The sequence below is a fragment of the Salminus brasiliensis genome, chromosome 25 (assembly GCF_030463535.1).
Source record: "Salminus brasiliensis chromosome 25, fSalBra1.hap2, whole genome shotgun sequence".
Taxonomy (NCBI): Eukaryota; Metazoa; Chordata; class Actinopteri; order Characiformes; family Bryconidae; genus Salminus; species Salminus brasiliensis.
In genome coordinates this window covers 4504847-4576935 of record NC_132902.1, presented here as the reverse complement: position 1 = coordinate 4576935, position 72089 = coordinate 4504847, and the positions used below count along the sequence as shown (strand labels likewise).

At 42.9% G+C, this 72089-nt stretch overlaps 1 protein-coding gene and 1 long non-coding RNA gene across 2 annotated transcripts; both read left to right on the top strand.

The window, feature by feature from the left end:
* The first annotated feature begins 12019 nt into the window (after window positions 1-12019).
* On the top strand, window positions 12020-70209 carry LOC140547719 (sialoadhesin-like). The gene is made up of 13 exons (XM_072670853.1): window positions 12020-12044; window positions 14087-14257; window positions 15315-15662; window positions 15755-15770; window positions 16192-16204; window positions 16621-16810; window positions 16902-17171; window positions 67043-67312; window positions 67396-67638; window positions 67787-67868; window positions 68605-68653; window positions 68882-69129; window positions 69423-70209. The coding sequence occupies exons 1-13, from the start codon at window positions 12020-12022 to the stop codon at window positions 69463-69465; spliced, it is 1968 nt and encodes a 655-aa protein (XP_072526954.1). The 3' UTR covers window positions 69466-70209.
* LOC140547870 (uncharacterized) lies at window positions 18834-19713 on the top strand. Its single transcript, XR_011978517.1, has 3 exons — window positions 18834-18931; window positions 19013-19248; window positions 19342-19713. It is a non-coding gene; the product is annotated as an uncharacterized lncRNA (long non-coding RNA).
* Window positions 70210-72089: the final 1880 nt, after the last annotated feature.

Genomic DNA, 72089 nt, shown 5'->3' with positions numbered 1-72089 from the left:
TACACTGTAACAACTGTACCCAACAACGGTAACATCAGTGAACTGTGCTCCTGCTGCATAAGCTGTCAGACACTACCTCAGCCACTACCCTAAATGATAAAATATATAAATAATAACACAGTTCATCTCTTTATCAAAAATTTTACATTTCCCAGATCAGTTAGTGAAGTTTGAAGTAAACCAAAACATTTCTGACTGTAGTTTATCCTTTACTGTATTAATAAACAAATCTTTATAATGGAATCTAAACTAATGGAGTCACTTTACAGCAGACAGACAGACAAAAGACAGTCCTACACAGAGTGTAGTGCTCGTCAATGGTATCATTTATTGTGTGTGTGTATGTTCCAGGCGTGCTGGGTAAACAGTGCTGGGGTGTGACTTACACTGCTGAACGTGTGTGTGCCCTGAAAGGATCATCAGTTGATTTCTCCTGTTCTTATAAATACCCTGGAGGACTCACAGTGACTAAATCAGTGTGGTTCATTAAAGAGCAGAGTGGTGCTGAACCTGTGGATATAAGAGAGGAGGAGGAGTATCAGGGCCGAGTGCAGAACAGACAGAGCTCCCAGAATGACTGTAGTATGATAATCACTGATCTGAGAGAGAGAGACACTCAGACCTACAGATTCAGATTCTACACTAATGATCCTGGAGGCAAATATACTGGCAGACCTGGAGTCAGTCTGTCTGTCACAGGTAGAGCTGCACTCTATTAAATAAGTTTAGTTTATTAGTTATTAATATTATGTAAATGAAAAGAACACCAGACCTTGTTTAATCTCTCCTGCAGATCTGAAGATTACAGTGTCAGGCACAGAGAGTGGAGAAAAGCAGATGACCTGTAGCAGCACCTGCACTCTGCCTTACCTCCCCACTTACATCTGGTACAAGAACGGACAGCCTATATCTAACAGGTACAACAGATGGCTATATGTGTATGACAATACTGTGGATGCAGGCAGCTACTCCTGCGCTGTAAGAGGATATGAGAAGCTCCGCTCTCCTGCTGTCTGTAAGAACCTCACTGTAAACGTCTCCCTCCTTCTGTCTGATTACAGTAAACTCATATTCAGTGATATCCAGTAGATATGAGATATATTTCTGTTAGAATTCAGTTTGTGCTGGAGGTGGTTTGGTGTTTGGGGTTTTTATGATTGTAAATCTGATTGATTTATAATTTCCTTTTGTTTCTTTCAGGTGTTTTAAACCAGAGCAGCTGCTGGAGTGTCTCTTACTCCACCCAGACTATCTGCGCTCTGATTGGCTCATCAGTGGACACTCACGGCTACTACACCTTCCCTCGTCAGCAGCCTGACCCCCAGCCTGCCTGGTACATCAGACTCCACACACAGGACAGAGAGCTGAGTCCTGCAGATGGCCGAGTGGAGTTTTTCAGTGAGAGAGCGAATATGATCACACTGAGACTGAACCATCTCACACAGAGCGACTCGGCAGAATATCTCCTCCGATTTAAAGCCCCCTACTGGAAACACACACACAGCTCTGCTGGAGTCTCTCTCTCTGTCACAGGTAGGAGCTGTGTGTTATGTTTGTCTCTCAGTGTTAATCTGTGTCTGAGCTGTGAAGACACTGATGGGAGTCTGTCACAGGCCTGCAGGTGAAAGTGGAAGCTGCTGCAGAGGAACAGACAGTAACACTGATCTGCAGCAGCACCTGCACTCTGCCCAATAACTCCACTTACATCTGGTACAAGAACAGACAGAGTGAGTCTCACTGCAGATCTGCCTCCTGCTCTGTAGCTGTGGTCAGTGGAGCGGTCAACTACAGCTGTGCTGTTGAAGGCCACGAGAGCCTCCTCTCTCCTCCAGTGTGTGAGTGGACATTTTTACACTCACTAATAATCTAATCTTCTATCATTCTACTAATAAGTGAAACATGATTGTTTACCAACTTTCCAACCAGACTCTCCCAGAAACACCAGAGCAGTGCTGGTTCCCTCTGGAGAGAGAGAGGAGGGAGAGTCAGTGACTCTGAGCTGCAGCAGTGATTCAGACCCTCCTGTTCTCTCCTACTCCTGGTTTAAGCAGAGATCAGCTGCAGACACACCGCTGACAATAGGCCAGAATTACAGCATCACCAGCATCAGCTCCCAGCACAGCGGACTCTACTACTGCACCGCTCACAACCAGCTAGGACATCACAGCTCTACACCCGTACTTCTGGATGTAAAAGGTAAGCAGCAGTCTGCAGTGACTGTGTTCAGTCAGGATGTGTAATTACTGGTGAATTAGCTGTTGTTCTCCTGATCAGAATGAATGAACTGATTCTGTTCAAACACTCAGCTGAGTTGTTGGAGCAGCGTGCTGTTTGGGGAGCTGTTTGGGAAGATGTTTGGGGAGCTGTTGGAGTGGTCCCTGTTCTGCTTCTCTCTCTCACTGCTGTTCTGTGCATTAAGTGAGTGACAGTATTGTTTATATTTATCTCTGAATCTCTGAAGCTGCATTAAACATCATATTAACCTCAACTTTAACCTCAAATACAAGCTTTTATGATCTACAGAACTCAAAACTCTAACTGGCATTTTCTGTTTAATCTGTATGATCAGGAGGAGGAGAGGAGCAGAGAGAGACACACATATTCAGGTACTGAGAGAGGATTTCACTTTCTTTCTCTCTACATCCTCCTATAAAGCTGCTACTGAATAGATAGATAGATAGATTGATTGATTGATTGATTGATTGATTGATTGATTGATTGATCAATCGATCGATCGATCGATCGATCGATCGATCGATCACTGTATTTATCCCACGGGGAAAGTCAGCAAAATCAAACAAGAGAGCAGCATAATAAAAGGCACTTAAAATAGTAGTAAGAAGTGGCAAATAGGAAACAGTAAACCTGACTATAAATACAGCTATATTAATAAATACAGCTATAATATACATAATATAACCCAACTATATAAATAAGAAGTACTAGAAAAAGTGATTGCAGTGCAGTAACTACATTAATATAATGTAGTGATGTAAGGCATCCTGGGGTATCAGTACAGTATAAGTGATAAAGAATAGAGTTTTAAAGTGGCAGTGCAGATGACAGAGCTGTGTGGCAGTACATAGTGATGAACAGAATAGTGTCCGATTGAGAAACAGTGGGACTGTTCTATTAGTACACTCAGTGCACAATAATGTCCCGGCACAGTGACGAGGCGTTGTACAGTGAGATCGCTGTTGGGAGAAACAATCTCCTGTACCGTTCCTTCCAGTAGATCATGGAGGGGGTGGAAAGTGTTCTCCAGAATAGCATATTTTTTGCTCAGAGTCCTCCTTTCCATAACCACCTCAAAGCCTTCCAGAGAGCAGCCCAGGACTGATCCAGCTTTCCTGATCAGTTTGTTGAGCTTACTGGCATCTCCACTCCTGATGCTGCCTCCCCAGCAGATTGCAGCAAAGAAGACAGCACTAGCAACAACAGACTGGTAGAAGGTCTCCAGCATATTGCTGCACACGTTTCTGAGCTTCCTCAGAAAGTAGAGTCTGCTCATCCCCTTCCTGTACACAGCCTCTGTGTTGGCCTTCCAGTCCAGTTTGCTGTCCAGGAGGACACCCAGGTATTTATAGGTGTCTACCCGCTCCACATCCTGACCCGTGATGGTAATGGGACCGGTCGTGGTCCTCTTCCTCCTGAAGTCCGCCACCATTTCCTTGGTCTTGGCCACATTGAGAATCAGGTGATTCCTCTCACTCCACACAACAAAGCTGTTAACCAGGTCCCTGTATTTTCCATCCTCATCATCCCTGATGCATCTGACTACCACAGAGTCATCAGAGAATTTCTGAAGGTGGCAGAGTTCTGACCTGTACTGGAAGTCAGTGGTGTACAGGGTAAAGAGGAAGGGAGAGAGAACAGTTCCCTGTGGTGCTCCAGTGCTGCTGACTAAGCACTCAGACCAGTTGGATCCCAGCTGCACATACTGGGGTCTGTCAGACAGGTAGTCCATGACCCAGGCAACAGTCCATGACCCAGGCAACCTGTCCACCTGCATTCTGTCCATCTTTCCCCCCAGCATCAGAGAGTGTTGGATGGTGTTGAATGCACTTGAGAAATCAAAGAAAGTGATTTTCACTGAGGAGTTGTTGTGGTCCAGATGGGCGTGCACCTTCTGCAGTAAATAGATGACAGCATCATCCACTCCAACCTGCTGCTGGTAAGCAAACTGGAGGGGGTCCAGGAAAGGGCTGACCTGAGGACTGAGGTGTGTCAACATAATCCTTTCCAGGACCTTCATGACGTGTGATGTGAGGGCCACAGGTCTATAGTCGTTCAAGGAGGAGGTGGTAGACTTCTTTGGAACAGGAACCAGGCATGATGTTTTCCACAGCACTCCTGTTTAAGGCTCAGGTTGAAGAGGTGCTGTAGGATTCCACATAGCTGGGTAGCACAGACCTTCAGTACCCTTGTGCTGATCCCATCAGGTCCTGAAGCTTTTCCCAGTTTCAGCTTTTCCAACTGTCTCTTCACCTGGCCAGTTTTTACTTCTAAGTGGGTGAGTGATTGCTGTGATTCCTCAGACAATATTTGTGTTTGTGGGGTGAGGGGGGGTAGACGTGAGTGAGCAAAGAGTGGCGGTGGTGATGGTAAGTGGGTGGGGGAGACGCCGCTGCTTCTGGTGGAGGGGGAGGGTGTCACGCTGAATCTGTTAAAGAACACATTCAGCTCGTTGACTTTGTCCAAACTGCCCCCAACAGTCTGCTGCTTGCCTTTGAAGCCAGTGATCTGCCTCATCCCAGTCCACACCTCCTTCAAATTGTTTTGCTGGAGCCTACCCTCCAGTTTTCTCCTGTAGGCTTTCCTGCTCTCTCTCAGTCTCACCTTCAGCTCCTTCTGCACACTCCTCAGTTGTTCCTTGTAATAAAGACTGAAGTTGTGTTCTCCTCATCTCTCTCTAAAAGACCCCAAATCCTGCAGACCCCACATACACAGCCCTCAACCCCACCACCATCAGCTCAGACTATGATACTCTACAGGTATGTCTACAGTTTTTATGTGTGTGTGTGTGTGTGTGTGTATGTGTGTGTGTTTTACTCTGCAGAGTGTTTAGTTTTCTTTTTTGTCTCCAGTGTGTTGGAGACTCTCCCAGTGACACATACTCAACCTTAAACCCTGCAACCATGACGTCTGATTATGACTCTCTGACAGTAAGTCTGCAGTTTATTTATTTGCTTGCAAATGTGTGTGTGTGTGTTTCTGTAGTTGGAATACATAGCAGGGTGTGTGGGTGTGTGTGTTTCCAGGCTGTTCGTCCTCATTAAGAGATGAGAAATGCTCCAGAAATGAAGGATAAACGGCTGTGCTACATCACTGTATTCTCCACCATCCGCAGCACCAGCAGCACTTAAAGACACGTTTGGTGATCATAACAAAGCAGATTCTGCTTTAAAGGAACAGTCCACTAGTTTGTTCCCTTTGTTCCCAGCTTGTTTGCCAGCTAATTCTTCCTGCATTGATAAAAATGAGATTCTGTTTCAGAATCAGTCAGTTCTGCCAGTTCAGTAGAAGCAGACTCTGGATGCTTTGAAACATGTTTGTATCTTATTGACATTTAATGTTTATGATTCAGTTTATTGTGGATTGATTGTTTAGAACATTGCATTAAAATCTGCCCTTTCTAAGCAGGTCTGAACTGAGGTTCTGCTTAGATTAATGTTTTTTAGTCCTCCTCAGAGCTGCAGATTGATTTAATGAAGGCTTAGTAATGAGCTGCTGCGTTAAATCAGGTGTGTTAACAGAGGTGGAGTGATGGTCTCTGTGGTGCTGTAGTTCTGAGTTTTAGTATTATTCTAAGGACATACTGGTGTCTATAAACACTGACATGATGAAACAGTAGTGGAGTGTGGAAGTCCGTGTTTGGTCATTATTTCACCTTCATTAGCCTTTTAGCTACAGTGCTAAACTTCTATTGATGAGAGAGACTGATGTAGTTTTATCAGAGTTTATTAGATTTAGCTGTTTCCTGCAGAATTAAATGGTTAAGATGTAAACAGAGTCATTCAGAGTGGTTTGGTGTGAAATGCTCCGTACTAAAGAAACTTACAGAGTCAGAACTGCTCACAGTGGAGGTGATAGGAACCTGACGTCTGAAGGGTGGTGTGAGTGGTGCCTACGAGAGAAACAGAGCCAAGGACTGCGACAACACAGAGAAGGGACATTGCTGCTGCTGCACGTGGTCCGAGGACCTGGAGCACGCAGACAATGATCCATCCCCGGCACCTCCCTTCACCGGACTCCCCAGTGGTTGCCCTGACACCAGGGTGCACTCTAAGAGGACTCTAAGAGGGGGACTGTGGTGAGAGGAAGGTGGGGTTGCTGGGTCGCCTGACCGTTCATGCTGGGTTTTCTACCTCTGATCACAGACAGCTGCTGCTTGTTCAGGAAGGAGCACCCGCAGCATAAAAGCTCAGCTCTCGTCAGCACGGGAAAGAGGACACTCGCTGATGGAGCTTTTAGAGGCATTCCACTCTTCAGACGTCTGGTTCCCATCACCTCCACTGTGAACAGTTCTGACTCTGTAAGTTTCTCTAGAACGGAGCATTTCACACCAAACCACTCTGAATGACTTTACTTACATCTCAACCACTGAATTCTGCAGAAATGATAGAAATGATGGAGATCTCTGTTGATCATCACTAGAGCATCTGTTCTTCATTATTCTGCTGGTTTCATCTGTATATTTAAAAAAGGAGACTCATTATCATCAAAACTCATTAATAATCAAACTCATTAATAATAAAGTCTTTGATAATCATAAAGTGTATTTTTCATTTGTTTAAAGATCACTTTCTTCTTCTTCTTACCTGTTCTTGGTGATGATGTCCATGACTGATCTTTTGTCTCTTGATGACACGAATCTGTCCACCATCTTCACACAGTCCTTGTGGCTCCCCAGAAATCTCAGGGTGTTTCGAGCATGGAGTCTGTGGAGGAAGAATGATAAAAGGTCATTTTCAGTGCTGGCTGGTGAAGAAAACATGCTGATGGGTTCAGTTCTGATCCAATAGGTGTAAAAACAAGCAACTGCTTACCTCACTTCCTGTGCGGAGTCCAGAGCCAGTTTGCTGACGGCGGTCAGGAACCTGCTGGTGAATTCCTTCTTGCTGGTCAGCACACGAGAAGCCCCCAACTTGTAAGAGAGCTTCTCCAGATGCAGTGCTGTGCATCTTCTCACTGCTGCATTTCTGTGGCTGGAGAGAGGAGAGTGAACACAGTAAGATACACATCCAGCGTTTACACACAGGTGAACTCTAGACTCACCTTCTAGCAAGATCTTCTCTAAAATGTAGGAAGAGACTCAGCCGTACATCAGTGCTGCCAGTTTGTACTGTGTCTTTAGAATGACCACTGATATTGATCACATGACCACTTAATTTAGTTTACAGTTCAAATCTATTAATGAATATGGAATGTGATGTTTACCTGAATCCACCAGCCAGTAGAGCATGCAGGACCCGGCCAGGCGAGCAGTTTTGCACCATCGTGCTGAGGGCCACCTCTACATCCTCTTTGATGAAGTGGCTGGATTCCCCAGCCTTGTGCAGAAGGACACAGGCAGTGCTCTCCACCTCCTTGTCCATCTTCCGCTGCAGGTGGGCGTACAGGTGGGACAGGGTGGTCATGGCGGCACGAGACACCATGGAGCGCAGGTTCTTCACCTAAGACAGTGGAGACAAAAGAAGCACAGTGAGCCTCTGTCTCACTCAACTCAACCACTGACACTTGCTTTAGCATTAATTAGAATAATGTCATTACAGAAGCTGTTGTCCAGAGTGTGTATGAAGTGTGGGTCTTACCTCCTTGATGAGGGCCAAGCAGACATCATGTAGCTCAGGTAGAAGAACCTCGGCATGGTGTTCCGCCAGAGCGCGCAGCACTTTCAGCCCCTCCATCTTCCTCTCCCTGTTTAAAAGCAAGACATTAGAATGAGGTCTGGAAGGTGGTGTTATTACAGCAGGAATGATGAAGACTGATTCAGTCAATACACTGAACATTTAACAGCAGAGGAGCAGCAGTAGATGGAGATCATTGGGAATTCTCTTCAGACACTTTATAGACTCTGATGTTTAGAAGATTCCATCACTAATTTTATCTGGATACTCCAAAGCATTTTAGTTGTGTATTCTCAGGTAACTTCAGCTATTCTAACTCTAGTCTGAGCACTAATCTAAAACACATTACTGCTCCATTAGAACTGGATCTTAATTCTGAATGATCAGTGGAAGGGTGGTGGGTCTACTCCAGCTCACTAAAGACATACCATTCCTCATCCTGCAGCAGGCTAAATGCCTGGCTGAGTGCCAGCTCAGGCTGGTCAAGGGGCTGCTCACTAGTTAGGGCTGGGATCTCCAGCCCCTCTCCTCTTCCCTGACTACCTTCAGCAAGGTGTGGAACAGCCCTGTTGTTGACAGGCTCCTTGCTGGTTTCTGCTCCCCTGCTCTGTCTAACTACAGACACATCTGGAGCAGCTGTTTTTCTTGCAGTGTCCATCTGACATCCTGTCCTCCTCTCCTGCCTAGGTCCAGTCTCACTCCTGCCTAGGCCTACCCACCTGGGGATTTTGCTACCTGTGATTAAATGAACCTGGTTAGAGCACCTAAACTATTTTAATTCATTTCATTCAATTTCTAATTTAAAGACATTGTGTTTCTGAGCTGTATGAAGTTTGTGGAGATGATACATGAGACTCCTGAGATGTAAATACTCTAGGTCAAAGACTAATTTTTCAGTACTGGAACTCACCTGGTGCATCGTAGGCCTTGGACCCTTTCTTATCCACCTTAGGTTGGACAGCAGCAGGTGGAGGAACAGGTGTGTGCACCAAGGGCCGTGAAAGGAACTCCTCCAGAGTAATGGAGTTCCCATTGGTCTTGTTGTCATCCTTGGTCTCCATGTTCAGCCCCCTCAGTCTGGGAAATCTGCTGGGTTTGGCAGCAGTTGGAGGGACAGGTGTGTGGACCAGGGGGCGTGAAAGGAACTCCTGAAGTGAAAAAGAGTTCCCATAGGCCCTGTTCCTGGACTTGGCAGCAGCAGGTGGAGGGACAGGGGTGTGGAGAACAGGAAATTTCAGGTCCTCAGTCTGTTCTTTCACCACCTGTGGGGCTTGAACTCGGACCCTCTGCCTTATAGGAGGCAAACTGCAGGGTGGTGAAGGGTCCATGCGGGACTCCTGAACGTCCACATTTGGGTCGTCCATCATGAGTCTCATTTTCTCCATGTATTCCTGCCGCTTCCTCCTGATGCTCTCTTGAAGGGAGGGGGCAAGAATAATGGGTCCATCTTCAGGACTGTTTGGCTTCATCTCTGGAAGTAATTCCTGTAGATCCTGATGAGACGTCTTCTGAGATGTGCACTCCTCCACAGTCACACATCTACTGATCACAGTACTGAGAGACCAGCCATTAAATATGGAACGTTACGTGGGCGTGACTCTATTATGACGTCACAAATTGGGGCGTGGTTCTCTGCTGCCTCCACACTATTAGGAGTGAAATATTAGGAGTGTATCATCCAGGGTTGGCTGGAAACACAATGCATGTAACAGTTTTCTGTAATCAGGATAGAAAAAAGTCCAGTTCCAGAGGAAAAAGGCAGTAATCAGATTCCAGCTCCATTCTAAAAACAGTGGGATTACTAACAGAACTACAGTAAACACTCATCACTCTGCTGATTCTCTTGTCTTTCTTCATATCTAGGAGCTAAATTTGGGGCTTAAATGCAGATTTTGCTGAGATTTGATTTCTTTAATGAGAGTTTAGCACTTTCCACAGCGCGCTGTCTCCCTTCAAGCCCCGCCTTATTTTCTTAACCCTCCAATCACTGCTTAGCAACCGTTGTTGTGCAGGACTCCTTCAGCGCTGTTCAGCTCGAGCTCCTGTTTCCGCGGATAGAGTTTGAAGGTGAAGCTCCAGTTCTAGTCATAAGATGTGTCTGGGGGACACAGAGAGCCTGACAGACTGAAGGAGGCTGTTTTCTCCCCGTTTCCAAAAACAACAGCTCATTTGAAAAAGTCAGCTCTGGACTCGTCTGTGGTAAACCTCCCCATGAGCTGAACACACACACCTTAACCAGAGACAGCTGTGTTCACTCAGAGGTGAGTCGTTTGATCTGCTGTTTAGTTGCTAATTTGAGCTGCTTTGACTGAATAAGAAGCTGTGTATGAAAGCACTTGTGGAAAAAGTCGTAGAACCCAGGCGTAGTTTTAGCGGACATGCTAAAAGTTCCTCTTGCTGAAGCGTTCAAATCTTTCTTTACTTGAAATGGATGAGCTGCTTTTACCACGTTGGCTTTGCAGTAACTTTCTGAAGTAGATGAAGTAAATGAGCTCCTCCAGCTGAAGCCCAGTAGAGCAGCAGGGACATCTGATGTCTTCACACATTGCTGCCCCCCAGTGATCAGATCAGGTCATTACATCTGTGATTGGAAGATGTGTTGGTTGATTCTCTGCTTTGGTTTTATTATTGTTCAGATTGTAAAGCATTAATCCATTATTGTAGGCTGTGTTCAATCATCTCTTCATGTTTTAAAGCTCCATCCTCTCCCTGCTGTCACTGCAGTGTTGTAGAAGAGCAGATGCTGCACAGTGGAGGAACCAGGAAGAAATAAGCATTAAAAACTAAACCAAAAGCTGCTTCACAACTTTATTTCTGATGTTCTTTTTGTAAAATACTGTTCAGAGTAATAAATCACACAAGATGAAGCAGAATCACACTTATATCAGTAAATCTAACCAATAACAGTAAATGATAAAAACAGTGCAGAAGAATAAAAACATGAATCTTTTAAAACAGTTTCTCAATGAACTCTGAATTCCTCTTTTGGGCAGTACCTGTAGAGGACAGGAGGGGGAGCCACTGTTACAGTTATTTGGTCAGTCTGACAGCAGTCTCTGCTCTCCTCCAGTGTGTGAGAATGAGGTTAAACTGCAGCTATATTTGTAGACAATCACTTAAACCGACCATTTCAGCCCTGACCATGACCTCTGAACCCAAAAGGAGAGAAGTGTCAGATGATCAGAAGGACAGGGCTCTCCCAGGCATCTTCATTACCCTCTACATTTAGCCTAAAGACTTCATTAGTCAGTTTGAATATGAAAGGTCAGGCATTCAATATTCAATAATGTACCAATAACAGTTTCTGTGTGGAGATGCTGACCTTGAAGCCCTGCGGCCTGAAAAGCCTTAAACTGGTCCTCTTGTGGGGAGTCAATCTACATAAACAAAGATTTGACTCTAGAAATAACTTCATTATGAATAAATGACTCTTAATCTTGGGTACAGCTCATGTAAGAAGTTCCCTCTCCAATCACAAGGCTGATGTGGCTTGTTCTGCTCACACCTTTAACTAAACGTTCTCCACCGTTTCACCTCTAAAGCTAAAGCTAACCCAACCACTCAGAACTCCCAGAATTCAGTTCAGAGTCTCTGTTCAGGTTTATCAGCACAGACTGATTTTGGTCTTCTAAAAATCTCCAGTAAAATAAAGGGATTATTGACGGTCAGTCACCTGGTAAAAACTGAGGAGTGTTTATGAACATTGATTAAAAGTCTGGAAGAGCCGAGACTGAACGTCAGTCACGTGACTGATTCTAGAAGAATACACAGCTTTTCAGCTTCAGCTAAACGGTCACTGCAGACACTCTGTGTGTTCGACTGATGTGTTGAACATGGGACTGAGAGTAAAGAAGGGTAAATGTTCTCACTCTAATGACTGATGGTGTAAAAAGCTGCTCTCTCACCTGCTTGACTCTTTGACTTCCTGTTTCAGGACCAGTTACCAAAGATACCAGCATTAGTGAGTCAGTGTACAGCTGCATGCAGAACTTTGAGCACCCCTGGTCAGATTACATGATTTTATTGATTTTCTAACTGATAATTAGTTCAGATTCTGTACAGAGACACTTCTGCACTTTTTAATACACACTTACTGATTATATACTGAACTGATCTCACACCTGACTGACCAGAGCTCCTAAACACAGAGACAGAGAACTGAAGTCCAGATGTACTGTCAGATACTGGACACAGGTGAGGTCAAGCCTGAAATCAGGACATGTCTAACTCCCACTTTAAATGCAATAAGAGAAAAGCTGAATGCACTTGAATGTATTTATATTCTTGAGTGAACAACAGGAAGTGGCTAAAAGAGGAGGTGTGATGACCACATGCACAAACACGTCTTCAGGGTCTCAGCCTGCTTTGCTCACTAGTAAGATCAGAAGGTACGAGGACAGGGTGAGTAACAGCACACTAATCTGAGATGAACTCAGTTACAGCTGGGAGCTAAAAGAGTGAGTCTGCTTGATCATTTATTTTAGTCAGAGTTTGTTCTTTTCTTCTTTATTAGTGAAATTTTCTCTAATCTACTCTCTGAATCTATCGGCTACTGATCAGACCCTCGAGTATCAGCGGTCATGTCTTACCAGATGTCAGGAGGTTTTTCAGCAGCAGTGATCATCATCTTATTAGCAGGTAAACCTTTACATTTTACTGTGTTTATGTGCTTGTGTTTTACTACAGTTACTGTGTTTAGATTAACACACCAGTCTGGTTAAAGGTGCAATAGAATGCATTAGAAAGCAGGAGTATCTGAAGTGGTTCTTTGGTGTGTAAATAAAGTATGTGACTTTGGTTGGGGACAGATGTGGTTTTACAAACCTATTCACAATCCTGTGTTTTGGCCTCAGAATAACAAAATCTTTTATGGAGGGCTTGTGAATAATTTGTTAAGCTCTGCTCTGATTGGCTGTTTTTGTCACCATATGGGCTCACACAATAGCCACAGAGCATACCATACACTCTAATACCAGCACAGCTTTGTTTTTAGCACTCCGACAAGAGGATTGTAAATATTTTAGTGTTTGTACATTTTAGACAACCCTCTCGTGCCTCTAGATTGAGAAGCACTGGTTTGTAGCACTGTGGCGTTTTGGGGATGTCTGATATTTGAGTTTTCATTGGTGGAATACATTTTAAATTGTGATTTATTTAAATATGTTAACTAACATAACATAAATATTTAACTAAGTAAGTTGTGAGTCCTGGAGAACAGCATGGGACAGAGGATAGAGTCCTAATTACTGTTGCCAAATGTGTACGTCATCAAATCTGCCCAAACTACAGTTAGAAATGCACCTCGGTCAGACTGCCACAATCTGAGCTGTTGATGTTGGCTGGAGTTGGCTGCCCACCTCTCTGGATGTGTGTATGCTCACTGTCCCTAGTTCAGTAGTGTGTATGTGTATGTGTGTTCAGTACCACTACTACAGATGGGTAAAATGCGGAGGACACATTTCGCTGTACATAGTACAGTGACAAATATGTGCACCTTTACCTTTACCTTTTTTACTTTTTAAAAAATGTGATCTTTCCAAATATTCAACAGAAATGCACCAATCATCCAGGAATGCACATTATGGGTGTTTGTATTCTAACCCATGTCGAGCTCCACATCCACTATTTTACACTGTTCTGTTGCTCTGTGGTTATCACATGATCATACCACCACCCAGCTTCACACATTACTGTGTGGTCACTCTGCCAGTCAGAGCACAAGAGTTTCCCCCCTCATATCTGAATGTGTGTGTGTGTGTGTGTGTGTGTGTGTGTGTGTGTGTGTGTGTTTGTGTGTGTGTTGCAGGAGTTGATGCTCAGCACAGTGTAACTCTCCCCTCTCAGAGTCTCTGTGCTGTTACTGGATCTACAGTAAAAATCTCCTGCAAATATACAACACCTGATTCCTCCAGTGTCAGAGAGAGAGAGTGGATCCACAGCTCTGATGGAGAAGAACGAGTCCTGAGCTCCACTGAAAGAGGAGTGTCTGTAAGAACAGAGCAGAATGAGTGTGAGCTGACAGTGAGGGATGTGAGAGTGAGACACTCTGGAGTTTATAACTTCAGATTTAGAACATCAAGCAGTGACTGGATATCAGCCTCATCTGGAGTTCAGCTCACTGTTACAGGTACACACACACACACACGCACAGAGTCTCTGTGTTTACACATTACATGTGATTTAAAAAAAATGTTTAGATATAATTTGTGTATGTATGTGTGTGTGCGTATGTGTAGATTTGCAGGTGAAGGTGGATCCTCAGACTGTAGGACAGAGGCAGGTGAAACTGACCTGTAGCTCCTCCTGCAGCCTCGGTACAAACCTGTACTACTACTGGTTCAGGAACGGACAGCACCGGACTTCTGGATATGATGCCTCCATAGTGCTCGACTCCACCAGACCATCTGGTGAGGGCAGCTACTATTGTAAGGTGTACATCAGCAGTCAGTGGAAACGGTCTGCTGCAGTGTGTAAGTTTCAGTAAAAACTATGATGATCTATAATCTAGTTATTATTTTCCTTCATGTTCTGTCAGTGATCTGCAGAGTAAAGAAAGAGCTTTTAAACCATTTCACCCATTTCACTACTATGGGTGTATGAACAGATTTTTGGAGGGGACCCTCACTTAAAAATGTATTTTGCCCAAACACTTATTTACCCAAACAATAAAACCATATAAAAGATGGAAAAACAGAAAACATAAATGTGATCATGATCAGCAGCCTCTGGAGCTACAGGCACATGTTCCGCTAGAGCTACTGCTTCTGTAACAGTGTTTGAATTACAGGGAAGTGAAGAAGACATTATTTATAACAGTACACAGTCTTATGCAAAAGTTTGGACACACGTTTGGCTAATTAACACATTTTGTCTTTATTTATTTTATTGAAAAGTAGTAAACACAACCTCTGTAGCTTGGCTAACTGGGTAGTTCCTAAACAGAGCTATTACAGACAACAGTGCTGCCCAGAAAGAGAGTGAATACAAAACACTACACTGTAACAACTGCACCTGTATCATAACTGCACTAACAAATACATGAACATAATAGAACTACTGGATCTAAAAATGTTCTCTTTATTTAAATAGTGTAATTACACTCAGTACTGTACACACAGTATTCATCTACTGTACCCAACAACAGTAACATCAGTGAACTGTGCTCCTGCTGCATAAGCTGTCCTCAGACACTACCTCAGCCACTACCCTAAATGATAAAATATATACATAATAACACAGTTCATCTCTTTATCAAGACTTTTACATTTCCCAGATCAGTTAGTGAAGTTTGGAGTAAACCATAACATTTCTGACTGTAGTTTATCCTTTACTGTATTAATAAACAAATCTTTATAATGGAATCTAAACTAATGGAGTCACTTCACAGCAGACAGACAGACAACCCTACACAGAGTGTAGTGCTCGTCACTGGTATCATTTATTGTGTGTGTGTGTATGTTCCAGGTGTGCTGGGTAAACAGTGCTGGGGTGTGACTTACACTGCTAAACGTGTGTGCGCTCTGAAAGGATCATCAGTTGATCTCTCCTGCTCTTATAAATACCCTGGAGGACACACAGTGACTAAATCAGTGTGGTTCATTAAAGAGCAGAGTGGTGCTGAACCTGTGGATCTGAGAGAGGATGAGGAGTATCAGGGCCGAGTGCAGAACAGACAGAGCTCCCAGAATGACTGTAGCATGAGAATCGCTGACCTGAGAGAGAGAGACACTCAGACCTACAGATTCAGATTCTACACTGATGATCCAGGAGGCAAATATACTGGCAGACCTGGAGTCAGTCTGTCTGTCACAGGTAGAGCTACACTCTATTAAATAAGTTTAGTTTATTATAAGAATATTCTGTAAATGAATAGAACACCAGACCTTGTTTAAACTCTCCTGCAGATCTGAAGATTACAGTGTCAAACACAGAGAGTAGAGGAAAAAAGCTGACCTGTAGCAGCACCTGCACTCTGCCTGACCACCCCACTTACATCTGGTACAAGAACGGACAGCCTTTATCTAACAGGTACAACAGATGGCTATATGTGCATGACAATACTGTGGATGCAGGCAGCAACTCCTGCGCTGTAAGAGGATATGAGAAGCTCCGCTCTCCTGCTGTCTGTAAGAACCTCACTGTAAACTTCTCCCTCCTTCTGTCTGATTACAGTAAACTCATATTCAGTGATATCCAGTAGATATGAGACGCTGATGTTTTAGCATGTCTGTTAGAATTCAGTTTGTACTGGAGGTGGTTTGGTGTTTGGGGTTTGTTTATGATTGTAAATCTGATTGATTTATAATTTCCTTTTGTTTCTTTCAGGTGTTTTAAACCAGAGCAGCTGCTGGAGTGTCTCTTACTCCACCCAGACTATCTGCACTCTGATTGGCTTATCAGTGGACATCCACGGATACTACACCTTCCCTCGTCAGCAGCCTGACCCCCAGCCTGCCTGGTACATCAGACTCCACACACAGGACAGAGAGCTGAGTCCTGCAGATGGCCGAGTGGAGTTTTTCAGTGAGAGAGCGAATATGATCACACTGAGACTGAACCATCTCACACAGAGCGACGCAGCAGAATATCTCCTCCGATTTAAAGCCCCCTACTGGAAACAAACACACAGCTCTGCTGGTGTCTCTCTCTCTGTCACAGGTAGGAGCCGTTTGTTATGTTTGTCTCTCAGTGTTAATCTGTGTCTGAGCTGTAAAGACACTGATGGGAGTCTGTCACAGGCCTGCAGGTGAAAGTGGAAACTGCTGCAGAGGAACAGACAGTAACACTGATCTGCAGCAGCACCTGCACTCTGCCCAATAACCCCACTTACATCTGGTACAAGAACGGACAGAGTGAGTCTCACTGCAGATCTGCCTCCTGCTCTGTAGCTGTGGTCAGTGGAGCGGTCAACTACAGCTGTGCTGTTGAAGGCCATGAGAGCCTCCTCTCTCCTCCAGTGTGTGAGTGGACATTTCTACACTCACTAATAATCTAATCTTCTATCATTCTACTAATAAGTGAAACATGATTGTTTACCAACTTTCCAACCAGACTCTCCCAGAAACACCAGAGCAGTGCTGCTTCCCTCTGGAGAGAGAGAGGAGGGAGAGTCAGTGACTCTGAGCTGCAGCAGTGATGCAGACCCTCCTGTTCTCTCCTACTCCTGGTTTAAGCAGAGAGCAGCTGCAGACACACCACTGACAACAGGCCAGAATTACAGCATCACCAACATCAGCTCCCAGCACAGCGGACTCTACTACTGCACCGCTCACAACCAGCTAGGACATCACAGCTCTACACCCGTTCATCTGGATGTGAAACGTAAGCAGCTGTAGAATGATGATCAGTTTGGATTACACCCTCTCTTTGATTTAGGGATTTTGTAACATGGCTGATATACTGTATAGTTGTAGTGGGATGTTTTACACACATTTATCATGGACATGAATATCATGACAAACATCTTTAGTAGAAAATATGTTTTTTTATTTGTCCACCTGCTTTATTTTTTTTATCAACACAGGGTCATTGGCTTATGAATTATTTGGTGTTAAATGTCTTTTAATTTGCCTAAACCAATACCTCTTAACTTCCTGTTGGTGATCATGATTGTCTACAGCTGGTAGCTTCTGTCTCCAGGGTTTGGTTGAAAGCAGTCATTGATTTGGTCAACACACAGTACATGGGTGTGTAAGTCCAAGGAGCTCAGTGCAGATCTGAGAAAGATCTTATGTAGACTTACACAAGTGCAGATTCAGAGATCATCAGTTTAAACAATTATAGGTAAGAACAGCTTATTGGAAGGTGTCGTCACTAGGGTCTGTAAGAAGACCCAAACTGTCACCATCAGCTAAGACGAAAACGGTTCAGATGGTCAGAAACAACATAAGAACCATCAAGGCACAGGCCTGCCATTAACTGGAAGCTGCTGGAACAGCAAGTTTTACATTGGACTTAAAGGTTGCAGTCCACAAAAGAAGGCCCTGCTCCTAAATCAACACCTTTAAAGCTCTTTGCAGCTGAACCACACAGACAAAAGAAAAGCCTTCTGGAGTTGATTGTTCACAGTGACCAGAAGCTTGTTTGGAAGAGTAAAGCTGAGCCGTTAAACACCAGAGCATCATTCTCAGACATTTTTTCTGCAAGTATAGCACTGGTATATTGCAAAAAGTGAATGGAATAATGACAAAGGCAGACTACCCCAGAACTCTTCAGTAAGACGGTTGAAACTTGACGCTGAGCCCAAACACATTAGTGTAATTGATAAAGCAGACTCTGACTTTAACCTTGGGTTCAATTCTGATAAGAGAAGTCAAATATCCACACAGAATTCTGCTAGAAGCTTGTTGATGGCTACCCAAAGCGTCTGGTCATGGTGCAACTTGCTAAGGGACATCTGACCTAATATTAGATAAAACATGCTGAGTGTATGTAAACTACACAGCTGTGGATCATAACTGTATATGTTAGCACTTCTGTCAAATATTTAAATGTGAGAATTACTGAAGGAGAGGAAACTACTGACCCATTACTGACTGTATAATAAAGTCCACCCGAATCTCACTGTGTGACTTATTGCTCTTTTCATAAAATCTAAATACACAATAAAGGCATAAAAAACAGTATGGGTGAAATATTTAGGTGGATAGATAGAGGGCCTTAATTACATTGATAAAATGCACATAACAGCTGTAAACACATTTATATTGAAGCGTTGGTCTTTGGGTTTAGAAGTCATAAACTAGCAGTTTCAGGGTCAGAGTGGAAAATTTGTATTAAATTATTTTCTTTTTCGATTTTTTTTTTTCTTCTCTGTGATTTATGATGTGGTTCATGGTTTATTTCTGAAGGTCCAGAGGTGAGCTCAGTGCTAAATCTGGTCACAGTGGGAGTGATGGTGGTCTTGGTGGCTCTGATACTCATCACAGCAGTTCTGTGGTTGTGGTATGTGAACTATTAATCAGATAAATGTGTGAACATGAATTTCATTAAATGAAAGCTTTAACTTCTGTCAACACTGCTGACTGTCTCTCAGGAGGAGAAAGTCTGAAGAGCACAGGAGCACTGAGGAGAGTGAACAGGTGAATACGTTAGAGAGGAGAGACTAAACATCATCAAATGTAGCCTATTTCCAAACCTCTCTCTCTCTCTCTCTCTCTCAGTGTGACTCTCCTCCTGTGTATGGTAACATTTCAGTCCTAGCCATGACCTCTGACCTCACACAGAGAGAGGACTCAGGTGAACAGGACGACGTTCACTACTCCAGTGTTCAGTTCAGACCTTCTCACACACACAGGGAATCTCCAGCCTCTACTTCCAGACCTTTTCTAGATCCCACAGAAGAGCAGGATGTTCAGTATGCTGCTGTGAACTTCAGCACACACACTGCTGCCCCCCAGTGAGTAAACCCTGTCATTACAGCTTCACTCATTCTGCACTGCTTTAGTACTTAATGTTTATCTAGAACGTCTCTTCATCTCTTCTTCTACAGGGTTCTGGTTGCTGAAGCAGTCAATGACCAGACTTACAGTCAGATCCACAAACATACATCACACAATAAAACACCGGTCTAAAGTTTAGATCAGAGGGGTTTTCTCAGGGGTTTTCTGAAGACAGCAGAACTGAAAGTAACTCGTCTACAGATGTCAGGCTTCGTCTGACATTCCTCTAATGAACTTTTAATGAAAGGCTCATACAATTAGGATGACGATGATTGCAGCATTGTCCTCCTCGTCCTACAGAGCAGCAATCCAGCTGCTCCATCAACACAAGTGTACAGATTAACATCTACAAGAAAAACCACAAGAACCCAAATAAAGAACACAGTTCTCTACTTAATCTTCTTCTACTCCATTACTTTCAGCTCCCATCTCTCTCTTTTTGTAGTTTAGCTCATCTTATTGTCTGCTGTGAAGCTCTGGCCTGGTCAGAAGTGTCTTTAGTGGTCACCCACTTCTCTCACTGTTTAAAATCACATGACCGGTTTTAAGGAGTTGTCGGATGATGAACTTGCACAGCTTCTATTATTGAGGACAGGACCAGAGGTACCCCTCCATAAACTCTTAAACCAGCTGTATCAAGCTGTCATTACAGGCTAAAACAAGAAGACGCAGCAGAGCTTAGCCAGCAGCATATGGCCTCCTGTTTATAATATTGATAGTTTTGATGTTATAATATTGACAAACAGCCTTACAGAGTATTACAGTCTGATAACTCTGACAGTAGGTGAACTTTGTTCACTGAGGTTTAGATAGAAATTGCTGTTTGTAGCTAAAGCCTCTCTGTTCGTTCCCCTCAGACCAGCTTGAGTTGCTCAACTGGTTTCTGATACTGGCTTCTGATACTGGTTTCTGATACTGGTTTCTGAGGACATGCTGGTATCTAACCAACTACAGTGCTCTCTGTTAATCCAAAATGTTAATAAACCTCAAACATGAATGTTTAAGAAAGTAAAAGTGAGGTTTTGGGCAACTATTATTGTGCAGAATTTTTACGCAGCTAAATAAAAACCCATTTTCCCATCTCACTTATTTATTCAGATCTGTTCAACTCAAAACTTTACAATATACATTTCTGACACATAAAAATCAGTGACAATATAGCCACCCAGAGAGAGTAGATGTAACCCTGTGGAGAGTGAAGCTGCTCTAATGGTGGAGTTAAAGAGAGTGTAAAGCTCTGCAGACATGCAGTGAATATTCTGCTCTACAGAGGAGAAATACGCGCCTCTATGCTGTGCTGTGCTCCTGGAAGTTCTGCTGGCTGATGGATCATTTTGTAAAACGGCTTTAAAGAGCTGACACTGTCTGGTAAGTAAGTTTACTGTGTTCTAAACAGCAAACAGCATTTTTTTCAACCCGACATCATTTCAGAGTTAAAACAATGTTAGCTCCTTAGCTAACGATGCTGCTAGCAGCTCCACCCTAAACTGAGGCTTTCATAATGGGAGCGTTAGCATGGTGGCTAAGTGGGTAGGAGCCCATAGTGTTAACTAGTTCTCTGACTGCATGATGGGTTTGTTTAACATGGCTTAACTCAGGACTCTGAAACATGAGCCAGCATCAACTTTGTTGAGTCCTGAGTGAATTTGCCATGTTTACAGAAGCTGGAGTGATGTTAGACAGTTAGGGAGAGCTCAGTAACTCGCTGTATTTTGAGAAGTGCAGGGTGGATTATATGAAGGGCAGTTGGCTCCTAACGGGACAAGGTGTCTGCTTTGCTCATAATAACTGGATGCTCTCTTTAAAGAAGGTGTGTACACAGATCAGCCATATCATTAATACCACTTGTCTGATATGGGTTGTTCCCCCTTGTGCTGCATTAACAGATTTGAGTATTAGAGACATGAACTCTACAAGACCTCTGAAGGGTTTCTGTGTTCTCTGGCACCAAAAGAAAAGCAGATCTTTTACCTCCTATAAGTTGTGATGGGGCCTCAATGGACACCCATCAGTGAGCCCTAGGTGCCAGTGACTCTGTTGCTGATCCTTTCTTGGACATTTTTTGGTATAAATTGCAGAAGAGTCACCTGGAACCTTCTGGGTGCAATGAAGAGGGCTGAGAGCACTGCCTGTGTCTTTCTGCACAAGACTGGGGAGTCCAGTCACTGCATCAAAGAGGATGTGGAGGTGGCCCTCAGACCTGCTCACCTGGCCGGGTCCCGCGCGCTCTACTGGCTGGTGGATTCAGGTAAACATCACATTTTATATTCATTAATAGATTTGAACTGTAAACTAAATGTAGTGGTCATGTGATCAATATCAGTGGTCATTCTAAAGCCACAGTACAAACTGACAGCACTGATGCACGGCTCTCTTACAAGTTGGGGGCTTCTCGTGTGCTGACCAACAAGAAGGAATTTACCAGCAGGTTCCTGACCGCAGTCAGCAAACTGGCCCTGGACTCCGCACAGGAAGTGAGGTAAGCAGTTGCTTGCTTTTACACCTATTGGGTCAGAACTGCACCTTCACCAACCAGCACTGAAAATTATCTCCCCCCACAGACTCCATTCTCAAAACACTTTTTTTTTTGGGGGGGGGGTGGATAAAAGATCAACCATCATCCACCAGGGTTGAACGTGAGGTGCTCCCCGGTGTCTGGGCAACCCCTGAGGAGGCAGGTAAATGGAGGCAGTGTCATGACATGGTTGCCACTGAGACCCATCGTGCCCTGTCCCGGGTCCCACGGCTGGTAGGGGGCTCGGGCAGGGCCGGGGACGGATCATTGTCTGCGTGCTCCAGGTCCTCGGGCCACGTGCAGCAGCAGCAATATCCATTCTCTGTGTTGTCTCAGTCCTTGTCTCTGTTTCTACCGTAGCCACCACTCGCCTCGCCTCGTCTCTCATATATCAATGTACACACACATAGATATATATCACTCACTAAACTTTGCTGTGTGTGTTTAGTGTAAAAAAAAAACTGCAGTATGTTAAATGTATTATTCCTCAGTAAAGCTTCTAAACTAGCAGAAACATCAGAAGATGAGGAGAAGCTGATCACTCTGCTTCTTACAGAGGAAAACAGTTGAGAAGTTGGGAGAAGTTGTAGAAATGTAGTGTTGGTAGTAAAGGATGATTAGATGAAGTTAAAGGAAACTAAACAGGAGCTTTATTTAAGCTGAACATCTGAACCGGCAGCGCTAGTGAAGCTTTACCCTGAACTGAGCAGCAGCTTCACCCTGTTAACCTGCAGCTCCTGAAGGCGGGTCTTTCCTCCACTCTCAACCAATCAGCAGTCTCTCTGTATTTCATGGGTGAAAGTTTAAATTTCCATGCATATTTCTTGTTACCCACAGAGATTCACTGAGGAAAATCATTAAAAATAATAAATGATATAAAAACATGAATAAGGGTATATCATAGGTTAGTTTTGCATTTAATTAATTCTATTCACTTTGAATTTTATTTATTTTAAATGAGAAATTTTTATATATGATTTCAGGAGAAATATCACTCCAAATGTTCCCTTATAGCAACAGAAGCAACGTTTTGTGCCACAGATCCTTCATCTCTCTTCTTTAACAGATAGCTAAATTATTTAATAAAAAGGTAGAATGTCAAAATATTGCATATCTGAGTCAAAATATCTGGTTTTAGTTCTGTCAGTAAACTAACAGCTGAACTTCTCCCTGATCCAGACGGACTATTAGACTGAATTCCAGAGCAGTCACTGATACATGAAAGAGATGAGAATGAGATGTTGCTAAATGCTACACTCGCTTCTTAAATAGAAATATGAACAATTTTTAATCCAGATATCAACATTAACCACCAGCTGGTGATCATAAAGTAGCATTCTGCTACAGATATATCAGTTTTTAATAATATTCAGGTTTTAGAAAAGGCAGAACTTCTCTGATAGACTGTTTCTCTCTCTGTCTGGCAGCTATAATGCTAAGCAGGAGGTCTTCATGTACTAAACCAAGCGAGCAGTTTAGCTGTTCACTCACAGGAATGCATGTAAAGCAGATAGCTTGTGTTTCAGTAAAGGGGTTTACAGTTTGTAGGAGTGTGTGGATGTGAAGGAGTCCTGCTGTAAAATCACTGATCTAATGAGGCAGCAGCTTTTCATACTGAGCTGATGTGGAGAATTAAACGGCTAGCTAACGGTTCAGCACCTGTAGCTGTAGCCTAGCCTAGCTACAGAGCTACCAGTTACATAACTAAATATGGACTAATATGAATTTATTCTACATGTTATTTTTCCTTAAAATCTAAGTATTCAAAAAACCATTGGCATATGTGTGACACATAAAGCTGAATTATGGCAGCCAGGTAGTAAATCTGGCTGCATAGCTTTTAGTGAGATTTACCTCAGGTAATGTTAGCGTAACATCGCTAGTGCTAGCCTTCTAAATATAAAGGAAAATCTAGTCACAGACAAGCTCAGTTTTCTATATAAAGCACTGAGATTAAAGAAAATTGGTGTTTCGCTGAATGTCACACAGTGACTGCTCTGTAGTACTGCTGTTCTGCAGTCGGCTACCTGGCTTTACCTCAGATCATCAAATCAGCAACACACGCCATTTAACCAGGGGGGTGTTTATACTACTGAATATAACTCATAATCTAAAGAATTACATTCACAAACCTACACTGATTTTACACTGAGATTATTAGTTTATTAGATATGTTGTTTTCATGCCTAATTTACCATCAGTAAGACTGCAGGACATTATTTAGGTGGGGGGTTATTCTCACCCCAGCAGTGACCCTGATAGTGTGTATGGTACTGGTACAACTCCATCAGGCTCAGTAAGGCGTGTGTTTCTCTTTTCAGACAGAAACAGTTTGGATTCTGAGGATAAACTGAAAAGATCTCATTGTTCAGACAGAACTATTTTCTACTCAATTCTATTGATAAGAGCGACTGATTAGTGGTTTATTTAGAGTTTATTAGATCCTGCTGTTTCCAGCAGAATTAAATGGTTAAGATGTAAACAAAGAGTGAAATTAATTCTTTCACTTTCTTTTTCCATTCCTTGTTCTGTTCTCTGATTTCCAACAGTTCAAGAAATACAACTGATCCCTCAAAATCCAAAGGCATACAAACTTAAATGAACTAAAGGAAGCTTCAGTTTTCAAGATGTAAATGTTAGTTGTATCAAAATCAACTGTTTAACAACTGGATGTAAATGTATAAGATCACTGAATTATGCTAAAGGAGGTAGAAGGAAATAACTTTGATAGCTTGAAAGTAGCAGTTGAGGCTTTCTGCTGCCAGGTGAAGAGGCCTGTCAGACGCTGCCAATGTGGTGCCTTGGTCCCTGAGCTTCAGTCATCTTGTAGAAACACTGCTCTCTGTGCAGCTAAAGACTGAAAAGGGTCAACTGGCCTCCTCAGTCCTCCCCAACTATGTGTGGTCTGGGTGTTCCTCTTCCTAGCAAAGCAACAACATGGGCTATCCAAAGCAGTGATGGACAGTGAAGTGGTACTGAAAAGGATCTGAGAATCCGTGTGGTTGGAGGTCAGCCCCCCGTACAATAATATATACTTAATCTATGCCATTAGACTGCTGGTACTCATTCTCTCTTGCTGGTACTCAGACATGGGTTCGTTCATGTTGCTCTCTGCCTCTGTGGACTCCATCTCATCCATGCCTTCTCCATGGCTACTACATTTAAGCATAGTAGAAACTAATTCTGTAAAAACAGCATCAATTGTGTTAAAGGTACAGTCCACAGCAGACAAATTGTGTTCAGAATTTTAAAATGTATTTACAGATTGGACAAAAGGATGTTAGCGATTGTAAAAAAAAACTGTAAAGCTGTTATGTAGAGTGTGTAAAAAGTCTTACGTCTTGGATGAGGGCCAAGCAGATATCATGCAGCTTAGTCAGCAAAACCCAAGCACTATGTTCAGACAGAGCCCACACCACTTTCAGCTCCTCTATCTTTCTCTGCCTGTTTCAGAAGCAGGAAGGTGGTGTTATTACAGTAGGTGAACACACACAGGTGAACTCCAGACTCACTTTCTAGTGAGATATTTGACTAAGTTTACTACTGATATTGATCAGATTCATTCACATTCCCACACTTAGTTTACAATTCAACCCTATTAATGAATATGGAATGTGATGTTTACCTGAATCCACCAGCCAGTAGAGCATGCAGGACCCGGCCAGTAGAGCAGGTCTGCACCATCGTGCTGAGGGCCACCTCCACATCCTCTCGGATGAAGTGGCTGGACTCCCCAGCCTTGTGCAGAAGGACACTGGCAGTGCCCTCCACCTCCTTGTCCATCTTCCGCTGCAGGTGGGCGTACAGGTGGGACAGGGTGGTCATGGTGGCACGAAACACCATGGAGCGCAGGTTCTTCACCTGAGACAGTGGAGACAAAAGAAGCACAGTGAGCCTCTGTCTCTAACTCAACCACTGACACTTGCTTTAGCATTAATTAGAATAATGTCATTACAGAAGCTGTTGTCCAGAGTGTGTATGAAGTGTGGGTCCTACCTCCTTGATGAGGGCCAAGCAGACATCATGAAGCTCAGGCAGACAAATCTTCCAATTCTTCTCCTCATCCCTCACTAACTTCAGCAGGCTTTGGAGAAGCCCTGGTGATCACACTCAGTTGTGGTTTCTGCTCTGTAGTAGTTTTTCTGCCTGCAGTCTCCACCTGAACGACTGGTCTCCTTCTCTGCCAAAAACCCAGCCACATGTTGGACAGGCTGAATGTCAGCGTCCACTGACCTCTGCATCACTAGGCCAACCTCTCTGGGTGTCTTGCTATCTGTGATTACATGAACATAATCTGTTTTTGTTGTTAGATCACATAAACTATTCTCTTTCTTCTTTACTCAAATCATGAACATGTTTGTTACCTTTCCATTCCCTTCAAATATATCTTATTAAATATATAATGCAAGTTTAATGCATGTCAAAACAAGGGCAAAACTTTAGATTTAAAGTGTAGAATTTCCTGTTCTGGAACTGACGTAGTGCAACACAGGTAATGGTCTCATCTTCAGTCTGCTGGATTTTGCAGCAGCAGGTGGAAGAGACAGTGTATATATAAATGGAAGTACACAGAGATTCTTGGGTGTGCAGGTGTCCTCTACATGGCTTCCACCCCTGTGTCACAGTCAAGGGAGAGGTCTTCCACCCCAAAGAGGGAGTTCTTTCATTACACCCATAAAGCCTGAACCCTGTCCTGGGGACGGTTTCATGCAGGTCTCCACACTGAAAGACAAGCTCTTCATGCTGCTGCATGCCTGCAGTCATGTGTTCAATCAGAACACTGTCAAAACCATTCACACTGTGGCACCAGCGTTTTGTGACGTTCTGTTGCTGCAGATCCAGCTAAAGATGACCTTCTGGATATTTTCATGTCTACCATTTGTATTCTTCTTCTCTGTGTCGTCGCTCTTTATCTCTTCAGTCCATTCTTGCAGTTCTGTTGATATGACAAACTGTTTTTCTGAGAGGTGAAATATCAGAAGTTAGTGTCACATTTAAGGAATCCTATTATTTTCAGTCGAAACATCACCAGAAAGATTTTGGCAGTGGAAGCCTCCTTTCTTAATAAGTGGACAGAAAGTCAGGATCCTGTGTGTCTGAGCTAAAAGCATGAACCTCTTTAATGATCAGTGTTATTTTAGTTCTGTCTGCAGACTCCAACAGCTGAAATCCTCCCTGATCCACACAGAGCACTACTCACAGTCACTGACACACACTCAGCACAGTGATCTCTCAAACAGCTGTATTTTATAAGGAGAACAGATCTGTGTGTTTTTAGTGAATATGATTATTTTCATTTATTCTTCAGCTAAGCTAAATGCTACGCTAGCTAAAAGCCACTGTTAAAAGCCTCCTAAAACTAAATATCCATCATTTCCTACCTGATGACGATTATAAAGTAGCATTCTGTAGCACATATGTCAGTTTGTAATATTCAGCTTGTAGAAAAAGCAAAACTTTGTGTGTGTGTGGAATTAACAGACCTCTGCTAGATTGTTTAGCTATCTGCTAGCTATAGTGCTAAGCTAGCGGTCTTCACGTACTAAACCAGTAGCCATTTAGCTGTTCACTCACAGAAATGCATGTAAACAGATGTGACTGTTAGCTTGCATCTGAGCTGTGTTATTAGGCTGTGAGGTGATGGGGTCATGCTGTGATCACTGATCTAATGAGGAAGCAGCTTTTCATACTGATGCTCTGGAGACTTAAACGGCTAACGGTTTAGCATGTCTAGCATGGCTAGCTAACAAGCTACAATAAAATATTATGAATTTGTGCTACAGGTGAAGTTTTTCTTCACTTAAAATCCTAATATTACAAAACCTGTTGGTGTGTTTGTGACACAGAAAGCTGTTAGCCCACATAATTTATGTTAGCCCAGTAATAAATGCTCCTAGCTAGGCTAATAACTAGCTACCTTATTTGGCAATACTGTCAGGAGTAGCTTTTAGTGAGAGTAGCTTTCAAACAGCGTAGTGTCTGTGGCTAAATATTAATGAAATCAAACAAAACTCAATCAAACAGCAAAAATGGAGAGAGAGAAGGGCTTTATTGGTAAAAGTGGGAAGGTCTGGCAGCAGGAGGTGATGGAGATGGTGTATATATGAACGGAAGTGCACGCAGCTCCTCGGGTGTGCACACGTCCGCGGGTGAGTCCCTGTCCTCCATGGCCTCAAACTCTGTGTCAGAGCCAGAGGAATAGCCTTCCAACTCAGAGGGGGAGCTCTCCCTCTCTACGGCGGCCCATGGGGTTGGAGCCCTGTATCGGCCACTGGGCCTTTTCAAAGGCACATCCGAATCAATGGCCACCCATGGAGTCGGAGCCCTGTCCCGGACGCTGCGCCCTTTTGGGGGCACACCTGAAGGTGGGGAAGGCCTCATGCGGGTCTCCACACTGAAAGACAAGCGGTTCACGCTGCTGCATGCCTTCCCCTGCACTAGGGGCTCCAGCCGAACTCCGCCAATGCCATTCCTGATAGGCTGAGGCACCCGGGAGACCTTTCGTTCATTGGTCATCTGGAGCCTCCTGGTGGCCTCATGCTGCAGTGCAGCTTCCATCGACTCACAGATCGAGCTGCGGATCCGCCTAAGGATGACCTCTTGCATATCCTCACTCCTACCAAATCCGTAATTCAGCCCCCAGTTATTTTTCTTCATCTCTGCAGTAAATTCTTACAGGTGTTCTCTCCTCCACAGTCACACGTCTATTAGCTTTCTTTTGCTTTCTTCCTTCTGGTGTGTAGAACTTTTTGGATTTTTTCTGCACTGGTTAAAAAAGAAATAATGTGTTTTGGTCATTTAGTGAAGCATTTCTACTGTATATCAGTTAGGAGCAAAACTTCATCAGCCACAGACACCTTAAACATCTCACCCTATTCCACAGTTTGGAATCAGGGGTCCACAATTTAGCCTCACATCTTCACAAAGTACTGATGGAAGATGAAGGCATAACGCATCTTTATTTGATTTTACATTGCTATAAAACTCTATAGGCTACTACCCACTTAGCCAATATGCTAACGCTCCTATTATGAAAGCATCAGTTTAGGGTGGAGCTAAACATTGAACATTGAAGATCAGGGTGAAGGAGGATAAGAAAGTGTGCAGAGAAACAGATGGACTACAGTCTGTAATTACAGAACTACACAGTGCTCCTATATGGTGAGTGGAGCTGATATAATGGGCAATGAGTGTAGAAACAAGGAGGAGGTGTTAATGTTATGGACAGTTGGTGTGCTCTAGATATGTATGCAATGACTTAGTGCACCTAGAAAACTAGGTTCTCTTAAACTCGTAATCTATTTCAGGTGACAGGTAGCAGTTTGTCATTAGTTACATTTAACATATTAAACAATTCCTTAATGAACATATTCCTGGATTCAGTCCAGACTAAAAGTCTGCATCTCAATCCCTGAATAGTTTAGTTTTTTGATGATGAATGTTTACTTGTTTAGATGTTCTATCAGGAAGCAGAGAAAAGCCATCTGAAGCAGCCAGTTCTGTTTCCTCAGAAGAGAAGGTTTCTGCTGTTACTGCTATTGTAGTGGAGTCTGGAAGTCTGATTTTTATCTGGACTTTTGTCCGTGTTTGGTCATTACTTCACCTACATTAGCCTCGTAGCTCCAGTGCTAAACTTCTATTGATGAGAGAGAGACTGATGTAGTTTAATTAGAGTTTATTAGATGTTGCTGTTTCCTGCAGAATTAAATGGTTAAGATGTAAACAGAGTCATTCAGAGTGGTTTGGTGTGAAATGCTCCGTTCTAGAGAAACTTACAGAGTCAAAACTGTTCACAGTGGAGGTGATGGGAACCAGACGTCTGAAGGGTGGTGCGAGTGGTGCCTACAGGAGAAACACTGAGACAAGGACTGCGACAACACAGAGAAGGGATATTGCTGCTGCTGCACATGGCCCGAGGACCTGGAGCACGCAGACAATGATCCACACCCGGCCCTGCCTGAGCCTCCACCAGCCGTGGTGGGACCCGGGACAGAGCACTCTGGGTCTCCGTGGCAACCATGTCACACAGTGACACCGCCTCCCTTCACCGGACTCCCCAGTGACACCAGGGTGCACTCTAAGAGGACTCTAAGAGGGGGACTGTGGTGAGAGGAAGGTGGGGTTGCTGGGTCGCCTGACCGTTCATGCTGGGTTCTCTACCTCTGATCACAAACAGCTGCTGCTTGTTCAGGAAGGAGCACCCGCAGCATAAAAGCTCAGCTCTCGTCGGCACGTGAGAGAGGACACTCGCTGATGGAGCTTTTAGAGGCATTCCACTCTTCAGACGTCTGGTTCCCATCACCTCCACTGTGAACAGTTCTGACTCTGTAAGTTTCTCTAGAACGGAGCATTTCACACCAAACCACTCTGAATGACTTTACTTACATCTCAACCACTGAATTCTGCAGAAATGATAGAAATGATGGATGTCTCTGTTGATCATCACTGGAGCAGCTGTTCTTCATTCTTCTGCTGGTTTCATCTGTATATTTAAAAAAGGAGACACAAAAACCTCATTAATAATCAAACTCATTAATAATAAAGTCTTTGATCATCATAAAGTGTATTTTTCATTTGTTTAAAGATCACTTTCTTCTTCTTACCTGCTCTTAGTGATGATGTCCATGACTGATCTTTTGTCTCTTGATGACACAAATCTGTCCACCATCTTCACACAGTCCTCGTGGCTCCCCAGAAATCTCAGGGTGTTTCGAGCATGGAGTCTGTGGAGGAAGAATGATAAAAGGTCATTTTCAGTGCTGGCTGGTGAAGAAAACATGCTGATGGGTTCAGTCCTGACCCAATAGGTGTAAAAACAAGCAACTGCTTACCTCACTTCCTGTGCGGAGTCCAGGGCCAGTTTGCTGACGGCGGTCAGGAACCTGCTGGTGAATTCCTTCCTGCTGGTCAGCACACGAGAAGCCCCCAACAAGTGAGCGAGCTTCTCCAGATGCAGTGCAGTGCATCTTCTCACTGCTGCATTTCTGTGGCTGGAGAGAGGAGAGTGAACACAGTAAGATACACATCCAGCGTTTACACACAGGTTAACTCTACACTCACCTTCTAGCAAGATCTTCTCCAAAATGTAGGAAGAGACTCAGCCGTACATCAGTGCTGCCAGTTTGTACTGTGGCTTTAGAATGACCACTGATATTGATCACATGACCACTACATTTAGATTACAGTTCAAATCTATTAATGAATATTGAATGTGATGTTTACCTGAATCCACCAGCCAGTAGAGCGTGCAGGACCCGGCCAGGCGAGCAGGTCTGCACCATCGTGCTGAGGGCCACCTCCACGTCCTCTTTGATGAAGTGGCTGGACTCCCCAGCCTTGTGCAGAAGGACACAGGCCGTGCCCTCCACCTCCTTGTCCATCTTCCGCTGCAGGTGCACGTACAGGTGGGACAGGGTGGTCATGGCGGCACGAGACACCATGGAGCGCAGGTTCTTCACCTGAGACAGTGGAGACAAAAGAAGCACAGTGAGCCTCTGTCTCTAACTTAACCACTGACACTTGCTTTAGCATTAATTAGAATAATGTCATTACAGAAGCTGTTGTCCAGAGTGTGTATGAAGTGTGGGTCTTACCTCCTTGATGAGGGCCAAGCAGACATCATGTAGCTCAGGCAGAAGAACCTCGTCATGGTGTTCCGCCAGAGCGTGCAGCACTTTCAGCCCCTCCATCTTCCTCTCCCTGTTTCAAAAGCGAGACATTAGAATAAGGTGAACACGTCTGGAAGGTGGTGTTATTACAGTAGGAATGATAAAGACTGATTCAGTCAATACACTGAACATTTAACAACAGAGGAGCAGCAGTAGATGGAGATCATTGGAAATTCTCTTCAGACACTTTATAGACTCTGATGTTTAGAAGATTCCCTCACTAATTTTATCTGGATACTCCAAAGAATTTTAGTTGTATATTCTCAGGTAACTTCAGCTATTCTAACTCTAGTCTGAGCACTACTCTAAAACACATCACTGCTCCATTAGAACTGGATCTTAATTCTGAATGATCAGTGGAAGGTTGGTGGGTCTACTTCAGCTCACTAAAGACATACCATTCCTCATCCTGCAGCAGACTAAATGCCTGGCCGAGTGCCAGCTCAGGCCTGTCGAGGGGCTGCTCACTAGTCAGGGCTGGGATCTCCAGCACCTCTCCTCTTCCCTGACTACCTTCAGCAAGGTGTGGAGCAGCCCTGTTGTTGACAGGCTCCTTGCTGGTTTCTGCTCCCCTGCTCTGTCTAACCACAGACACCTCTGGAGCAGCTGTTTGGCCAGCAGTGTCCACCTGGCATCCTGTCCTCCTCTCCTGCCTAAGTCCAGCCTCATTCCTACCTAGGCCTACCCACCTGGGGATCTTGCTACCTGTGATTGAATAAACCTGGTTAGAGCACCTAAACTATTTTAATTCATTTTCATCATAAAATCATAAGAACAGGATTTTGCTACGGTTAATTATCTTTCCATTCCTTATTAAATATGACTTATATATGTTTCTAATTTCTAATATAAAGACAGTGTGTTTCTGAGCTATATGGAGTTTGTGGAGATGATGCATGAGACTCCTGAGATGTAAATACTCTAGGTTAAAGACTATTTTTTCAGTACTGAAACTCACCTGGTGCATCGTAGGCCTTGAACCCTTTCTTATCCACCTTAGGTTGGGCAGCAGCAGGTGGAGGAACAGGTGTGTGGACCAAGGGCCGTGAAAGGAACTCCTCCAGAGTAATGGAGTTCCCATTTGTCTTGTTGCCATCCTTGGTCTCCATGTTCAGCCCCCTCAGTCTGGGAAATCTGCTGGTTTTGGCAGCAGCAGGTGGAGGGACAGGTGTGTGGACCAGGGGGCGTGAAAGGAACTCCTGAAGTGAAAAAGAGTTCCCATAGGCCCTGTTCCTGGACTTGGCAGCAGCAGGTGGAGGGACAGGGGTGTGGAGAACAGGAAATTTCAGGTCCTCTTCCACCCTGAAGGGAGACCTTCCCTGTTCTATCACCACCTGTGGGGTCTGAACTCTGACCCTCTGCCTTATAGGAGGCAAACTGCAGGTTGGTGAAGGGTCCATGCGGGACTCCTGAACGTCCACATTTGGGTCGTCCATCATGAGTCTCATTTTCTCCATGTACTCCTGCCGCTTCCTCCTGATGCTCTCTCGAAGGGAGGGGGCAAGAATAATGGGTCCATCTTCAGGACTGTTTGGCTTCATCCCTGGAAGTAATTCCTGTAGATCCTGATCAGAAGTCTTCTGAGATGTGCTCTCCTCCACAGTCACACATCTACTGATTACAGTACTGAGAGACCAGCCATTAAATATGGAACGTTACGTGGGAGTGAATCTATTATGACGTCACATACGGGGGCGTGGTCATCTGATAAAGCTGCTGCCTCCACACTATTAGGAGTGAAATTTTAGGAGTGTATCATCCAGGGTTGGCTGGAAACACAATGCATGTAACAGTTTTCTGTAATCAGGATAGAAAAAAGTCCAGTTCCAGAGGAAAAAGGCAGTAATCAGATTCCAGCTCCATTCTAAAAACAGTGGGATTACTAACAGAACTACAGTAAACACTCATCACTCTGCTGATTCTCTTGTCTTTCTTCATATCTAGGAGCTAAATTTGGGGCTTAAATGCAGATTTTGCTGAGATTTGATTTCTTTAATGAGAGTTTAGCACTTTCCACAGCGCGCTGTCTCCCTTCAAGCCCCGCCTTATTTTCTTAACCCTCCAATCACTGCTTAGCAACCGTTGTTGTGCAGGACTCCTTCAGCGCTGTTCAGCTCGAGCTCCTGTTTCCGCGGATAGAGTTTGAAGGTGAAGCTCCAGTTCTAGTCATAAGATGCTGCTTTTACAACATTATTTATAAAAGATACAAAACCGATTCCTTTCAACTCTGACCTCATATTTACTCTGATTCAGTGATTTACTGTCCAGATATCCTCCCTGTACTTCTGCTGGGAGCTTTCTATGATTGTATGCTTTAGTCTTCTTAATGATCTCAGCTGCTGGTTCATTTAGGCATCTTTACCCATAAATGCTTCGACAGGGAAGCACAAACCGACAGGACACCAGACGCATTTCTTACATCCCAAAAAGAATATCTGGGGAAGAAAGAGGAGGTATGGTCACAACTTGATCTTGTTGTGTTTCTCTAAACTTATGAAGCTTATAAGAGGTTAAAAGAGGAGGACAATAAAGTATACAGAGTAACAGATGAACTACAGTCTGTAATTGCAGAATTACAAAGTGCACCTGTATGATAAGTGGAGCTGATGAAATGGACAATGAGTGCAGATACAAGAGCTGTGTACTTGTAGTGACCAGTAAATGTGTGTGTGTGTGTATATATATATATTATATACACACACACATTTATGATACGATCAGCAACACTTTCACCAGTTGTTACACATTTAACTATACGAAAATGACAATTTATTATTGTGATTATTATAATTATTAATTATAAATAATAATAATAATTTATTAACTGTAACAATACTTGAATAGCTGTAACTTTAACACTAAGTCTATAAATAAAAATATTACATATAATAATACATATTTGCTGTACTTTCTAATATTTACTCAAAAACAATTATTTAAATTCTTACAATATCAAACATCGATATTTAAATTATATAAATACAAATTATTATTACTATTATTATTATTAAGATTATTAAATTACTTACTAATGATTATTTAATAATAATCACATCACCTATAAACCGGTATTATTCAGGTATTACTTGTTATAGGATTCAGCTCCAGAGGGTCCTACTGATCTCCACATTTGCTAGCTAGTGAACAACGGATCACCATGATCTGTACCAGTAACATTAGCTTGCTAGCTGACATCAGTCTAACGTTAAAGGATCTGCATCCTCCCCTCAACCCCCGCGGAGTCGCCTATGGTCAGTGCAGTCCGTGCAGCAGGTCTGAGTGTTTTGGCACGAATCTATAAATATAATAAATATATATAATCGATCTATATCGATATTTAAATAATATAAACATGAATTATTATCCGTTGTGCTCGTGCTATAAGATTATTTATATATAATTAGATCATCTACAAACAGTTAATCAGGTGTTACTTGTTATAGGATACAGCGCTTATAAACCTTATAAGGAATAAAATGATGTCACAGTCGGCGCCGCCCGTCAGCCCAGTGGTGAAGGTGCAGGACCTGGAAGTAATGGAGCCACGAGTCGTGGGCTCGACTCCCGGCTCTGCCCCCTCCTGACACTGGTAAGCGTATATACTAGGCAAAGGTTCACGAGTTTGGACGCAAGAACCCTGCCTTAGAGAATCTAGTGTCGCTTACCTGTGCCAGTAGGGGGCGCAGTCCAGAGCTTCCCTCCTGCGCCTTTGCTAAGGGGTGGGCGGTGCCGCTTTTTGATGAAACCTTTTTACTATTATTTTTATAATTAAAAATAAAAAACTACATATTAAAAGAACAACACTAATATTTATTATTAATTATAAAATAATAATAATTCATTACTTTTATATCGTTGGTTGTAAGATTGTAAGGCTGTAAGATTAACATGATAACTCAATATAATCAACAAAACTAACATTTCAGATCTGTACTGTTATTTAGTCGGAGCTTATTTAAAATAGTGAAACTGGGTGTTGATATTTCAGAGCTGATCTTGTTAAAGGCAGAGAGAGTAGATGTAACCCTGTGGAGAGTGAAGCTGCTCTAATGGTGGAGTTAAAGAGAGTGTAAAGCTCTGCAGACATGCAGTGAATATTCTGCTCTACAGAGGAGAAATACGCGCCTCTATGCTGTGCTGTGCTCCTGGAAGTTCTGCTGGCTGATGGATCATTTTGTAAAACGGCTTTAAAGAGCTGACACTGTCTGGTAAGTAAGTTTACTGTGTTCTAAACAGCAAACAGCATTTTTTTCAACCCGACATCATTTCAGAGTTAAAACAATGTTAGCTCCTTAGCTAACGATGCTGCTAGCAGCTCCACCCTAAACTGAGGCTTTCATAATGGGAGCGTTAGCATGGTGGCTAAGTGGGTAGGAGCCCATAGTGTTAACTAGTTCTCTGACTGCATGATGGGTTTGTTTAACATGGCTTAACTCAGGACTCTGAAACATGAGCCAGCATCAACTTTGTTGAGTCCTGAGTGAATTTGCCATGTTTACAGAAGCTGGAGTGATGTTAGACAGTTAGGGAGAGCTCAGTAACTCGCTGTATTTTGAGAAGTGCAGGGTGGATTATATGAAGGGCAGTTGGCTCCTAACGGGACAAGGTGTCTGCTTTGCTCTTAATAACTGGATGCTCTCTTTAAAGAAGGTGTGTACACAGATCAGCCATATCATTAATACCACTTGTCTAATATGGGTTGGTCCCCCTTGTGCTGCATTAACAGATTTGAGCATTAGAGACATGAACTCTACAAGACCTCTGAAGGGTTTCTGTGTTCTCTGGCACCAAAACATAATCAGCAGATCTTTTACATCCTGTACGTTGAAAGGTAAACATCACATTTTATATTCATTAATAGATTTGATCTGTAAACTAAATGTAGTGGTCATGTGATCAATATCAGTGGTCATTCTAAAGACACAGTACAAACTGGCAGCACTGATATACGGCTGGGTCTCTTCCTACATTTTGGAGAAGATCTTGCTAGAAGGTGAGTCTAGAGTTCACCTGTGTGTAAACGCTGGATGTGTATCTTACTGTGTTCACTCTCCTCTCTCCAGCCACAGAAACGCAGCAGTGAGAAGATGCACTGCACTGCATCTGGAGAAGCTTACCCACTTGTTGGGGGCTTCTCGTGTGCTGACCAGCAAGAAGGAATTTACCAGCAGGTTCCTGACCGCCGTAAGCAAACTGGCCCTGGACTCCGCACAGGAAGTGAGGTAAGCAGTTGCTTGCTTTTACACCTATTCGATCAGAACTGAACCCATCAGCATGTTTTCTTCACCAGCCAGCACTGAAAATGACCTTTTATCATTCTTCCTCCACAGACTCCATGCTCGAAACACCCTGAGATTTCTGGGGAGCCACGAGGACTGTGTGAAGATGGTGGACAGATTTGTGTCATCAAGGGACAAAAGATCCATCATGGACATCATCACCAAGAGCAGGTAAGAAGAAGAAGAAAGTGATCTTTAAACAAATGAAAAATACACTTTATGATGATCAAAGACTTTATTAATAATGAGGTTTTTGTCTCCTTTTTTAAATATACAGATGAAACCAGCAGAATAATGAAGAACAGCTGCTCTAGTGATGATTAACAGAGACGTCCATCATTTCTAACATTTCTGCAGAATTAAATGGTTAAGATGTAAGTAAAGTCATTCAGAGTGGTTTGGTGTGAAATGCTCCGTTCTAGAGAAACTTACAGAGTCAGAACTGTTCACAGTGGAGGTGATGGGAACCGGACGTCCTGCATTTGTCTGTCAATTACTTCTCCTAAATTCTCCATTCTGTGTGTTTTCAGTTTTTAGGGATGGAAAAGTTGAAGTTGCACAAATACAGTAATGTGTGCTACTTGTGTTATCTATACTACTCTTGGGCTTGAAAACACTTAGAGAGTGTAGAAGGAGTTCTTCAGTCTGAACACTAATCCCACTGTTCCCTAGCTAACACACTGTAATCCAGTTAGCTGCATAATATTATGCCCTTATTTACAAGGGATGTAAACTACTGTGATGTTAATCATAGGGCTGCTGTATTACACCTAGTGATCACTGCCAGCTCAGAAGGAATGAGTGGTGTAGCAGATGTAGGTGATCAGTATAAAGCTTTTGGTGAGTCTGAATCAGAGAGATTAATAACAGAGACTAAAGTCAGAAATGACATTTGGGCTCCATCCAGTCTGCAGCAGCCTAATGAAGAAATCTGCATTTAACTGTATTTAAAAGATTCTGAGATTTGTCTGCTAGTCTGTTTATGAACTAGTACTTAAGTACTCAACCCATTTAGTATGAACTTATTAATATTAAGTTATATATATATATATATATATATATATATATATATATATATATATATATATATATATATATAATTACTTATATTGTAATAATAATGTATTAAAAATGCATTTTTGTGAAGTGTATTAAAGTGACCACTCTGTGTTGAGGTTTTTAATTCCGGACCATGTTTCCTTGTTGCTTGTGACAGTGTCACATTGACTGATGCCTTCACCCCCAGTAAGAAAGAAATCCAGGACTGGAATCAGGAATATTAATGTTAATATATTTAATGTATATTTTAAAATGTTTCTAATAAACTCAGTTGTAAAACCTAATAAATGTTTTAATTTCACTTCAAGTTTAAGTATAAAAAGTAGCAAAATAGTTTAATTCTAGCGCTCTTTAAGTGTACTGATCATTAGTGAATCTACAAGAACACTTTAGTTCACTGTAGCTTAATAAAGCTGAACACACTGGACTCTAATGTTTTGGCGCTAGGACCCAGGGGGAAGAACAGCTCACTGACGGGGAGAGAAGGGAGGCTCCGCCCTATATGCAAATAGGTAGTGTGAGGAACCAATGGGAAAGATGTGAGTGTTACTCAGAGGTTGGGGTACAGAAACAAGCCCCGCAGCCCCGCTGTATTTTACTGAACCCTCCTCTCATGAGAGAGGAAGCTGCTTTATTGTTCAGCTTTTATGAATCTTAAATAAAGATGGGAGTTTTCTCTCCTCTCTTCAGCTCTGCTTCTCTTCTCCTTTAGTTTGGAGCTGTTTTTATTCTCTTCTCTTTTCTTCTCTGTTCTGTTCGCAGTGATAAGCTCTGTACCGCCAGTCTGTGCCTGTCGCCCTCTGCTGGCAGCTGGCGGCACAGGCTGACCCTTTACACCACAATTTAGTACAATGTACAGATGAGCATATAAGAGTTGTATTTTATTGTAAAAGAGGCACCTTAGAGACACATGATCAACAGTTAAACTATTTAACATTTTCTTTTTCCTTTTTGTTTGCAGAGAAAACCTCTTTATACAGAACCAGTAGCGCTCTGTGCCACAGCTGGCTCCTAAACTGTTCACATTCTTTTGTAGTTATTAGACAAAAACCGAGAACCACAACTTAGAGGAATGTGAAAATGGTCATATTAGAGTTGTAGGTTGTTGTAAAGGAGGCATCGGATACAGCTTCTGTTGGAGACATATGATGAACCGTTTAGACGCTATTAAGGTTTCTTTATTCAGCCTCTTTATACTGAACCAGTTTTGTAGTCTGTGTCGCCCTCTGCTGGCAGCTGGCGGTAAATGCAGCCTCTGTTCACCGTTCTGATGCGATGGAAGTTATAAGACAAAAAATGCCCACCACAATTAAGTGAAAGTTATGGACATATAACATTTATAGCTTCTTGTGAAGAATGCACTTAATACAATACAACCCAGCTGCTGCTGAAGTTCTTTATTTTCTCTTCTGTTTTGTTTGCAGAGAAAACCTCTTTATACAGAACCAGTAGAACTGTGTGCCGCCGTCGCCCTCTGCTGGCAGAATCCCTCACCCTGTTCTAATACTGAAATTATTAGATAAAACCGATAACCACAATGTAGTGGACTGTAAAATAGAGCGGTAGTTTGGTGTGAAGGAGGCACCTCATAAAATGCAACTCATATATATGATGAACCTATTATATACATATATATATATATATGAAGACGCTATTAAAATTTCTTTATTCAGAACCAGTTTTGCAGTCTGTGCTGCGTCGCTCTCTGCTGGCAGCTGGTGGTAAATGCAGCCTCTGTTCACCGTTTAGATTAAAGGCATTAGACAAAAACTGACCATCACAATTAAGTGGAAGATGAATTTGGAAATTAAACAGTTATAGTTTGTTGTGAAGGAAGCAGTTAATAAAATACATCTTCTTTTGAAGCCATATGATCAACCAGCTGGTACGGGTATTATTAGACAAAAACTGACCAGCATAGTTTAGTTACTAAGGTGTGTTAAGCTTTATTAAGCTACAGTGGACTAAAGTGTTCTTGTAAAAGCACTAATGACCAGTACACTTAAAAAGGGCAAGAATAGACAAACTATTTGTCTTCTTTAATTGTAGAAAAATAGAAAAACTAACTTTGAAGGTTTACTTAGCTGAGCTAAAATGTAACTTAGACCTAAAATGTAACCTTTAAAATAACATACTAAACATACTACTGTACATGTATTAAAACCTATGTTTTACATTTACATAAACCTTTTCAGTTATGTTTAAGTCAATACCACATTACTATTGTACACAGATTATTAAAAATATACTAAAATATACAAAAAATATTTTCATTTAACAAAAAAATCTGTCCTGAATTTTGTTCTTGCTGGACTGTAAGAGAACAGTTAATGTAATTGATTGACCATGTAATGTTACACCCATCAATCCAGATTTGAAAACGTCTGTCAGATTTGACCTAATTAACATATTAACAATTACCATCTTCACAAATACAGATGGTATAATTCTGCATTAGTGATTACTTCAGCATTCAGGTACCATCAAGCTCTTACTTTATTTTTATAAGGAAATAATTTAAATCATAATTATTGTTCAAATGCAAACACCATGGACATGGTAGAGTAAAAGCCAGTCCCCAGGATCAGCCGGAGAACACAGTGCTGTTTCAGCTTCATGTAGGTTTAGAAGGACAGCAGTATTTACAGTAATAGAGCTGTAGATGCTCACTGTAACGGTATGAAGGTCACTTTAACGTTAGACTGATGTCAGCTAGCAAGCTAATGTTACTGGTACAGATCATGGTGATCCGCTGTTCACTAGCTAGCAAATGTGGAGATCAGTGAGACACTCTGGAGCTGAATCCTATAACAAGTAATACCTGAATAATACCAGTTTGTAGGTGATGTGATTATTATTAAAAATGGTAAAACATTAGTAAGTCATTTAATAATCTTATAGCACGAGCACAGCAAATATGTATTATTATATGTAGTATTTTTATTTATAGACTTATTGTGTTAGTTACAGCTATTCAAGTATTGTTACAGTTAAATTGTTATTATTATTATTTATTATTAATAATTATTATTATAATAATTAATGATAAACAATAAATAGACATTTTTGTGTAGTTAAATGTGTAACTACTGGTGGGTTGTGTTGCTGATCGGATCATAAACAGTTTGCAGTGTAGTGGGTGAGTATAGTGATTATTAATCATAATAATATCCTCCTCCAAAGGCACCACCACCCACCCCTTAACAAAGGCACTAGTTGGAGGCTACTGGCTCTGGTATGCACTTTGACTTTTTTCCTTAATTCCTTGTAATTATTTTATTATATCATAGCACGAGCACAGTAAATAAAACGTTTTGAAAGATTGTATATGGTAATTATTTTATTAATAATTGTAGTGTTTTACAGGGGCGATTGTAGGCTTAGAGGTTTAGGGGTGCTGAGTAATCAAATGAGAACAGCTCATAAAAAAACTACATTTTAAAGTCATTTCAGACTATCAACCCAACATCAGTGTTGTGGAAACACTGTGACACGAAAGACACCAACAAATCTAAAAAAAAAAAAAAAGGAATAAATCCCTTAGTTCACAGTTTAGATATGAAGAAAGACAAGAGAATCAGCAGAGTGATGAGTGTTTACTGTAGTTCTGTTAGTAATCCCACTGTTTTTAGAATGGAGCTGGAATCTGATTACTGCCTTTTTCCTCTGGAACTGGACTTTTTTCTATCCTGATTACAGAAAACTGTTACATGCATTGTGTTTCCAGCCAACCCTGGATGATACACTCCTAATATTTCACTCCTAATAGTGTGGAGGCAGCAGAGAACCACGCCCCCGTGTGTGACGTCATAATAGAGTCACGCCCACGTAACGTTCCATATTTAATGGCTGGTCTCTCAGTACTGTAATCAGTAGATGTGTGACTGTGGAGGAGAGCACATCTCAGAAGACTTCTCATCAGGATCTACAGGCATTACTTCCAGAGATGAAGCCAAACAGTCCTGAAGATGGACCCATTATTCTTGCCCCCTCCCTTCGAGAGAGCATCAGGAGGAAGCGGCAGGAATACATGGAGAAAATGAGACTCATGATGGACGACCCAAATGTAGACGTTCAGGAGTCTCGCATGGACCCTTCAGCAACCTGCAGTTTGCCTCCTATAAGGCAGAGGGTCCAAGTTCAAGCCCCACAGGTGGTGAAAGAACAGACTGAGCACCTGAAATTTCCAGTTCTCCACACCCCTGTCCCTCCACCTGCTGCTGCCAAGTCCAGCAGGTTTCCAACACTGAGGGGTTTGGAAATTAGGGCTCAGAATAGGAACAGGGCCTATGGGAACTCTTTCTCACTTGAGGAGTTCATTTCACGCCCCCTGGTCCACACACCTGTCCCTCCACCTGCTGCTGCCAGCAGATTTCCCAGGTTAGGAGCCCTGAACATGGAGACCAAGGATGGCAACAAGGAGTTCCTTTTACGCCCTGTTTCTCCACCTTCTGCTGCCCAGTCTAAGGTGGATAAGAAAGAGTCCAGCGCCTACAATGCACCAGGTAAGTTACATTACTTTTAAAAAATAGTCTTTAGTTTTTTACTTAGAGTATTTACATCTAATTTAACCAATTAACCATGGCAAAATCCTGTTATGATTTTATAATGAAAATTACAAAACAAATGTAACATTTTCAGTGCTCTAAAATGCTCTAACCATGTTCACGTAATCACAGGTAGCAAGATCCCCAGGTGGGTAGGCCTAGGTAGGCAGAGGGATGAGTCTAGACTAAGGCAGGAAAGGACAGGATGCCAGGTGGATATTGCAGCTGCTCCAGATGTGTCTGTGGTCAGACAGAACAGGGGAGCAGAAACCAGCAAGGAGCCTGTCAACAACAGGGCTGTTCCACACCTCGCTGAAGGTAGTCAGGGAAGAGGAGAGGTGCTAGAAATCCCAGCCCTGACTAGTGAGCAGCACCTTGACCAGCCTGAGCTGGCACTCGGCCAGGCATTTAACCTGCTGCAGGATGAGGAATGGTATGTCTTTAGTGAGCTGAAGTAGACCCACCAACCTTCCACTGATCATTCAGAATTAAGATCCAGTTCTAATGGAGCAGTGATGTGTTTTAGAGTAGTGCTCAGACTAGAGTTAGAATAGCTGAAGTTACCTGAGAATATACAACTAAAATGCTTTGGAGTATCCAGATAAAATCAGTGATCGAATCTTCTAAACATCAGAGTCTATAAAGTGTCTGAAGAGAATTACCAATGATCTCCATCTACTGCTGCTCCTCTGTTGTTAAATGTTCAGTGTATTGACTGAATCAGTCTTTATCATTCCTACTGTAATAACACCACCTTCCAGACGTGTTCACCTCATTCTAATGTCTTGCTTTTGAAACAGGGAGAGGAAGATGGAGGGGCTGAAAGTGCTGCGCGCTCTGGCTGAACACCATGCCGAGGTTCTTCTGCCTGAGCTACATGATGTCTGCTTGGCCCTCATCAAGGAGGTAAGACCCACACTTCATACACACTCTGGACAACAGCTTCTGTAATGACATTATTCTAATTAATGCTAAAGCAAGTGTCAGTGGTTGAGTTAGAGACAGAGGCTCACTGTGCTTCTTTTGTCTCCACTGTCTCAGGTGAAGAACCTGCGCTCCATGGTGTCTCGTGCCGCCATGACCACCCTGTCCCACCTGTACACCCACCTGCAGCGGAAGATGGACAAGGAGGTGGAGGGCACTGCCTGTGTCCTTCTGCACAAGGCTGGGGAGTCCAGCCACTTCATCAAAGAGGACGTAGAGGTGGCCCTCAGCACGATGGTGCAGACCTGCTCGCCTGGCCGGGTCCTGCACGCTCTACTGGCTGGTGGATTCAGGTAAACATCACATTCCATATTCATTAATAGATTTGAACTGTAAACTAAATGTAGTGGTCATGTGATCAATATCAGTGGTCATTCTAAAGCCACAGTACAAACTGGCAGCACTGATGTACGGCTGAGTCTCTTCCTACATTTTAGAGAAGATCTTGCTAGAAGGTGAGTCTAGAGTTCACCTGTGTGTAAACGCTGGATGTGTATCTTACTGTGTTCACTCTCCTCTCTCCAGCCACAGAAACGCAGCAGTGAGAAGATGCACTGCACTGCATCTGGAGAAGCTCTCTTACAAGTTGGGGGCTTCTCATGTGCTGACCAGCAAGAAGGAATTCACCAGCAGGTTCCTGACCGCCGTCAGCAAACTGGCCCTGGACTCCGCACAGGAAGTGAGGTAAGCAGTTGCTTGTTTTTACACCTATTTGGTCAGAACTGAACCCATCAGCATGTTTTCTTCACCAGCCAGCACTGAAAATGACCTTTTATCATTCTTCCTCCACAGACTCCATGCTCAAAACACCCTGAGATTTCTGGGAAGCCACGAGGACTGTGTGAAGATGGTGGACAGATTTGTGTCTTCAAGAGACAAAAGATCAGTCATGGACATCATCACCAAGAGCAGGTAAGAAGAAGAAGAAAGTGATCTTTAAACAAATGAAAAATACACTTTATGATGATCAAATACTTTATTATTAATGAGTTTGATTACTAATGAGGTTTTTGTGTCTCCTTTTTTAAATATACAGATGAAACCAGCAGAATAATGAAGAACAGCTGCTCCAGTGATGATCAACAGAGACGTCCATCATTTCTATCATTTCTGCAGAATTCAGTGGTTGAGATGTAAGTAAAGTCATTCGGAGTGGTTTGGTGTGAAATGCTCTGTTCTAGAGAAACTTACAGAGTCAGAACTGTTCACAGTGGAGGTGATGGGAACCAGACGTCTGAAGAGTGGAATGCCTCTAAAAGCTCCATCAGCGAGTGTCCTCTCTCCCGTGCCGACGAGAGCTGAGCTTTTATGCTGCAGGTGCTTCTTCCTGAACAAGCAGCACCTGTCTGTGATCAGAGGTAGAGAACCCAGCATGAACGGTCAGGCGACCCAGCAACCCCACCTTCCTCTCCCCAAAGTCCCCCTCTTAGAGTCCAGCCACTAGGGTTAACCGTGAGGTGCACCCTGGTGTCTGGGCAACCACTGGGGAGTCCGGTGAAGGGAGGCGGTGTCACTGTGTGACATGGTTGCCACGGAGACCCAGCGTGCTCTGTCCCGGGTCCCACGGCTGGTGGGGGCTCGGGCAGGGCCGGGTGTGGATCATTGTCTGAGTGCTCCAGGTCCTTGGACCACGTGCAGCAGCAGCAATATCCCTTCTCTGTGTTGTCGCAGTCCTTGGCTCTGTTTCTCCCGTAGGCACCACTCGCACCACCCTTCAGACGTCTGGTTCCTATCACCTCCACTGTGAACAGTTCTGACTCTGTAAGTTTCTCTAGAACGGAGCATTTCACACCAAACCACTCTGAATGACTCTGTTTACATCTTAACCATTTAATTCTGCAGGAAGCAGCAACATCTAATAAACTCTAATTAAACTACATCAGTCTCTCTCTCATCAATAGAAGTTTAGCACTGGAGCTACGAGGCTAATGTAGGTGAAGTAATGACCAAACACGGACAAAAGTCCAGATAAAAATCAGACTTCCAGACTCCACTACAATAGCAGTAACAGCTCTGTACAAGTACACAGTGAAATGAAATTCAGAATTTGTCCAGAACAAGGTGCAACATGGAACAAAACCAGAACAAAAACAATACAGTACAGGACAGACTGCAGAAAGTGCAACGTGCAAGACAATACAATAAATACAATAAATACGACTCAATTCTGAGTAGAGGTAATGAGTGTAAGGTGCATAGATATTTAACAGGTAGGTATTGATACTAAGGTGCAGAGAAATTTAAGATGCTGTGACATTATATGCAGACAGCTTAAAATGCACATGACACATGAAACACAGCAGGTACTGAGGTAGTAAAGTATGGAATAAATAAAGAATAAATAGGATGCAGACAGATTAAAATGCTGTGAGTCGTGGGGGTGGGGGTGTTTAGTTCAGTCTCTGTTGTTTAAAAGTCTGACTGCTTTTGGGACAAAAAAAGTGAAAAAAGTGAAAAAAGTCCATGTGAGGGATGAGTGAGGTCGTTCACAATGCTGATGGACTTACGGGTGCAGTGTGTGAATGTCTGTGACAGAGGGGAGAGAGACCCCTATGATCTTCTCAGCTGTCCTCACTATTCTCTGTAGGGTCTTGCGGTCTGAGGCATTACAATTACCAAACCAGGTGATGATGCAGCTGCTTGGAGGAGGAAGATGAGCTTTCCTCAGTCTCCTCAGGAAGTAAAGGTAAAGGTAAAGGTAAAGGTGCACGTATTTGTCACTGTACAGTGTGCACTCCAGCACCCGGGGAGCAGAGAGGGTAAAGGGCCTTGCTCAAGGACCCAACAGTAGAGGTGTTGCTCTGCTTTCTTGGTTATGGAGTTGGTGTTGAGGGACCATGTGAGGTTCTCTGTGATGTGGACGCTGAGGAACATAACGTACTAAAGCAGTCCAGAATGAGCGTTGATGTAATGGCAGGGTTTACTCACTGGGGGCAGGAGTGTGTGTGCTGAACATCCATTCTGTGGGCTCTAGAAAAGTTCCTGCCTGAAGTAAAATGCTTAAACTCCACCTTGCTGCAGAAAATGCTCTAATCCAGCTGAGCATCCTGTTAAATCTAGCTAATGGTGCTGTTAGCTGAGAACCATTTGTAGAGCAAATTCTACTGCGTGTTCTTTCCCTCTCCTTTCTTTTTCATTTGGGACAGAGCAAAAAAAAATCAAGCTTAGCTTTTGAGCACTTTAAATAACGTCCACCTCAATTCAAGAAGCACAGATTAATGGATCATAAAGCTTTACTGCACCATTTACACTATATGGACAAAAGTATTGGGACACCTGCTCTTTCATTGTTTCTATTTCTCAAAATCAAGGGCATTAAAAAAGACTTTATCCAGCTTTTGTCTTTCTACTAGATTCTGGAGCACTGCTGTGAGGATTTGCGTTCAGAGAAAATAGTGCTAGTGAGGTCAGGATGATCACCACCCACCTCCTCAGAATTCAGTTCTGGACAGTGAACTTATTATAGAGAGCTGCAGAAGAATTTTACAGCACAGCAATAAACACAAATCCTGCAGTTTGTGTTTTATTATTCCATATTTCAGTGAATTCCTGACTAAAAGAAATGGAGTAATACGATAAGAAACTGCAGGATTTCTGTAGAGTTTATTGTAGAATTCTTCCACAATATCTAACATCTATAAAACCTTCACCTCCTCTTACAGCTCAACACACGGCTCCAGTTATTAGTCACTGATTCCAGTTTGCTTTCATACTTTGACTTTGACCACATTTCAGCCGTCCGAAGATCATCAGCTTCATACAGACAGAGGGTCCTACTGATCTCCACATTTTCTAGCTAGTGAACAGCGGATCACCATGATCTGTACCAGTAACATTAGCTTGCTAGCTGACGTCAGTCTAACGTTAAAGTGACCTTCATACCGTTACAGTGAGCATCTACAGCTCTATTACTGTAAATACTGCTGTCCTTCTAAACCTACATGAAGCTGAAACAGCACTGTGTTCTCCGGCTGATCCTGGGGACTGGCTGTTTCTCTCTTCTTCAAATATCTCGTGATGTCCATGGTGTTCACGTTACTGTCGACTGACAGCGCGACGAGGGCATGAAGGAGGAGAAATGGGCTGTGTCCCAAATACCATGTTTAAAAACACGCGCTCTGAAGGGCTCCTGACTTATTGCGCTGCTCGCTGTTGATACTAAAAAGAGTAACTTTGAGGAGAACTGCAGAGTGTAGGGTGTGATTTGGGACTGGGCTATGGTGACCTATAGGAGTGTAAGAGTGCAACTGCTAATATGTGAAGTGCACAGAGTGAGAAGCAGCGCTAAAGGATCTGCATCCTCCCCTCAACCCCCGCGGAGTCGCCTATGGTCAGTGCAGTCCGTGCAGCAGGTCTGAGTGTTTTAGCACGAATCTATAAATATAATAAATATATATAATCGATCTATATCGATATTTAAATAATATAAACATGAATTATTATCCGTTGTACTCGTGCTATAAGATTATTTCTATATAATTAGATCATCTACAAACAGTTAATCAGGTGTTACTTGTTATAGGATACAGCGCTTATAAACCTTATAAGGAATAAAATGATGTCACAGTCGGCGCCGCCCGTCAGCCCAGTGGTGAAGGTGCAGGACCTGGAAGTAATGGAGCCACGAGTCGTGGGCTCGACTCCCGGCTCTGCCCCCTCCTGACACTGGTAAGCGTATATACTAGGCAAAGGTTCACGAGTTTGGACGCAAGAACCCTGCCTTAGAGAATCTAGTGTCGCTTACCTGTGCCAGTAGGGGGCGCAGTCCAGAGCTTCCCTCCTGCGCCTTTGCTAAGGGGTGGGCGGTGCCGCTTATTGATGAAACCTTTTACTATTATTTTTATAATTTCAAAAACAATAACTACATATTAAAAGAACACTAATATTTATTATTAATTATAAAATAATAATAATTCATTACTCCTCTATCATTGGTTGTAAGATTGTAAGACTGTAAGATTAACATGATAACTCAATATAATCAACAAAACTAACATTTCAGATCTGTACTGTTATTTAGTCGGAGCTTATTTAAAATAGTGAAACTGGGTGTTGATATTTCAGAGCTGATCTTGTTAAAGGCAGAGGGAGTAGATGTAACCCTGTGGAGAGTGAAGCTGCTCTAATGGTGGAGTTAAAGAGAGTGTAAAGCTCTGCAGACATGCAGTGAATATTCTGCTCTACAGAGGAGAAATACGCGCCTCTATGCTGTGCTGTGCTCCTGGAAGTTCTGCTGGCTGATGGATCATTTTGTAAAACGGCTTTAAAGAGCTGACACTGTCTGGTAAGTAAGTTTACTGTGTTCTAAACAGCAAACAGCATTTTTTTCAACCCGACATCATTTCAGAGTTAAAACAATGTTAGCTCCTTAGCTAACGATGCTGCTAGCAGCTCCACCCTAAACTGAGGCTTTCATAATGGGAGCGTTAGCATGGTGGCTAAGTGGGTAGGAGCCCATAGTGTTAACTAGTTCTCTGACTGCATGATGGGTTTGTTTAACATGGCTTAACTCAGGACTCTGAAACATGAGCCAGCATCAACTTTGTTGAGTCCTGAGTGAATTTGCCATGTTTACAGAAGCTGGAGTGATGTTAGACAGTTAGGGAGAGCTCAGTAACTCGCTGTATTTTGAGAAGTGCAGGGTGGATTATATGAAGGGCAGTTGGCTCCTAACGGGACAAGGTGTCTGCTTTGCTCATAATAACTGGATGCTCTCTTTAAAGAAGGTGTGTACACAGATCAGCCATATCATTAATACCACCTGTCTAATATGGGTTGTTCCCCCTTGTGCTGCATTAACAGATTTGAGCATTAGAGGCATGAACTCTACAAGACCTCTGAAGGGTTTCTGTGTTATCTGGCACCAAAACATAATCAGCAGATCTTTTACATCCTGTAAGTTGTGATGGGGCCTCAATGGACGCCCATCAATGAGCCCTAGGTGCCAGTGACTCTGTTGCTGATCCTTTCTTGGACATTTTTTGGTATAAATTGCAGAAGAGTCACCTGGAACCTTCTGGGTGCAATGAAGAGGGCTGAGAGCACTGCCTGTGTCCTTCTGCACAAGGCTGGGGAGTCCAGTCACTGCATCAAAGAGGATGTGGAGGTGGCCCTCAGCACGATGCTGCAGACCTGCTCACCTGGCTGGGTCCTGCACGCTCTACTGGCTGGTGGATTCAGGTAAACATCACATTCCATATTTATTAATAGATTTGAACTGTAAACTAAATGTAGTGGTCATGTGATCAATATCAGTGGTCATTCTAAAGACACAGTACAAACTGACAGCACTGATGTACGGCTCTCTTACAAGTTGCAGTCAGCAAACTGGCCCTGGACTCCGCATAGGAAGTGAGGTAAGTAGTTGCTTGCTTTTACACCTATTGGGTCAGAACTGCACCTTCACCAACCAGCACTGAAAATGACCTTTTATCATTCTTTTATCATTCTTCCCCCACAGACTCCATTCTCAAAACACTTTTTTTTTGGGGGGGGGGGGGGGGGGGGCACAGGGGCGTGGATAAAAGATCAACCATCATCCACCAGGGTTGAACGTGAGGTGCTCCCTGGTGTCTGGGCAACCACTGGGGAGGCAGGTAAATGGAGGCAGTGTCATGACATGGTTGCCACTGAGACCCATCGTGCCCTGTCCCGGGTCCCACGGCTGTACTCCAGGTCCACGGGCCACGTGCAGCAGCAGCAATATCCATTCTCTGTGTTGTCTCAGTCCTTGTCTCTGTTTCTACCGTAGTCACCACTCGCCTCGCCTCGTCTCTCATATATCAATGTACACACACATAGATATATATCACTCACTAAACTTTGCTGTGTGTGTTTAGTGAAAAAAAAAAACTGCAGTATGTTAAATGTATTATTCCTCAGTAAAGCTTCTAAACTAGCAGAAACATCAGAAGATGAGGAGAAGCTGATCACTCTGCTTCTTACAGAGGAAAACAGTTGAGAAGTTGTAGAAATGTAGTGTTGGTAGTAAAGGATGATTAGATGAAGTTAAAGGAAACTAAACAGGAGCTTTATTTAAGCTGAACATCTGAACAGGCAGCGCTAGTGAAGCTTTACCCTGAACTGAGCAGCAGCTTCACCCTGTTAACCTGCAGCTCCGGAAGGCGGGTCTTTCCTCAACTCTCAACCAATCAGCAGTCTCTCTGTATTTCATGGGTGAAAGTTTAAATTTCCATGCATATTTCTTGTTACCCACAGAGATTCACTGAGGAAAATCATTAAAAATAATAAATGATATAAAAACATGAATAAGGGTATATCATAGGTTAATTTCACATTTAATTCATTCTATTCACTTTGAATTTTATTTATTTTAAATGAGAAATTTTTATATATGATTTCAGGAGAAATATCACTCCAAATGTTCCCTTATAGCAACAGAAGCAACGTTTTGCGCCACAGATCCTTCATCTCTCTTCTTTAACAGATTTAAATTTAGCTAAATTATTTAATAAAAAGGTAGAATGTCAAAATATTGCATATCTGAGTCAAAATATCTGGTTTTAGTTCTGTCAGTAAACTAACAGCTGAATTTCTCCCTGATCCAGACGGACCATTAGACTGACTTCCAGAGCAGTCACTGATACATGAACAACAAGCCTGAGAAATATTACTGAAATATGATCAGATTAAGAAGAAAGAAGAACCTCAAGGATTTTTCTTCATACTTTAACATTAGCTAAATGAGATGTTTGCTAAATGCTACACTCACTTCTTAAATAGAAATATTAACAATTTTTAATCCAGATATCAACATTAACTACCAGCTGGTGATCATAAAGTAGCATTCTGCTACAGATATATCAGTTTTTAATCATATTCAGGTTTTAGAAAAGGCAGAACTTCTCTGATAGACTGTTTCTCTCTCTGTCTGGCAGCTATAATGCTAAGCAGGAGGTCTTCATGTACTAAACCAAGCGAGCAGTTTAGCTGTTCACTCACAGGAATGCATGGAAAGCAGATAGCTTGTGTTTCAGTAAAGGGGTTTACAGTTTGTAGGAGTGTGTGGATGTGAAGGAGTCCTGCTGTAAAATCACTGATCTAATGAGGCAGCAGCTTTTCATACTGAGCTGATGTGGAGAATTAAACGGCTAGCTAACGGTTCAGCACCTGTAGCTGTAGCCTAGCCTAGCTACAGAGCTACCAGTTAGATAACTAAATAGATACTAATATAAATTTATTCTACATGTTATTTTTTTCCTTAAAATCTAAGTATTCAAAAAACCATTGGCATATGTGTGACACATAAAGCTGAATTATGGCAGTCAGGTAGTAAATCTGGCTGCATAGCTTTTAGTGAGATTTACCTCAGGTAATGTTAGCGTAACATCACTAGTGCTAGCCTTCTAAATATAAAGGGAAATCTAGTCACAGACAAGCTCAGTTTTCTATATAAAACACTGAGATTAAAGGAAATTGGTGTTTTGCTGAATGTGACACAGTGACTGCTCTGTAGTACTGCTGTTCTGCAGTCGGCTACCTGGCTTTACCTTAGATCATCAAATCAGCAACACACACCATTTAACCAGGGGGGTGTTTATACTATTGAATATAACTCATAATCTAAAGAATTACATTCACAAACCTACACTGATTTTACACTGAGATTATTAGTTTATTAGATATGTTGTTTTCATGCCTAATTTACTATCAGTAAGACTGTAGGACATTATTTAGGTGGGGGGTTATTCTCACCCCAGCAGTGACCCTGCTAGTGTGTATGGTACTGGTACAACTCCATCAGGCTCAGTAAGGCGTGTGTTTCTCTTTTCAGACAGAAACAGTTTGGATTCTGAGGATAAACTGAAAAGATCTCATTGTTCAGACAGAACTATTTTCTACTCAATTCTATTGATAAGAGCGACTGATTAGTGGTTTATTTAGAGTTTATTAGATCCTGCTGTTTACTGCAGAATTAAATGGTTAAGATGTAAACAAAGAGTGAAATTAATTCTTTCACTTTCTTTTTCCATTCCTTGTTCTGTTCTCTGATTTCCAACAGTTCAAGAAATACAACTGATCCCTCAAAATCCAAAGGCATACAAACTTGAATGAACTAAAGGAAGCTTCAGTTTTCAAGATGTAAATGTTAGTTGTATCAAAATCAACTGTTTAACAACTGGATGTAAATGTATAAGATCACTGAATTATGCTAAAGGAGGTAGAAGGAAATAACTTTGATAGCTTGAAAGTAGCAGTTGAGGCTTTCTGCTGCCAGGTGAAGAGGCCTGTCAGACGCTGCCAATGTGGTGCCTTGGTCCCTGAGCTTCAGTCATCTTGTAGAAACACTGCTCTCTGTGCAGCTAAAGACTGAAAAGGGTCAACTGGCCTCCTCAGTCCTCCCCAACTATGTGTGGTCTGGGTGTTCCTCTTCCTAGCAAAGCAACAACATGGGCTATCCAAAGCAGTGATGGACAGTGAAGTGGTACTGAAAAGGATCTGAGAATCCGTGTGGTTGGAGGTCAGCCCCCCGTACAATAATATATACTTAATCTATGCCATTAGACTGCTGGTACTCATTCTCTCTTGCTGGTACTCAGACATGGGTTCGTTCATGTTGCTCTCTGCCTCTGTGGACTCCATCTCATCCATGCCTTCTCCATGGCTACTACATTTAAGCATAGTAGAAACTAATTCTGTAAAAACAGCATCAATTGTGTTAAAGGTACAGTCCACAGCAGACAAATTGTGTTCAGAATTTTAAAATGTATTTACAGATTGGACAAAAGGATGTTAGCGATTGTAAAAAAAAACTGTAAAGCTGTTATGTAGAGTGTGTAAAAAGTCTTACGTCTTGGATGAGGGCCAAGCAGATATCATGCAGCTTAGTCAGCAAAACCCAAGCACTATGTTCAGACAGAGCCCACACCACTTTCAGCTCCTCTATCTTTCTCTGCCTGTTTCAGAAGCAGGAAGGTGGTGTTATTACAGTAGGTGAACACACACAGGTGAACTCCAGACTCACTTTCTAGTGAGATATTTGACTAAGTTTACTACTGATATTGATCAGATTCATTCACATTCCCACACTTAGTTTACAATTCAACCCTATTAATGAATATGGAATGTGATGTTTACCTGAATCCACCAGCCAGTAGAGCATGCAGGACCCGGCCAGTAGAGCAGGTCTGCACCATCGTGCTGAGGGCCACCTCCACATCCTCTCGGATGAAGTGGCTGGACTCCCCAGCCTTGTGCAGAAGGACACAGGCAGTGCCCTCCACCTCCTTGTCCATCTTCCGCTGCAGGTGGGCGTACAGGTGGGACAGGGTGGTCATGGTGGCACGAAACACCATGGAGCGCAGGTTCTTCACCTGAGACAGTGGAGACAAAAGAAGCACAGTGAGCCTCTGTCTCTAACTCAACCACTGACACTTGCTTTAGCATTAATTAGAATAATGTCATAGCAGAAGCTGTTGTCCAGAGTGTGTATGAAGTGTGGGTCCTACCTCCTTGATGAGGGCCAAGCAGACATCATGAAGCTCAGGCAGACAAATCTTCCAATTCTTCTCCTCATCCCTCACTAACTTCAGCAGGCTTTGGAGAAGCCCTGGTGATCACACTCAGTTGTGGTTTCTGCTCTGTAGTAGTTTTTCTGCCTGCAGTCTCCACCTGAACGACTGGTCTCCTTCTCTGCCAAAAACCCAGCCACATGTTGGACAGGCTGAATGTCAGCGTCCACTGACCTCTGCATCACTAGGCCAACCTCTCTGGGTGTCTTGCTATCTGTGATTACATGAACATAATCTGTTTTTGTTGTTAGATCTCACAAACTATTCTCTTTCTTCTTTACTCAAATCATGAACATGTTTGTTACCTTTCCATTCCCTTCAAATATATCTTATTAAATATATAATGCAAGTTTAATGTATGTCAAAACAAGGGCAAAACTTTAGATTTAAAGTGTAGAATTTCCTGTTATGGAACCGACGTAGTGCAACACAGGTAATGGTCTCGTCTTCAGTCTGCTGGATTTTGCAGCAGCAGGTGGAAGAGACAGTGTATATATAAATGGAAGTACACAGAGATTCTTGGGTGTGCAGGTGTCCTCTACATGGCTTTCACCCCTGTGTCACGGTCAAGGGAATGGTCTTCCACCCCAAAGAGGGAGTCCTTTCATTCCACCCATAAAACCTGAACCCTGTCCTGGGGAAGGTTTCATGCAGGTCTCCACACTGAAAGACAAGCTCTTCATGCTGCTGCATGCCTGCAGTCATGTGTTCAATCAGAACACTGTCAAAACCATTCACACTGTGGCACCAGCGTTTTGTGACGTTCTGTTGACTCGTGCTGCAGATCCAGCTAAAGATGACCTTCTGGATATTTTCATGTCTACCATTTGTATTCTTCTTCTCTGTGTCGTCGCTCTTTATCTCTTCAGTCCATTCTTGCAGTTCTGTTGATATGACAAACTGTTTTTCTGAGAGGTGAAATATCAGAAGTTAGTGTCACATTTAAGGAATCCTATTATTTTCAGTCGAAACATCACCAGAAAGATTTTGGCAGTGGAAGCCTCCTTTCTTAATAAGTGGACAGAAAGTCAGGATCCTGTGTGTCTGAGCTAAAAGCATGAACCTCTTTAATGATCAGTGTTATTTTAGTTCTGTCTGCAGACTCCAACAGCTGAAATCCTCCCTGATCCACACAGAGCACTACTCACAGTCACTGACACACACTCAGCACAGTGATCTCTCAAACAGCTGTATTTTATAAGGAGAACAGATCTGTGTGTTTTTAGTGAATATGATTATTTTCATTTATTCTTCAGCTAAGCTAAATGCTACGCTAGCTAAAAGCCACTGTTAAAAGCCTCCTAAAACTAAATATCCATCATTTCCTACCTGATGATGATTATAAAGTAGCATTCTGTAGCACATATGTCAGTTTGTAATATTCAGCTTGTAGAAAAAGCAAAACTTTGTGTGTGTGTGGAATTAACAGACCTCTGCTAGATTGTTTAGCTATCTGCTAGCTATAGTGCTAAGCTAGCGGTCTTCACGTACTAAACCAGTAGCCATTTAGCTGTTCACTCACAGAAATGCATGTAAACAGATGTGACTGTTAGCTTGCATCTGAGCTGTGTTATTAGGCTGTGAGGTGATGGGGTCATGCTGTGATCACTGATCTAATGAGGAAGCAGCTTTTCATACTGATGCTCTGGAGACTTAAACGGCTAACGGTTTAGCATGTCTAGCATGGCTAGCTAACAAGCTACAATAAAATATTATGAATTTGTGCTACAGGTGAAGTTTTTCTTCACTTAAAATCCTAATATTACAAAACCTGTTGGTGTGTTTGTGACACAGAAAGCTGTTAGCCCACATGATTTATGTTAGCCCAGTAATAAATGCTCCTAGCTAGGCTAATAACTAGCTACCTTATTTGGCAATACTGTCAGGAGTAGCTTTTAGTGAGAGTAGCTTTCAAACAGCGTAGTGTCTGTGGCTAAATATTAATGAAATCAAACAAAACTCAATCAAACAGCAAAAATGGAGAGAGAGAAGGGCTTTATTGGTAAAAGTGGGAAGGTCTGGCAGCAGGAGGTGATGGAGATGGTGTATATATGAACGGAAGTGCACGCAGCTCCTCGGGTGTGCACACGTCCGCGGGTGAGTCCCTTTCCTCCATGGCCTCAAACTCTGTGTCAGAGCCAGAGGAGTAGCCTTCCAACTCAGAGGGGGAGCTCTCCCTCTCTACGGCGGCCCATGGGGTTGGAACCCTGTATCGGCCACTGGGCCTTTTCAAAGGCACATCCGAATCAATGGCCACCCATGGAGTCGGAGCCCTGTCCCGGACGCTGCGCCCTTTTGGGGGCACACCTGAAGGTGGGGAAGGCCTCATGCGGGTCTCCACACTGAAAGACAAGCGGTTCACGCTGCTGCATGCCTTCCCCTGCACTAGGGGCTCCAGCCGAACTCCGCCAATGCCATTCCTGATAGGCTGAGGCACCCGGGAGACCTTTCGTTCATTGGTCATCTGGAGCTTCCTGGTGGCCTCATGCTGCAGTGCAGCTTCCATCGACTCACAGATCGAGCTGCGGATCCGCCTAAGGATGACCTCTTGCATATCCTCACTCCTACCAAATCCATAATTCAGCCCCCAGTTATTTTTCTTCATCTCTGCAGTAAATTCTTACAGGTGTTCTCTCCTCCACAGTCACACGTCTATTAGCTTTCTTTTGCTTTCTTCCTTCTGGTGTGTAGAACTTTTAGGATTTTTTCTTCACTGGTTAAAAAAGAAATTGTGTTTTGGTCATTTAGTGAAGCATTTCTACTGTATATCAGTTAGGAGCAGAACTTCATCAGCCACAGACACCTTAAACATCTCACCCTATTCCACAGTTTGGAATCAGGGGTCCACAATTTAGCCTCACATCTTCACAAAGTACTGATGGAAGATAAAGAAGGCATAACGCATCTTTATTTGATTTTACATTGCTATAAAACTCTATAGGCTACTACCCACTTAGCCAATATGCTAACGCTCCTATTATGAAAGCATCAGTTTAGGGTGGAGCTAAACATTGAACATTGAAGATCAGGGTGAAGGAGGATAAGAAAGTGTGCAGAGAAACAGATGGACTACAGTCTGTAATTACAGAACTACACAGTGCTCCTATATGGTGAGTGGAGCCGATATAATGGGCAATGAGTGTAGAAACAAGGAGGAGGTGTTAATGTTATGGACAGTTGGTGTGCTCTAGATATGCATGCAATGACTTAGTGCACCTAGAAAACTAGGTTCTCTTAAACTCGTACTCTATTTCAGGTGACAGGTAGCAGTTTGTCATTAGTTACATTTAACATATTAAACAATTCCTTAATGAACATATTCCTGAATTCAGTCCAGACTAAAAGTCTAAATCTCAATCCCTGAATAGTTTAGTTTTTTGATGATGACTGTTTACTTGTTTAGATGTTCTATCAGGAAGCAGAGAAAAGCCATCTGAAGCAGCCAGTTCTGTTTCCTCAGAAGAGAAGGTTTCTGCTGTTACTGCTATTGTAGTGGAGTCTGGAAGTCTGATTTTTATCTGGACTTTTGTCCGTGTTTGGTCATTACTTCACCTACATTAGCCTCGTAGCTCCAGTGCTAAACTTCTATTGATGAGAGAGAGACTGATGTAGTTTAATTAGACTTTATTAGATGTTGCTGCTTCCTGCAGAATCAAATGATTAAGATGTAAACAGAGTCATTCAGAGTGGTTTGGTGTGAAATGCTCTGTTCTAGAGAAACTTACAGAGTCAGAACTGTTCACAGTGGAGGTGATGGGAACCTGACGTCTGAAGGGTGGTGTGAGTGGTGCCAATAGGAGAAACACTGAGACAAGGACTGCGACAACACAGAGAAGGGACATTGCTGCTGCTGCACGTGGTTCGAGGACCTGGAGCACGCAGACAATGATCCACACCCGGCCCTGCCTGAGCCTCCACCAGCCGTGGTGGGACCCGGGACAGAGCACTCTGGGTCTCCGTGGCAACCATGTCACACAGTGACACCGCCTCCCTTCACCGGACTCCCCAGTGACACCAGGGTGCACTCTAAGAGGACTCTAAGAGGGGGACTTTGGGGAGAGGAAGGTGGGGTTGCTGGGTCGCCTGACCGTTCATGCTGGGTTCTCTACCCCTGATCACAGACAGCTGCTGCTTGTTCAGGAAGGAGCTCCCGCAGCATAAAAGCTCAGCTCTCGTCGGCACGGGAAAGAGGACACTCACTGATGGAGCTTTTAGAGACATTCCACTCTTCAGACGTCTGGTTCCCATCACCTCCACTGTGAACAGTTCTGACTTTGTAAGTTTCTCTAGAACGGAGCATTTCACACCAAACCACTCTGAATGACTTTACTTACATCTTAACCACTGAATTCTGCAGAAATTATAGAAATGATGGACGTCTCTGTTGATCATCACTGGAGCATCTGTTCTTCATTCTTCTGCTGGTTTCATCTGTATATTTAAAAAAGTAGACACAAAAATTGATAATAATCAAACTCATTAATAATAAAGTCTTTGATCATCATAAAGTGTATTTTTCATTTGTTTAAAGATCACTTTCTTCTTCTTCTTACCTGCTCTTGGTGATGATGTCCATGATTGATCTTTTGTCTCTTGATGACACGAATCTGTCCACCATCTTCACACAGTCCTCGTGGCTCCCCAGAAATCTCAGGGTGTTTCGAGCATGGAGTCTGTGGAGGAAGAATGATAAAAGGTCATTTTCAGTGCTGGCTGGTGAAGAAAACATGCTGATGGGTTCAGTTCTGACCCAAAAGGTGTAAAAACAAGCAACTGCTTACCTCACTTCCTGTGCGGAGTCCAGGGCCAGTTTGCTGATGGCGGTCAGGAACCTGCTGGTGAATTCCTTCTTGCTGGTCAGCACACGAGAAGCCCCCAACTTGTGAGAGAGCTTCTCCAGATGCAGTGCAGTGCACCTTCTCACTGCTGCATTTCTGTGGCTGGAAAGAGGAGAGTGAACACAGTAAGATACACATCCAGCGTTTACACACAGGTGAACTCTAGACTCACCTTCTAGCAAGATCTTCTCCAAAATGTAGGAAGAGACTCAGCCGTACATCAGTGCTGACAGTTTGTACTGTCTTTAGAATGACCACTGATATTGATCACATGACCACTACATTTAGTTTACAGTTCAAATCTATTAATGAATATGGAATGTGATGTTTACCTGAATCCACCAGCCAGTAGAGCGTGCAGGACCCGGCCAGGCGAGCAGGTCTGCACCATTGTGCTGAGGGCCACCTCCACGTCCTCTCGGATGAAGTGGCTGGACTCCCCAGCCTTGTGCAGAAGGACACAGGCCGTGCCCTCCACCTCCTTGTCCATCTTCCGCTGCAGGTGCACGTACAGGTGGGACAGGGTGGTCATGGCGGCACGAGACACCATGGAGCGCAGGTTCTTCACCTGAGACAGTGGAGACAAAAGAAGCACAGTGAGCCTCTGTCTCTAACTCAACCACTGACACTTGCTTTAGCATTAATTAGAATAATGTCATTACAGAAGCTGTTGTCCAGAGTGTGTATGAAGTGTGGGTCTTACCTCCTTGATGAGGGCCAAGCAGACATCATGTAGCTCAGGCAGAAGAACCTCGGCATGGTGTTCCGCCAGAGCGCGCAGCACTTTCAGCCCCTCCATCTTCCTCTCCCTGTTTCAAAAGCAAGACATTAGAATGAGGTGAACACGTCTGGAAGGTGGTGTTATTACAGTAGGAATGATAAAGACTGATTCAGTCAATACACTGAACATTTAACAGCAGAGGAGCAGCAGTAGATGGAGATCATTGGGAATTCTCTTCAGACACTTTATAGACTCTGATGTTTAGAAGATTCCCTCACTAATTTTATCTAGATACTCCAAAGAATTTTAGTTGTATATTCTCAGGTAACTTCAGCTATTCTAACTCTAGTCTGAGCACTACTCTAAAACACATCACTGCTCCATTAGAACTGGATCTTAATTCTGAATGATCAGTGGAAGGTTGGTGGGTCTACTTCAGCTCACTAAAGACATACCATTCCTCATCCTGCAGCAGACTAAATGCCTGGCCGAGTGCCAGCTCAGGCCTGTCGAGGGGCTGCTCACTAGTCAGGGCTGGGATCTCCAGCACCTCTCCTCTTCCCTGACTACCTTCAGCAAGGTGTGGAGCAGCCCTGTTGTTGACAGGCTCCTTGCTGGTTTCTGCTCCCCTGCTCTGTCTAACCACAGACACATCTGGAGCAGCTGTTTGGCCAGCAGTGTCCACCTGGCATCCTGTCCTCCTCTCCTGCCTAAGTCCAGCCTCATTCCTACCTAGGCCTACCCACCTGGGGATCTTGCTACCTGTGATTGAATAAACCTGGTTAGAGCACCTAAACTATTTTAATTCATTTTCATCATAAAATCATAAGAACAGGATTTTGCTACGGTTAATTATCTTTCCATTCCTTATTAAATATGACTTATATATGTTTCTAATTTCTAATATAAAGACAGTGTGTTTCTGAGCTATATGGAGTTTGTGGAGATGATGCATGAGACTCCTGAGATGTAAATTCTCTAGGTTAAAGACTATTTTTTCAGTACTGGAACTCACCTGGTGCATCGTAGGCCTTGGACCCTTTCTTATCCACCTTAGGTTGGGCAGCAGCAGGTGGAGGAACAGGTGTGTGGACCAAGGGCCGTGAAAGGAACTCCTCCAGAGTAATGGAGTTCCCATCGGTCTTTTTGCCATCCTTGGTCTCCATGTTCAGCCCCCTCAGTCTGGGAAATCTGCTGGTTTTGGCAGCAGCAGGTGGCGGGACAGGTGTGTGGACCAGGGGGCGTGAAAGGAACTCCTGAAGTGAAAAAGAGTTCCCATAGGCCCTGTTCCTGGACTTGGCAGCAGCAGGTGGAGGGACAGGGGTGTGGAGAACAGGAAATTTCAGGTCCTCTTCCACCCTGAAGGGAGACCTTCCCTGTTCTATCACCACCTGTGGGGTCTGAACTCTGACCCTCTGCCTTATAGGAGGCAAACTGCAGGTTGGTGAAGGGTCCATGCGGGACTCCTGAACGTCCACATTTGGGTCGTCCATCATGAGTCTCATTTTCTCCATGTACTCCTGCCGCTTCCTCCTGATGCTCTCTCTAAGGGAGGGGGCAAGAATAATGGGTCCATCTTCAGGACTGTTTGGCTTCATCCCTGGAAGTAATTCCTGTAGATCCTGATGAGAAGTCTTCTGAGATGTGCTCTCCTCCACAGTCACACATCTACTGATTACAGTACTGAGAGACCAGCCATTAAATATGGAACGTTACGTGGGCGTGACTCTATTATGACGTCACACACGGGGGCGTGGTTCTCTGCTGCCTCCACACTATTAGGAGTGTATCATCCAGGGTTGGCTGGAAACACAATGCATGTAACAGTTTTCTGTAATCAGGATAGAAAAAAGTCCAGTTCCAGAGGAAAAAGGCAGTAATCAGATTCCAGCTCCATTCTAAAAACAGTGGGATTACTAACAGAACTACAGTAAACACTCATCACTCTGCTGATTCTCTGGTCTTTCTTCATATCTAGGAGCTAAATTTGGGGCTTAAATGCAGATTTTGCTGAGATTTGATTTCTTTAATGAGAGTTTAGCACTTTCCACAGCGCGCTGTCTCCCTTCAAGCCCCGCCTTATTTCCTAAACCCTCCAATCACTGCTTAGCAACCGTTGTTCTGCAGGACTCCTTCAGCGCTGTTCAGCTCGAGCTCCTGTTTCCGCGGATAGAGTTTGAAGGTGAAGCTCCAGTTCTAGTCATAAGATGTGTCTGGGGGACACAGAGAGCCTGACAGACTGAAGGAGGCTGTTTTCTCCCCGTTTCCAAAAACAACAGCTCATTTGAAAAAGTCAGCTCTGGACTCGTCTGTGGTAAACCTCCCCATGAGCTGAACACACACACCTTAACCAGAGACAGCTGTGTTCACTCAGAGGTGAGTCGTTTGATCTGCTGTTTAGTTGCTAATTTGAGCTGCTTTGACTGAATAAGAAGCTGTGTATGAAAGCACTTGTGGAAAAAGTCGTAGAACCCAGGCGTAGTTTTAGCGGACATGCTAAAAGTTCCTCTTGCTGAAGCGTTCAAATCTTTCTTTACTTGAAATGGATGAGCTGCTTTTACCACGTTGGCTTTGCAGTAACTTTCTGAAGTAGATGAAGTAAATGAGCTCCTCCAGCTGAAGCCCAGTAGAGCAGCAGGGACATCTGATGTCTTCACACATTGCTGCCCCCCAGTGATCAGATCAGGTCATTACATCTGTGATTGGAAGATGTGTTGGTTGATTCTCTGCTTTGGTTTTATTATTGTTCAGATTGTAAAGCATTAATCCATTATTGTAGGCTGTGTTCAATCATCTCTTCATGTTTTAAAGCTCCATCCTCTCCCTGCTGTCACTGCAGTGTTGTAGAAGAGCAGATGCTGCACAGTGGAGGAACCAGGAAGAAATAAGCATTAAAAACTAAACCAAAAGCTGCTTCACAATTTATTTCTGATGGTCTTTTTGTAAAACACTGTTCAGAGTAATAAATCACACAAGGTGAAGCAGAAACACACAAATATCAGTAAATCTAACCAATAACAGTAAATGATAAAAACAGTGCAGAAGAATAAAAACATGAATCTTTTAAAACATATGAATGTAAAATAAACTGAATTAAAGATGAGAATGAAGTGTTTCTAACATGTAAATCTGCTTTAGAGCCTCTAAAGTCTGTTAATACTGGATTCCTCTTTTGGTCAGTACCCGTAGAGGACAGGAGGGGGAGCCACTGTTACAGTTATTTGGTCAGTCTGACAGCAGTCTCTGCTCTCCTCCAGTGTGTGAGAATGAGGTTAAACTGCAGCTATATTTGTAGACAATCACTTAAACAGGAACATCTCAGCCCCGACCATGACCTCTGAACCCAAAAGAAGAGAAGTGTCAGATGATCAGAAGGACAGGGCTCTCCCAGGCATCTTCACTACCCTCTACATTTAGCCTAAAGACTTCATTAGTCAGTTTGAATATGAAAGGTCAGGCATTCAATATTCAATAATGTACCAATAACAGTTTCTGTGTGGAGATGCTGACCTTGAAGCCCTGAGGCCTGAAAAGCCTTAAACTGGGCGTCTTGTGGGGAGTCAATCTACATAAACAAAGATTTGACTCTAGAAATAACTTCATTATGAATAAATGACTCTTAATTTTGGGTACAGCTCATGTAAGAAGTTCCCTCTCCAATCACAAGGCTGATGTGGCTTGTTCTGCTCACACCTTTAACTATAACCTAAACGTTCTCCACCGTTTCACCTCTAAAGCTAAAGCTAACCCAACCACTCAGAACTCCCAGAATTCAGTTCAGAGTCTCTGTTCAGGTTTATCAGCACAGACTGATTTTGGTCTTCTAAAAATCTCCAGTAAAATAAAGGGATTATTGACGGTCAGTCACCTGGTAAAAACTGAGGAGTGTTTATGAACATTGATTAAAAGTCTGGAAGAGCCGAGACTGAACGTCAGTCACGTGACTGATTCTAGAAGAATACACAGCTTCTCAGCTTCAGCTAAATGGTCACTGCAGACACTCTGTGTGTTCGACTGATGTGTTGAACACGTGACTGAGAGTAAAGAAGGGTAAATGTTCTCACTCTAATGACTGATGGTGTGAAAAGCTGCTCTCTCACCTTCTTGACTCTTTGACTTCCTGTTTCAGGACCAGTTACCAAAGATACCAACATTAGTGAGTCAGTGTACAGCTGCATGCAGAACTTTGAGCACCCCTGGTCAGATTACATGATTTTATTGATTTTGAACTGAAAATAAGTTCAGATTCTGTACAGAGACACTTCTGCACTTTTTAATACACAGTTACTGATTATATACTGAACTGATCTCACACCTGACTGACCAGAGCTCCTAAACACAGAGACAGAGAACTGAAGTCCAGATGTACTGTCTGATGCTGGACACAGGGGAGGTCAAGCCTGAAATCAGGACATTTCTAACTCCTACTTTAAATGCAATAAGAGAAAAGCTGAATGTACTTGAAGGTGTTTGTATTTTGAGTGAACAACAGGAAGAGGCTAAAGGAGGAGGTGTGATGACCGCATGCACAAACAGGTCCTCAGGGTCTCGGCCTGCTTTGCTCACTAGTAAGATCAGAAGGTACGAGGACAGGGTGAGTAACAGCACACTAATCTGAGATGAACTCAGTTACAGCTGGGAGCTAAAAAAGTGAGTCTGCTTGATCATTTATTTTAGTCAGAGTTTGTTCTTTTCTTCTTTATTAGTGAAATTTTCTCTAATCTACTCTCTGAATCTATCGGCTACTGATCAGACCCTCGAGTATCAGCGGTCATGTCTTACCAGATGTCAGGAGGTTTTACAGCAGCAGTGATCCTCATCTTATTAGCAGGTACACTTTTACATTTTACTGTGTTTATGTGCTTGTGTTTTACTACAGTTACTGTGTTTAGATGAACACACCAGTCTGGTTAAAGGTGCAATAGAATGCATTAGAAAGCAGGAGTATCTGAAGTGGTTCTTTGGTGTGTAAATAGTAAGTATGTGACTTTGGTTGGGGACAGATGTGGTTTTACAAACCTATTTACAATCCTGTGTTTTGGCCACAGATTAAAAAAACCTTTATGGAGGGCTTGTGAATAATTTGATAAGCTCGGCTTTGATTGGTTGTTTTTGTCACCATATGGGCTCACACAATAGCCACAGAGCATACCATACACTCATTTCGCTATACATAGTACAGTGACAAATACGTGCACCTTTACCTTTTTTACTTTTATAAAAATGTGATCTCTCCAAATATTCAACAGAAATGCACATTATTAGTGTTTGTATTCTAACCCATGTCGAGCTCCACTATTTTACACTGTTCTGTTGCTCTGTGGTTATCACGTGATCATACCACCACCCAGCTTCACACATTATGGTGTTGTTACCCATAGCAACAGCAGCAGTACTAACCACACTGTGGTCACTCTGCCAGTAAGAGCACAAGAGTTTCACCCCTTATATCTGAATGTGTGTGTGTGTGTGTGTGTGTGTGTGTGTGTGTGTGTGTGTGTTTCAGGAGTTGGGGCTCAGCACAGTGTAACTCTCTCCTCTCAGAGTCTCTGTGCTGTTACTGGATCTACAGTAAAAATCTCCAGCAAATTTACAACACCTGATTCCTCCAGTGTCGGAGAGAGAGAGTGGATCCACAGCTCTGATGGAGAAGAACGAGTCCTGAGCTCCACTGAAGGAGGAGTGTCTGTAAGAACAGAGCAGAATGAGTGTGAGCTGACAGTGAGGGATGTGAAAGTGAGCGACTCTGGAGTTTATAACTTTAGATTTAGAACATCAAGCAGTGACTGGATATCAGCCTCATCTGGAGTTCAGCTCACTGTTACAGGTACACACACATCAACACACACTCACACAGAGTCTCTGTGCTTTCGCATTAGATGTGATTTTAAAAGGGTTTCTATATAATTTGTGTGCATGTGTGTGTGTGTGTAGATTTGCAGGTAAAGGTGGATCCTCAGACTATAGGACAGAGGCAGGTAAAACTGACCTGTAGCTCCTCCTGCAGCCTCGGTACAAACCTGTACTACTACTGGTTCAGGAACAGACAGCACTGGACTTCTGGATATGATGCCTCCATTGTGCTCGACTCCACCAGACCATCTGATGAGGGCAGCTACTATTGTGAGGTGTACATCAGCAGTCAGTGGAAACGGTCTCCTGCAGTGTGTAAGTTTCAGTAAAAACTATGATGATCTATAATCTAGTTATTATTTTCCTTCATGTTCTGTCAGTGATCTTCAGAGTAAAAAAAGATCTTTTAAACCATTTCACCCATTTTACTACTATGGGTGTATGAACAGATTTTTTGGAGGGGACCCCCTACTTTCTTTAAAAATGTATTTTGCCCACACACTTATTTACCCAAACAATAAAACATATAAAAGATGAAAAAACAGAAAACATAAATGTGATCATGATCAGCAGCCTCTGGAGCTACAGGCACATGTTTCGCTAGAGCTACTGCTTCTGTAACAGTGTTTAAATTACAGGGAAGTGAAGAAGACATTATTTATAACAGTACACAGTCTAATGCAAAAGTTTGGACACAAGTTTGGCTAATTAACACATTTTGTCTTTATTTATTTTATTGAAAAGTAGTAAACACAACCTCTGTAGGCTCTCTTTATCTCTTTATCAAGACTTTTACATTTCCCAGATCAGTTAGTGAAGTTTGAAGTAAACCATAACATTTCGGACTGTAGTTTATCCTTTACTGTATTAATAAACAAATCTTTATAATGGAATCTAAACTAATGGAGTCACTTCACAGCAGACAGACAGACAAAAGACCCTACACAGAGTGTAGTGCTCATCACTGGTATCATTTATTGTGTGTGTGTGTGTGTGTGTTCCAGGTGTGCTGGGTAAACAGTGCTGGGGTGTGGCTTACACTGCTGAACATGTGTGTGCCTTGAAAGGATCATCAGTTGATCTCTCCTGCTCTTATAAATACCCTGGAGGACTCACAGTGACTAAATCAGTGTGGTTCAGTAAAGAGCAGACTGGTGCTGAACCTGTGGATGTGAGAGAGGATGAGGAGTATCAGGGCAGAGTGCAGAACAGACAGAGCTCCCAGAATCACTGTAGTATAAGAATCACTGACCTGAGAGAGAGAGACGCTCAGACATACAGATTCAGATTCTACACTGATGGAGGCAAATATGCTGGCAGACCTGGAGTCACTCTGTCTGTCACAGGTAGAGCTGCACTCTATTAAATAAGTTTAGTTTATTAATTATTAATATTCTGTAAATGAAAAGAACACCAAGCCTTGTTTAAACTCTCCTGCAGATCTGAAGATTACAGTGTCCGTCACAGAGAGTGGTGGAAAGCAGCTGACCTGTAGCAGCACCTGCACTCTGCCTGACCACCCCACTTACATCTGGTACAAGAACGGACAGAGTGAGTCTCACTGCAGATCTGCCTCCTGCTCTGTAGCTGTGGTCAGTGGAGCGGTCAAGTACAGCTGTGCTGTTGAAGGCCACAAGAGCCTACTCTCTCCTTCAGTGTGTGAGTGGACATTTTTACACTTACTAATAATCTAATCTTCTATCACATGTTAATACTAATAACTGTAACATCATTATTTACCAACTTTCCAACCAGACTCTCCCAGAAACACCAGAGCAGTGCTGCTTCCCTCTGGAGAGAGAGTGGAGGGAGAGTCAGTGACTCTGAGCTGCAGCAGTGATGCAGACCCTCCTGTTCTCTCCTACTCCTGGTTTAAGCAGAGAGCAGCTGCAGACACACCGCTGACAACAGGCCAGAATTACAGCATCACCAACATCAGCTCCCAGCACAGCGAACTCTACTACTGCACCGCTCACAACCAGCTAGGACATCACAGCTCTACACCCGTTCATCTGGATGTGTTGTGTAAGAGCAGATTGTTTGTGTGGTTTTATTTGTTTACATTAATAATAACTTTTAGTATTTTTAATGAGTAATAATTTCCTCAGACCCTCCCAGTCCCCCATCTGTATCTGAGAGTGTATCTGGAGATTCTGTCACTCTGGTGTGTGTCAGTGACTCCAACCCTCACAGCTCTTTCAGCTGGTACAGGAAGACAGGAAGTGATGTCATGCTGGTTGGAAACAGCAGCAATTTAACTTTAACAGCAGGAGAAGTTGGAGGTTTCTACTGTAAAGCAGAGAATCCATTTGGATCACACAACTCATCAGAATGGTCGTTTCCATCATCAGGTGAGTTCTGGGTGTAACTCGCGGTCCTCTTGTAAACTTTCCTCCTCAGAAAAGAAACACTCTAAATCTCTTCCTCCTCTTTTTCTTCTCTGATTCTGTGACTTTAAACACATCTTTATAACATACTGACGTCTCTGCACTGATCCAGGAAACACAGCAGTGAAATATGCAGCTTCTGGAGTCACTGTGCTTCTGCTTCTGACCTTCACTGCTGCCCTCTTGCGAATGAGGTGAAAATCTACCATATATAAGATATTCCACATGCTCTGAACTCTGTATTTGCTGAGGTTCTTTGTTCTAGAGTGAGGTCACCATAGTGTTACCCAGTAAAGGGCAGTCAGCTTTACTCATAAATAAAATCTGCATTATAAATCTGTATTCCTACCTGTATTAGTTTGTATTAATTAACAATTTGTAGCATAAATGAGCAATATGCCAAATTAAGAGCTATCTATTAATTACTAAATGGTTGATTGTTAATTCTGTTGTTCTATTTATGGATAATTCATTATTTTATTAATAATTACTAAATGGGGCACAACCTGAATAAGTCCAGGACTTGTAGATTTACATCATTTGGCTTCTTTCGATTCAGGCTAGTTTAATTTCAATTAGAACTAGAACCCCCAATTCACCATTTAAACAGGTGGGGAAGCGCCATTTCACTGTTGACTCGCCAAGACACTCAATCACAATTTGTACACACCCACACATGAGATGTGGGTTGTAAAGGATGGGATATTTATTGAATAAACATGCAAATATTAAATAGATAACTTTAGATTCACAGTATCTAAACTAGAGAGGAATTCAGGAATTCATTTATAGAAATGTGCCTCTTTTTATTCCATCAGTTTTAGCCAGTGATGTGAAGAGAGTTTCCTCTTGCAGAATGTAATATGAATGTGTGATCATTTAACACTAGAGTTCTTAATGTGAAGATCATATCTATGCAAACTGTAACAGGAGACGAGCAGCAGCTTCCAGCAGCAGGAGAGAAGAGAACAGCACTAATGTGAGTTTAATGATAAAGTCGACGTAGAAGTGAGATTTTAGTCCAGTTCAAAGTGACTGAAGGGTTTTATGGGTCTCATGTTCTGTGAGGCTGTGCAGCTCATTTTACTGTAAAACTGAATGCATCGCTGTTCGCTAAAATAAACAATTTTACATATTAATACATGTAATAAACAACTTTACATACTCTCTCTCTCTCTCTCTCTCTCTCTCTCTCTCTCTCTCTCAGTGTGACTCTTCTCCTGTGTATGGAAACATCTCAGCCCTGACCGTGACCCCTGACCCCACAGTGACAGCAGTCTCTGATGATCAGGATGAGGTTCAGTACTCCAGCGTTCATTTCAGACGCTCTCACACACAGGAAGCGTCTCTCTTCTCCACCGTCCAACAGCCAAGCGCTCTTAACCAAGACGAGGAAGTCGAGTACAGCACAGTGAAGCTCATCAAACCTCAAACATCAAAAGAGCTGTTCAGTAGGTAAACCTGCTTAGTTATGCACATCACTAAAACACACACACACACACACACACACACACACACACTTAAATTGCCTTCTCCTGAAAACATCTTAAGAGAACAGCAAAGATCAGTTCAGACTGTTTGTGTCAGTAAATCAGAAATGAGAACTTCACCTTCTTCATCTTAGAAAGCAAACAGCGCTTCTTCTCTGAGCACATCAGTGACAGACAAGTCAGGAAGGTGTAGATTTGAGTAAAGTTGCTCTTTACACTCAACAGCAGATCGTCTCTCAGTGCTGCTTTACTTTACAGGAGTGATGAGACTACAGTCTACAGCACAGTCAGAAGAACCTGAGGAGAACAAACTCCACCAGCCATCAAACTCCAACACCTCCAGCAGATCAACCATTGAAGTACAGAAGCTCTCCTCCTCATCAGACAGCTTTATGAAGTGGTTTCATCTTCAGGAAGATGTTCAGCATGAATGATTCAGATTAGTTTGGGGATTTTTTCACCTTTTATGAAAATATTGTTTTATAATCTTGTGTTTCTGATTTAATGATTTTATTACTTTAAACTTTTTAACTTGACCTTCATTTATTCTTTATTGTTTAAGTCTGGCTTTAAGTCAGTGTGACACATTTTTATCACTATTAAAAACACTGGGTACTTTTTGTGTCTCATCAGCTGATGAACAAGTTTAATACTCAAGATCTTTCATTAAGTCTTTTCTCCCCCTGCTGGAAAGCAGCTCTCACTGAGGGCAGAAATCGCCTCCAGACACGTCACAGAAGTTCTGAAAACAGGGAAGCTGAGTTGTTGGTTTATTTGTAAGACTGTAGAACAGTGTAGAAATAGTTCAGAGGAAACTGCAGGACAAGTGTGTAATGTGGTGTAGGCTGGAGACTGACAACAGTAAACAGACTGGCACAGACCACTAGACCAGCTAACAGACCACCATCTATCAGCTGTAGTGTCAGATACAGAAGAGTGGGCTTCCAGTCATCTTCAGTTTATTTTACATTCATATGTTTTATGTTCAGCACATTTCATTCATTTCATTCAATGAGAAACTGTTTTAAAAGCTTCATGTTTTTATTCTTCTGCACTGTTTTTATCATTAACTGGTGGTTAGATTTGCTGATTATTTGTCTGTTTGTACAAAAAGACCATCAGAAATAAAGTTGTGAAGCAGCTTTTGGTTTAGTTTTTAATGCTTATTTCTTCCTGGTTCCTCCACTGTGCAGCATCTGCTCTTCTACAACACTGCAGTGACAGCAGGGAGAGGATGGAGCTTTAAAACATGAAGAGATGATTGAACACAGCCTACAATAATGGATTAATGCTTTACAATTCGAACAATAATAAAACCAAAGCAGAGAATCAACCAACACATCTTCCAATCACAGATGTAATGACCTGATCTGATCACTGGGGGGCAGCAATGTGTGAAGACATCAGATGTCCCTGCTGCTCTACTGGGCTTCAGCTGGAGGAGCTCATTTACTTCATCTACTTCAGAAAGTTACTGCAAAGCCAACGTGGTAAAAGCAGCTCATCCATTTCAAGTAAAGAAAGATTTGAACGCTTCAGCAAGAGGAACTTTTAGCATGTCCGCTAAAACTACGCCTGGGTTCTACGACTTTTTCCACAAGTGCTTTCATACACAGCTTCTTATTCAGTCAAAGCAGCTCAAATTAGCAACTAAACAGCAGATCAAACGACTCACCTCTGAGTGAACACAGCTGTCTCTGGTTAAGGTGTGTGTGTTCAGCTCATGGGGAGGTTTACCACAGACGAGTCCAGAGCTGACTTTTTCTGAGCTGTTGCTTTTGGAAACCACCCTGCAGTTTGCCTCCGATAAGGCAGAGGGTCCGAGTTCAAGCCCCACAGGAGGTGAAAGAACAGACTGAGGACCTGAAATTTCCTGTTCTACACACCCCTGTCCCTCCACCTGCTGCTGCCAAGTCCAGCAGGTTTTCGACACTGAGGGGCTTGAACATTAGGGCTCAGGATGGGAACAGGGCCTATGGGAACTCTTTTTCACTTCAGGAGTTCCTTTCACGCCCCCTGGTCCACACGCCTGTCCCTCCACCTGCTGCTGCCAAAACCAGCAGATTTCCCAGGCTGAGGGGGCTGAACATGGAGACCAAGGATGGCAAGAAGACCACTGGGAACTCCATTACTCTGGAGGAGTTCTTTTCACGCCCCTTGGTTTTCACACCAGTCTCTCCACCTGCTGTTACCAAACTGATGGTGGCTCCAAAAAAGAACAAGGCCTATGACGCACCAGGTGAGTTCCAGTCCCTTAAATAGTCTTTAATCTATAACCTAGAGAACATATATCTTAGGAGTCTTATGTAACTTCCCTACAAACTCTATATAGCTTAGAAACACAATTTCTTTATATTAGAAATTAGAAACATGTAACCATGGCAAAACCCTGTTCTTAAATGATAAAAAATAAATAAAAATAAATGAAAGTAGATAAGATGCTCTAACCATGTTCATATAATCACAGGTAGCAAGATTCCCAGGTGGGTAGGCCTAGGTAGGAGTGAGACTGGACTTAGGCAGGAGACAAAGACAGAGGGTCAGGACGAGGCTGCAGGCCAAACAACTGCTCCCAAAGTGGTTAGACAGAGCAGGGGAGCAGAAACCAGCAAGGAGCCTGTCAACAACAGTGCTGCTCCACACCTTGCTGAAGGTAGTCAGGGAAAAGACCCACCCCCCTTCCACTGATCATTCAGAATTAAGATCCAGGTCTAATGGAGCAGTGACGTGTTTTAGATTAGTGCTCAGACTAGAGTTAGAATAGCTGAAGTTACCTGAGAATATACAACTAAAATGCTTTGGAGTATCCAGATAAAATTAGTGATGGAATCTTCTAAACATCAGAGTCTATAAAGTGTCTGAAGAGAATTTCCAATGATCTCCATCTACTGCTGCTCCTCTGTTGTTAAATGTTCAGTGTATTGA

Bases quoted from the DNA above. Each gene is read 5' to 3' on its own strand.
- LOC140547719 (XM_072670853.1), top strand. From the start codon at position 12,020: ATGTACTGTCAGATACTGGACACAG. The intron at 14,258-15,314 runs GTGAGGGCAGCT...TGTATGTTCCAG, and splicing joins CGACTCCACCAGACCATCTG to GTGTGCTGGGTAAACAGTGC. The intron at 17,172-67,042 runs GTAAGCAGCTGT...CTTTCCAACCAG, and splicing joins CGTTCATCTGGATGTGAAAC to ACTCTCCCAGAAACACCAGA.